A 72,089-nucleotide genomic window follows, 5' to 3' on the forward strand; every position below is an offset into this window, starting at 1 on the left:
TATGTATTTAAACACTAAATGCACCAATTTGGGAACACAGTAGCATAAGGGACAAAGGGAAGAGTTTACAATTATAATCTGAATAGACAATTCACAATAAATCCTAGACCAATGAGAGGGAAGAATGAAGCTGCATACAAAGGAGTGGAGCTAAGGAAACAGTAGCAGCCAGCTCTCTGGGAGTCAGAAAACTTAATGTTCTCCTCCAATGGTAGTTATACGCCTTGGAAATTGGGATAAACATCTGATTGACAGATGCTGGGACCCTCTGCTGAATAGGGACTGGCGATGTTCACCAGTGCACTCTAGTTATGATACATCTGGACAATTACAATAGATTTCTAGATAGTTTCCCTGTCTCGAGTTTCTCCACTCTCCAATCTATCTTCCATTCAACTGCCAAAGTGATTTTCCTAAAGCACAGTTCTGACCATGTCACCCCTACTACTGAACAGGATCCAGTGACTCCACGTTGCCTCTAAGATCAAATATGAAATGCTCTGTTTAATATTCAAAGCCATTCACAACCTGAGCTCTTCTGCCTCCCACCCAAGAACTCTACAACTTGGCCACACTGGTTTACTTGCTGTTTCTCACACCTGCCACTCTGTCTCCCAAGTCTGTGTTTTCACAGGGTGCCTCATGTGGCTGTGATGTTCTTGTTCTCTCAAGACATCTTCACCTCTTAGTTTCCCTGGTTTGCTTGAAGAGTTGGCTGAAATCTCACCTATTAAAGGAGGCTTTTTCTGGCAGTGTCTCCCACCCAACAGCTAGTGCCTTCCCTCTGAGATTATTTTCTATTTACACTGGTACCAAGTCACATATATCATCTGCCCTCTTAGAATAGGAGCTCTTTGAGGACAAGGATTATGTTTTGCTTTTTTTTTGTATCCCTAGAGCCTAACACTACCTGACACGTAGTAATAGCTGAATAAATACTTGTTTATTGATCTATTGATTATAAAATGCATATTAAGTTAGCTCATTGTGTATATCTTAGCACGGAAACTTCAGGAAAAAACTTAGAATTTCTTTGGTTCACCTAAAGCTTAGTCAAGAACAATGAATACAATGGACACAATGAATATTTGATGAATTACAGGGGACTAAAAGAGTTTCACATACCTAATTTATTTCCTTTCATCACCTCTTGTCTAGGCATTCAGAACATGCAGGATAATGGAAGGAATTTAAGGAAATAGGAATTTTGCTTATAAATTATCAATGCCAGTACATTGGAATTTTGTGGCAGTTGCTGTTAATTTGGGGACTGGGCCAATGAAATGGGATGTATGGGATGGTAGGGAGGAAGAAGAGAGAACCTGATCTCCCATTCAGTTTTCCTATTTCCTACAAACTATATTCTCTTCTTTCCTTCCTCCCCTCCCTCCCGCCATCCCCATTCCACTATACATGAAAGAATTAAGGGATACGGAAAGGAATTCCTCCCTTAGGCACCCTCTACCTTCCTTGTAGATCTGGACAGGTTTCACCCCTTCCAGTCATCTGACTCTAGATCCTATGGAGTTGTAATGAGAATATGCCTGATACCTTTCCCTCCCCTTCACCTGACTCTTCTTAGGTTTGAGACATTAAAAGTCTTAGGTTATAACATAGGAGTGGGGGTCTAGAAACTTTAGAGGATCAAGGTGGACTGTTCTCCATTCTTCATATTGCTCCCACACCTAAAGAGCTGTCATACATTTTGTGAAGGATATATGGCATCAAAATCAATGTCATGGCATACTAGCTGGACTTCCCAAGGTCTCCCTAAAGTGGTCAGGTGAGGTTTTCCTACTCACAGTGATCTTATATTCCAAGAGATGAGAAAACAAACACAGGTTAGTTTAATTTCAAAGTGAGGGAAATGGCTTGCAAGCAAGGACACATGTGCCAGAGCCCCACCCTTGGGGGTACGGGGGTACCTAAGTGTGGCAAGATCTCCATACTTATAACAACGGCTGTGTGTTGAGCTGTAGCCTTAACAATGAGGGGTAACAGCAACGATGTGACAGGTTTGATTCATAGCAGGACTTCATGACCAGAATTTGTCTGAGCTCAGAAAACACCTGGTGCTGGTCAAAGCAATACAATAATTACGTGATTTTGCCAGAGAGTAAGTGCAAAGGATTGTTGTTATGCCAAGCTCAGGGCACAGCTTGCTTGCTGAGCCTTAGCTCTAGAAAACAGGATGTCTCCTAATATCTTGACATTAATTTTCTCCAGCAATGGAGATCACAGCCTACTTATGCTTCCCATCCTATAGGACTCTTGTCCATGTTTTCCTCCAATTGTTCTATAGAAGGTCTATCCAATACACTGGAAGCCTTCCTCGTATCCTCCTGACATCAGAAGGGTTACAGTGGAACACTCTGACTTTCCACTTGTCATCTCTAGCCCTTGTGACCAGCTTATCTTTCATCCTATCTTTTACAGTTCCTTGATGAGATATTTCATAATTGCTCTTCTTCAGAGCTCCTGGGCTATACATTGCAGCTTCATCACTCTTACCATGCACCTCTCCATCGTCTTCTACGTGATACCATTTTTTTCATTCTCCACAGGTAGTTGTGCTTCATGTCTTGCTGCAATATAGCAATACCAGTAGAATATGAGTATTAAAAAAGATGGACCTTCTCTTTTATGGGAATCTGGGGTCAGTAAAGAGCTTTACATTTCCCTAAAGCAATTGAGTTTTCTTGTTCAAATCTGGGTCCATGTAATTTTTCATCCTTATTGTTGTTCCAGATATACACAAATGATATCTTTCCTATTGTTACGTATATTAATGTGATTTGCACAATGATATTGACTAATGCTACACTACAGGCCATGGAAACGACTGATATACTCCTCAAATGCTAGAGATTTAGGGTCCTCTCCAGCAGTGGCTCCAAATAGTATATTAAAAGCATTCCTAAATCAAAGGAATTTAGTCAGAATCCTTAATTCAAGAACTGACAAATACTCAAATGACTAACTTGGGAATCTAATTTCCCCTCTGGCTACTATTTCTTGAGATATGAATAGTGTCCAATGCGGTGACCTATAGAGGATACTCTGGTGACAAAAACTCAGGGAGGAAATGAGTAGCAACCTTTTCCTGATTCCTAAAGAGGGAAGAAAATAGCATTGTAGAAAGAGCTCTGTAATATGCTTCAGAAGACCCTGGAATCAAGTCCCAGATTCAGTTTATTACCTGCATTATGTGGGGCAAATCACCTCATTTCTCTGATTCTCAGTTGGTTCATCTCTAAGGTACCTTGTAAACCTAAAAGTTCCACATAAATGTGAGATTTTTTTATTATTATCAAAATTAAGTTGTTGAACAGAATGATCTCTAGGAATCTTTCCAGCTCTGACATTCTGTGATTCTATAAGGCCACATGGTAAAATAGAGTTACTTTTTTTGCCAGCAATGAGTGAAAGTCAACCAATCAATAAACATTTATTAAATGTCTACCATATGTAGACAAGAAGAGGCAAAAGACAGTCCCTGTCCTCAAGGAGTTCACAGTCTAGTGGGGGAGGCAACAAATAAAAAATATATATACAAACAAGTTACATACAGGGTAAATAGGAAATAGATAAGAAAAGGAAGACACTGGGATTTAGAGGGTTTGGGAAAGGATTCCTGTAAAACATAGGATTTTATCTCGGACTTGAAGGACATCAGAGACACCAGTAGAGGACATGAGGAAGGAGAGCATTCCAGGCATGGAGGATAACCAGAGAAAGTGCCCCAAATGGAAAGATGGAGAGTCTTGTTCTCAAAACAACAAAGAGGTCAATGTCATTAAGTCAGAGCTCATGGCAAACAGTAAGGTGTAAGAAGTCTGGAAATGTAGTCAGGAGAAGGGATGAGGGATGAAACGCTTTGAGTGCTAAACAGAGGACTTTTTAATTTGATCTTAGAGGTGATAGGGAGCCACTGGAATTTATTGAGGAAGGGAGGAGACATGTTCAGACCAGCATTTTAGGAAAATCACTTTGGTGATTGAGAATGGATTGCACTGGAGAGAAACTTAAGACAGGCAGGCCCACCAGCAAACTATTGCAATAGTCCAAGAATGAGTGGATGAGTACCAGAGTGGCAGCAACATCAGAAGGAGTATTTGAGAAATATTGCAAAGATGAAATCCACAGACCTCTGCAAGAATGATGACAGCTGATATATAACTGTGAAGCTTTGTCACATACCCTGGGCTCCTGCTCAGAATAGGCAAGCACCAACTTATGGATTTCTTCTGCTAGGTCTGATCTAGGTGCTCCTTTCTTCTAAAGTGATTTAAAATTTGAGAGACCAAGATGTTATATTATTTGTTTCTAAGACATTTTCAAAGTAGAACTGCTATGTTTTCCTACATATATGTATCATAGCTCAAAATCAGTCACAATGTACTATAATAATTTAGGGAGTTTTCAAGAGACAATTTTGAATATCTTCTGAATGTGCATTTTAATAAGAATTTTTAAAAGACCCATGAAATTAGCAGATGCCATGATGTGGAAATCAATATGGCTTTCAGTGCATACTATAGGGGCAGCTACGTGGTACAGTGGATAGAGTGTGGGGTTTGGAGTCAGAAGACTCATTTTTCTGCATTCAAATTTGGCCTCGGACACTTACTGGTTATGTGATCCTAGGCAAGTCACTTAACTCTGTTTGCCTCAGTTTCCTCATCTATAAAATGAGCTGGAGAAGGAAATGGCAAACCATTCCAGTATTTTTGCCAAGAAAATCCCAAATGGGTTCATGAAGAGTCAGACAGGACTAGAAATGACTGAAGAACAAAAACAGTAAAATTATTGAATTAATGAACGAATGGCAAAGCACTCATGAAATACGATGCTTCTGGAACTATTATACTAAGCACGGGGGATACAAACATGAACAAACAAAAACATCTTCTAGGAGGGTGATAGGTGTCTACCCTCTACTAAGGACATTTTGGCACTTTCTTTAATAAAGAATAGAGGAAAGATAGAGGAAAAAAAAACACCTGGAAGAGAGAGATATTTTGTTCCGGAAAGTCAAAATGATCCTGAGTGTAGTCATTAGGCAATCAATTAACACCCCATTTTGATGAATTATTGTGTTAACTTGATTAGTATTCCCACAGCAAGGTGAGAAGGAAATGAGGAAGTGGCATGTGGCATATGTAGTGGCATGATGGAAAGATAGCCAAAATACTGTGCGGTAGGTCTATGACATACATGTTGAACTCTCTCATCACTTAAAAGAGCTCAGCCCTTTAGTGGGAACTACAGGAAGAGGTCCAGACAGAAGGTGGAGATGACAGCAGCAACAGCAATAATGGCTGCCTGAGTGGCATGGCAGGAAAATGGCTAGAGTCCCATCTTGTACTTCCATTCTTCTTTTCTTAAAAAAAGTATTTTAAGAATTAAGAAAATAGTTCAGAAAAAAATGAGGTCTTTGTTCACTTTCCTGTTTTTATACTTGTTTCTATTGTGTTTTGTTGTCATGGACACTAGATTGCCTCCTTCAAGAAAAAGGTAGATGACCATTAGTATCCTAATTTCATAAAGGAAGAAACAGATAAAAAAATTAAAATTCACATAGAAAGCCAAAGACAAGGACCCAAACAAATCCTTGTTTTACTGATTCACAATCAGGTTCATTGTATTCTGTATCAATCCCAAATTAGCCAAATTCAGGTTTTAGAAAACTAATCATATTTATTAGCTTTTTACAAAGTTCTACATGTCTAGTACTCTCATAATTCAAGGAAGGAATGGAGTCTCCAATCTGGGTTGAGAACACGAACTGCAGATATCTCAGAATCCAGGAATCCAGATCAAATATTATAGTCAGCCCAGGGGTCAGCACTGACTGAAGACTTTGGTTGTAAACTCGGTAGAGCCAGTGCTATGTAGGAATCGAGACAAATTGTGAGCCTAATTCACTTCTCACTCCAGGCAGTATAAGGGTAATCATACCTCCAAGCTGCTGAGAAAAAGTTTGGCTATATCTTTGAAGTAAATATTCCTTTGTAAAATCTACCGCATATTGTGGTTACATGGCATTGGGGTACTCATCACAGCATATTTGGTGGGATGGAAGAGATGCTCAAAATCTCTTAGGGCACACTGGAACCTTGAGGGGAAATGTAGCAAGACTGACCATGAGAGGGTAAGGCCAGAATGAACAATATTACATATGTAATGTTATTCTTTATTTCTTGCATTTAAAAATATTATTATGAGCAGAGGTTCATAGGCTTCAGTAATAACCAAAGATCTCTCTCTCTCTCTCTCTCTCTCTCTCTCTCTCTCTCTCTCTCTCTCTCTCTCTCTCTCTTTCTCTCTCTCTCTCTCTCTCTCTCACACACACACACACACACACACACAAGACTAAGAACCTGTGGTCTATAGAAAATATCTCTTCTACTTTTTTTTTTAACCAGATCACTTCCACAACAGTGTCAGAAATATCTGGATTGATATTAATGATCTGAAGGTTGTCAAGCAAGGTTACCTCTGCTGTTATATCTTTCAAGAAATCTTGTAGGCTTTTGATATATACATATGGCATACCTTGTTGGAGCATTGGAGAAAAGATATTAAGGTGTTTTGCTCTGCTGAATCAAAACTTTTTGTTTTAATAGTCAACAAACTGAGAGTCACTGCCCACAACAAACTCAGCAGGCTTTTACAATTTCTATATCTTTCAGTCAAGTAGGTGATGGTAAAAATATAGAAAATTGTCAGAAAATACTAAAGTGGGAGGTAGAAAGTATGAAGTAAGAGTATTACTGTTGAAACTGTGTTGAATTTCATAGCTATTTTATGCTCAGTTCACTGTTTCATAAATACTGGACTATAAAAAGCTGACTAAGCCATATAGGGCCATTTATAAAATTATCCATTGAATAATGTCTTCTAATTTTAAATATTTACTCATTTTAACCTCCTTAGGTTACAAATCTTCATAGACATCCTATTCCTAGACTTTTCTGATAATTAATACAGCTGTTTCAAAATGATCTAGTAGAAAGAATGTTGGACTAGGATTTAGGAGTATCTCATTTATCCTCCCATCACTGACACATTCTGTAACCCTAGGTAATTCCCTTCATGGAGACAGCATTTGCAGCTGTCTTAACTGGCGACTTATTAGCAAGACTCTGATAAATTGAAAACTCTCAGATTTGTTATGTTTACCTGCTGACAACTTGTGCTAACATGTCTCAGTGGGTGAAGCTGAGAATGGAAGTCTCTGTCTATGCTACAGCCACTGCTACCACAAGTGTCATTTCCATGGCCACCTGCTAGAGCCTCCAAACAGTTCAGCCAGCCATGGAAAGATTCATCCTGTACCTTTGGCCTGTCCTTTCTGTACCCTCCCAGGCCTGAGACAGCTTCCAATATGGCCATGTCATTCAATTCTCACTTGAACAAAAATAACAAATAATTGAACTTGCCTTAAGGTAACAAAGTCCTGGCTATGTATATCTGGATCAGGGGCACTGGTGAGGGACTATGTTATAAAACCCTGACCCTAGACTCTGAACTGAAGAGCTTTGATAAACTCTCAGAATGTGATTTTATGGCTTTAGCACTTTTCAGTCTGAAGACTCCAGTGGTGACACGTACCTTATTCATCCTGCTCTATTCTGAGAGCCCTTTCAAAATGACCCCAACAAACTGGATTTCTGTGAAGTTACCAGTATAACCGCAAGCCTTCGAGACAAATTTGAGGCATACTTGTGAACGATTAACGGCTCTGGTGTCCAATTAGAAACCCTGGTTTGTCACAGAGCAAGAATACACTTTTATAGGAACAAATGGACACCTTTTTGCCTGACTTTCCGATGGCTTTTCTGGGCCCTATGGTCCATATTATTGTGGTGTGGGAGCCAATAAAGCCTGTGGAAGAGATAGAGTGGAAACTCATTATTGTGCTTTCCTATATACAAGAGTCAAACTTGGGGGGACAAAAACTGAGGTAATGACAGCTCAGTGGAAGTTCCAAGTAGGACCATGTGAAGGGATTGAAATAGGAGATCACCTCTAGACTTCCTTCTTTATAGTCCATTGGGTGTGTAAAGATTTTGAAATGATTGTAACTTTCAATCCCAAGCCATTCCCTGGGAACTGGAATGGAGCTGTTTGACACACTAACTTAAATACCAAGGCCATGAGAGATGAGAATGGTCTAAAGTACATCAAAGAATCCACCAAGAGACTAAATAAATAACATCAATATCATGTCTATACCCCAAAGAATGTCTGGACAATGCTTAAGGTTTCCATGAGACATGCAACATCAAGTTTTCTGCTGGCATGGCCAACTATTACACCAGCAGCTGCGTTCCAAGGATGGTTGGTCAGGAGAAGAAAAACTACTTTAAAGATTGCCATCCCTCTGTCAGTTATGACCCTTATTCAATGACAAAGGTGCTCATCTGTACCTATATCCTCAATGATATAAGAGAAAAACCCTTTCAGTATAAAAATTAAGTGTACTAGACCTATAGATAACTTCTGCATCCCTTAACCCATAACCCTGTCTTCATGCCCTTTTCTACCTCACCTCTCCCATCTTCCAAGTTTTCCTACTACACGTAACTCAGGGCACAAAATACCATGTTGTTGGTTTTTTTTTGGTGCCCACAGATAACTCCTTATTTTGGGGGGTGGAGGGAATTAAGTTTAGAGGATGTTTTTAATCTTTCTTTTCACATCATTGATGACTTTTTGAATACTGAGAAATAATGTGTTAGTGGAGAAAGGGGTTGGAGAACATAACCATTGCTTCCATCTAATCAGGTTTATATATCAGCAGAGACCTGTGGCTTGGGAGATGGGGGAGAAGAAGTATTTGAGATGGGGGTAGTGGAAGGTGGAGAAGGAGGGATTTACTGAAGGTTTTTTTGGGGGGTAAAGGAATGTTACATTCTTATGAGATTGTAACCTACTTTTCTTCAAAGGTAAGAATTAGTAAGAGGTGGTAGTCTCAGCTTAGGGAGGCAGGAAAACCCTTTGTCTTTTAGCTATGTGGATGGCTTTATATTTTCTCTGGCCTAGAGGGAGAAACCCTTAGCCAGAAAATAATTTGTAAGCTATGTGGACCAATGGGAACTGCTCAATTTTAGAAAAAGAAAAAAAAAGGAAAATTCTTGCCACTCATCTTCCCTTCACCCAAAGGAGAGGAGTATTTTTACCTAAATTGGGAAAACTATATGGGTTGACTGGTCAGCTTAACCATGTTGCTACTGACAAAGGGGTGAGGGATTGTAGGTATTTATTTTCTGGTGTGACTAGCATGTCACTAAGGTAGGCCTTTTGACATATAAAAAAAAAACCTTTAGGGGCAGCTAGGTGGCGCAGTGAGTAGAGCACCGGCCCTGGAGTCAGGAGGACCTGAGTTCAAATCCGGCCTCAGACACTTGCCACATGTACTAGCTGTGTGACCTTGGGCAAGTCACTTAACCCCAATTGCCCTGCCAAAAACAAAAAAACAAAACCTTTATGAAAAAGGAAAAAAAGCATCTCAGTAACAGGTACTAGACATAAGCTGAGACTTCTCAGTAAGAGTAGAAAGGAATAAGATTCAACTAATGAAAGTTCTTGCCCCACTGGTGACAAGAACAAAGAAACAAAGCAGCTACTGTCAGATGAAAATAAAAGATCCCAGGCTTTTACTTACCCAGGTGCTATACAAAAAGTAAGTAACAGATAAATGATCATTGCTTGTTGTGCTAAAGTTGTGAAATGCTTTGTGAAAGAGATAGCTTGGTTTACTCCTCAGACAAGAATATTTGTAAGTAAGACAAGCGATAGCTCAGTTTATCATACTGGAACTGGCCAAGCCGACAAAAGGAAGTCAAAAGATGATTTCCACCCCCCAACAACCTTTCCTCTGCCATTTTCTCAGGTGGTTACCTAGAGGTGCTTTCAGAACTGTGAGACCTTTAATTGCCATAAGTTTGGATGCACATTCATCATAGAGAGATCCACCCTGAACTTCTTGGGAATGAATGAGGAAAGTCTGACCCTATTTCTCAGTCTTCCATCCCATGTTCTTTACTCAAATTCTCCTTAGAGGCTCCCATCTTCCTCTTCAATCCTTCACCTGCCTCTCAAAAAAAGAGAATAGTACACTCTCAGGAGTGAAGCTGAAAATTACATTCTCAAACAAAAAGGAATTAATTAGCAGCCTACTCTAACCCAAAAGGGTATTTCAAAAGAAGGGCACATTTCCTCACTGCTCCCCCACCCCAACCTGCTACAAACCCACATATTTATGACTCTTAATGAAATTACAGTTGAAAAATATAGCAAATTTTTGGAATGGCTCATATTTTTTCTCCTTGTAATCTAAATCTTCAGCTATCATATCCATCAGTTGAAGGATATCTATGTAATTATGGTGAATTAAAATGAACTGTGAAATTCAGTTAGCCCAAGTTAGTTTGGCTAGGAAATGTAAGCCTTGGTTTCACTGCCTCCAAACTAACCAGATTAAAGGTTCATGTTTTATTGTCTTGGGTCTAGTTAATTTACATTCTGTGAACATTGCCTTTGAATAGCAAGTTTCATGAATAGTGTCAGGACATATATTATTGTTTTGAGGTCTCAAAGAAGGATTGACATTTGCAGAATGGCAAAATTGTCCATAGCAAAACAGAAATAAATAGAAACAGATCCAGGCAGGCAACCACATTGACTTAGGTAACACAAATTAACATTATCTATGGTCCATTGTACTTTTTGTTTATTTTGTTAAATGTTGACCAATTACACTTTAAATCTGTTTGGCTATACTTGGGAGTTTTGCTGTTTGGGACCTGTGGGCTATGAGTTTGACACCTCTGGTCTACAGCTTCAAATCTTAATTAACTTAATATGAAAAGAAATTACTTGGAAAAAGATAGTTTCTTTACATTTGATTGCTGCTATTTACAGTATAATGTTTAAAATGCACAGTGAGTGAAAGCAGTTGAAAACCAATTTGCATGATACATATGTGTTTATTTTTTCATTTCATCATTCCTTTTTTGTATATATTTTCATTCATTTCATATATGCACACACGTGTATGTATCTATATGTGTTATGTGCATGTGTATATACATACATACGTAGATTATTTAGGTGTTTACACAGCACTTCGTGTGCAAATACCTATGGAGACTGATTCTCCCAAGGTATATATATGTAGAAAGTAGGTTTTTTTTAATGCGATTAACATAGGCTAGAAGATACAGGTGAGGAAACAGGGATGACTCTCAGAAAAATTCAATCTCATTTCATCTCACAGTACTCTTCATATACTTACAGGCTAATTTGCAATTAGATAAGTCTGTGATCTTCAAGGAGACAGAATGATGCAGTAGGAAGAGAACAGAGTTTGGAATTGGAGGACCTTAGTTGCAATCCCAGCTGGGTGACATTGGACAAGTCACCTTCCCTTGGCCCTACTTATTCATCCGTAGAAGGAGGGGGTTGGACTCAGTGACCTCTGAGGTCCCTTTCCAGCTTTAAATTTATGGTCCTATATTAGGTGAATCACATATAGAGGATTTACTGGAAGACATGGTAAAAAAAGACTCATAGGATGGGTAAGGCTAGATGTGTTGCAATACGTGCTATTAGAAGATATAGCCACTTCATTCATAGGAGCATAAATTCAGAGCAGTTAGATGATTTGTCCAAGGTTACAGAGGATACTGATAGAACCAATGGATGATTCATTGGTTGTCCCTTGACCTTATTATATGACTGGCATTTTTGTTTGTTTTGTTTTGTTTTTCTGATATTCCATCTCCTGACTGAGCTCTTTTCACTGGCTTCCCCACCATGCCTGAAATGTTCTCCCTCCTTATCTCTGCCTCATGGCTTCCCTAGATTCCTTCAAGTCCCAGCTAAAACCAATTCTTTTATAGGAAGTCTTTTTTCTACACCCTTTAATTATAGTGCAATCTTTTTGTTGATTATATGTATATATATGTGTGTATAAAAATACATATATGTACATATTTACATACATACATATATATAATATAATGTATGTATCTTGATTCTGCTTAATTGTTTGCATCTTCTCTCCCCAATTAGAATCTGAGCTTCTTGAGAGCAGTGACTGTTTTTTTTTTGGCCTTTCTTTTTATCCTAATGCTTAACATAGTGCTTAGACCTTAGTAGGTACTTAATACCTCTTTGTTGATTGACAGACTGATTGGTTAAATATTATTCTGACGACATCACTTATGCTACTTCTTGTGTGTGATTCTTCCTTTGTATAATATTTCAATCTGCTTGCACCCAACATTCTTCTCTCATGTTCAGCATTAGCTTTTGAGTGGCCCTTAGTCGTGTTTAGAGTCTGTTGCATTTGAATATTCACAGTATTATAATAGCCACATAAGATCATTAGAAACATAGCACTATTTTTAAAAGATGGGTCTTGTTTTGGGGAGAAGCTTGACGTCCTTTGAGACCATTCTTCAATTCAATTCTGGGTCTAATTCACTGTTCAATGTGCCCACTTTGTCCAAGATTATGTTCTGATGTACCAGCTCTGTGGGTTCTCCATCCAGCTGTATATTATAGTCTGAACTATAGGCATTCTTTTCCTACTTGAATTTTCCTGTGTCAATAACTAGGCCAAATACTTTTGACTGAAAATAGATTTCCCTTAGGAGAGTCTGTAAAAGTTCCAGGATTTGATATTGTTAGTAGAAGGTTAGCTACACACAGGGGCATGTGAAGAACTTTATTGTCCACAGGTGAATTCTTCTTTTACTATAAATATCAAATGAGTTGTTTCGTAATCCTTCAGTGCCTAGTACTTCTATCCCCAGAAGTGCTTGTATTTACTTTACGTATATTTGCATTTAATTATAAATAGATATCTTATTTCCCTCAATATAAGATGAGCTTCTTGAGGGCAAGGATTTTTTAATTGTTGTTTTTGTCTCCCTAGTACCTAGCAAAATGCTTGGCATGTAATAAATGTTTGTCAACAGATTGCTGTATTTACCAAACTTGTTTACCAATATTATTGGGGATGTCTAACACTGAGTCTGAATGGAAGAGGAATTTTAATGTGTGTTATAATTATTTGTGTACATATTCTTTCATACCACTATACTGTAAGCTTGATGAGCACAGAAGGATTAAAACTTGTCTTTGCTTTTCTCCCAGAACTTAGCAGAATCCCAAGACCATAAAATTGCAGAATTTTATGGTAGGAAGGGATTCCCCTCTATTCCACACTCCCCTCCCCCTTTCCCCCTCTCCAGCCATATCTAGTCTTGAAAGGAATTGCCTCTACAATATACACATCATTACCTAGCTATAATTTAAAGATCTCCATTGAGGGATAACCCACCACTTCTTGACGCAAAACACTTACTATTAGTAAGTTTTGCTGATATCAAGTCTAAATTTTCCTTTTTTCAACTTCTGTATATTGGTTCTGGTTTTTACCTCAGGGGCCAAGTAGAACAAATCCAATCTCCCTTCCACGTAACAGCCCTTCAAAATCTTCAACACAGCTTCCCCCTCCACATTTTCTTTCAATTGAGTCTTCTCTTTTCAGTACTAAACATCCCTGAAACTTTCAACTGATCTTCATATTGGCATAGACTCAAGAATCTTCCATATGCCAGTTGTTTTTTGCAGCTGATCAATATCCTTTCTAGAACAGTCTTCAGAACTAAACAATATTGTAGATGTGGTCTATGGCCAACTACAGAGACACTATCACCTTCTTATTCCTAGAAACTATTCTACTCTTAATGCAGCCCAAGATACCCTCAACTTTTTTTTTTTGAGGGAAGAAGGTGGGCTACCACATTATGCTACTGACTCATATTGAAGTTATAGTACATTAAAGTCTCTATATCTGTATTTTTTTGTCAGAAAAAAGTTATCTAACAATGCCTTCTCCCGTTGTATATTTGTAAAGTTGATTTTTTGAACACAGGCTTAAGACTTTGTTCCTATTGAGTTTCAAATTTTTGGTGGAAACCATCCTACCTTTTAATAATGCTAGTATTAAAACTAATAATAAGTAATATTTATATAGTGTTTTAAGGTTTAAAAAGCACTTTACAAATATTATCTCATTTGTTCCTCACAACAACCCTGAGGGGGCAATGCTATTTTAATCTCCATTTTACAGATGAAGAAACAGACAGAGATTAAGTGATTCGGCCAGTCACATATCTAATAAGTGTCTAAGACAGGATTTTAATTTAGGTCATCCTAACTCCTGGTGTAGCCAGGTATCCACTATGTCACAGAATGTGTTCATCCTCCCTCTCAGCATTGTATCATTTGAGAATTTGATAAATATGCCAGCTATTGCTTTATCCAAGTCACTGGAAAATAAAACAAAATAGGGTCAAGAGAGAACAATGGGACCCTCCAGTGAAACCTTCCTGACAATATGCATTGAAGCGTTAATGACTACTCTTCAAGATTGGTCATTCAACCAGTTTCAAATCCCCCTAGATATATTATCATCTGATTCATTTCCTAACCAAAAGAATGATATGAGATCCTTTATCAACTTCTTTGCTAAAATCCAGGTAAACTATAGCTATAGCATTCCCTTCTTCTTCCAGTTTAGTAACTCTGTCCAAAAAAATAGCATTAGATAGCATAAATGATACATTAAGTGTTAAAGAAATGCTTGTTGATGTTGGTACATTAATCTTCAAAGATATGTGTGTTCTGATCATATGGTTTATCATATTCTTTATAATGAGTTATTCCCTTGTTTTAGTGTATTTGGAGAACATTTCTCTTTTCATTTTTTGTTCTTAAAGGAGGTTAGCAGTGTCCTTAGCTATAGAGGAGAACATCAAAATCCAGCCCTAATAGGAATAGCATATATGGATCCTAAATTATTTTGAAAAGGATGTTCATTAATCCTGGACTCGATTAGTAACTGGTACACTTTGATCATTAGAGTTAAGGCTTCTAGTCCACCTAGAAAATATAAAATTTTAGTATAATGAAGTCCCACTCAGAATCTATCATGTTAATAGGCTCATAGTATTTAGAAGCAGAAAGGACTATAGAGATGATTTAACCCAGGGGTGGGAAACCTGCAGCCTGGAGGTCACATGTGGCCCTCTAGGGACTCAAGTGTTGCCCTTTGACTGAATCCAAACTGTGGCCTTCTAGGTCTTCAAGTGTGTCCCTTTGACTGAATCAATGAATCAATGGCCTCAAGGCTGCTGGTTCCCTACCCTTGATTTAGTCATTCCTAGAATTTTGTGAATAAAGAGCCTGAGGCTGATAGTTCTGTAACTTGTCCAAGGTCACATAGGCACAAAATGAAAAAAAAAACTAGCATTACATTTAAGGTCCTTTGAATCTATATTCAGTGATATTACCACAATACCTACCACAATTCAGAAAATGAATCAGATTAACAACATGTGGTATTTTAATGTATGTATTCAAGGGAGAGGCAGGAAAATATAGGAGAGAACCTGCCTTTAATTTAGAAGTATTAGCTTCAAGTACCACCTCTGACACTTACTAGTTGTGTGACCCTGAGCAAATGACTTAATTTCTTAGTACCTTAATCACCTTTCTAAAATACTTAAGTTTCACAGAAGGAATTGATCTGTGTTGGTGGAGGGAGTTTCCATACTGGTAGTGCCCTATATTGATAAAATCACTGGTCCAATTTAAAAAAGAGAAGTCTGGTTCACTTCGTGTACTGATTTGAAAAAGCAGGTTGGTCACAGAAAATCAACAACTGTGCCTGTCACTGTAAAGTGTCCAGTTAATACTTTTGGAAGGTATTTTGGAAGGTATGCCTTGGTCATTCTACTTCACAAAGGGAAGTAAGTATTACAGAAGGTGACATAATGTGAAGGCAAAAAGCTAATTCAACTTTCTGGAAATTTAAAGTGATGAGGGTTTAAATTACGCAAACAAGTGAATTCATGGAATTCACCAGATAATCTAGATGTGCTTAATACAAAACTCACTGGTAGAAAAAAATAAGAGTATGTTTAAATTTGACTAATAAATGCTTAACCTTTATTTTTTGCTTTGCCCATGTTGACATCTTCATCACGCCTGTTCAAAGGCTGAGAAAAGAAAATGAGAAAAAGTTTTGTTTTGTAGTAAAAGGTAACTTGGGATAATAATTCATATATCAGACTTGAGGTCAGGAAAGAAAACCTGGGCTCAAACCCTCTGTCACCTGCTAGCTGTATGATCCCCAGAAAGTCATTTGACATCTGAGAGCAACTTTTAAAGACTCATCAACAAAGTCACAGAGGAATTGTTACTTGGCACTGGCAGAGGGAGTTCTCACACTGACAAAAATCACAGGTCTTTCATTTATTTGTATAAGATGGACTTAAGGAAAAGATAAATCTTACATTTGGAAAACAGCATAAAGAAAAAGATTATTGACAAAAGTGTACATGCCCAACTACAATGTGTATGAATTTACATGCATGCTCCTAATTTAATGCTGTATTATAATTAAAATTAGCAATTTTTTTATCATAGTGGATATGTTAAGCTTTATTTCAATGTGAACTAATATAGTCATTTCATAACTACTCAAGAGCAGCTGGCTCATTATGGAAATGCTGACATACCCTCAACTGTATTGATGCTGATTAGGGAGTAGAGAGCATCTTAATGCATAATTTCTGAGCACAGGAAGTTCATAGATCCAAGAATTATTGTTTTTACAATCCTTAGAAACTCAGTGAATATTCCTCTTTCAAATTGAGGGGCTCAGAGCTCTTACATTTTTCCTCAACAGATTTTGCACCTTTCTTCTCATAAGTCTCATGAGTTAAAGAAATAGACTTTGAATCTGTTATCAAGGATGAGTCACTTCAGAAAATTGCTTTCAACCCCTTTTAGGAAATGAATAAATCAGTTTCCCACTGCCACATATAAACCAGTCATAATGCTGAAGTGTCTGATCAACTGTTTCATGTCAAAAATTATTCCAGAGTGACATTAGAAAAAGGAAATTTCATTTAAACAAATGTTGTTTTGGTATCTTCACCGCTTTTTTTTCCTTTTCCATAATGTGCAGAAATGTTTTCATATGATCTTCTTTGTACTTATAATTCCCCTGATTCCTTTCCCTCAAATTACTTCTTTTTGTAAAATGCATTACATTGCTACTATCTCAAAGAGTATAAATTTGTAGAGCCTGCTTTGAGTTATGTGGGCTTTCAAATTTCATAAACTGTTCTTTACTTAATCTCTACATTGAGGTTTAGAGTTGGGAGAGCTGGTTTAGGTGTGAAAGAATTCACTTAGATGATTTTCTCCTAACCAAGGGCAGCTTTATTGACACAAAAGCAGTGGGCTAGCCCTGGAAGAAGGACTAGAAATTTACAGAGGGGCGGGGGCTTCTTTTTATAAGGACAGAATAAGGAAGACAGAGGAAATTTTATGACCTAGGATGAGGAAGACAAGGAATTTTATGGTTCAGGATAAGGGGGAGGTTTTATTGTATTCTATGGTATTACAAGATAAGGGGAAGAGACTTTAGGAGGCCCTCAAGCTTGGGGGGTGGGGCTCACAAACTACTGAAAAAACAATGCTTAATATTAACCCATAGTGTACCATTTGTATTGTCATTTATAGGTAGAGACTCAAAACCTCTCTGCATGTTTTAATTCTCCAAAGGCTTACAGACTTGAAATTTAGCCTATTGTCTAACCAAAGTCTTTTGTTGTATAATATATGCCTACCCACTCAGTTTCTTCTTCTTCTTTTTTTTGGAGGGGGGGTTAAATGTGTTTTATTTTAGACAATGCCTCCACTCCAAATAAATCAAGGTCAAAAATAAATGAATAAAGTTCAAGATGACATCAGTCCAAGTTTGTCCAAGTCCTGGTGTTGTGTAGACGACAAAAAGCAGCAGCCAGTTATGATGACAGGTGATTCAAAGTAATCAGCTGAATTTGTTAACATTTCTGCATTTCTAAACCATCCTTAAAGAAAATCATATATGGAGTCACACCATCGTCATGGAAGTCCAAGAGAGCTACCATGTCATCTGGATTCATGTTTTTGCCTATGAAGAACTGATAGTTTTTAAAATTAGCAAGGATGTGTTTGATTTGTTCTGCAGCTCCCGTCATAAAAGGTTTTACTCTATCTGGCTTGTGTTCTTCAAGTCTGCCTTTGATTGATTTTATGTAGTCTTTGATGTACTTTTTGTAGGATTCTTTTGTGAAACTGGTTTCTTGCAAATGATGGTTTATTGCTATGTCGACTCCAGTGATTACAGAGGCATCTGTTCCTTCACCCTCAGGACCTTCAGCAGAGGCATTTCCAACGATGAGTGAATCATCAATGGCATGCTCTGTCCTACTGACCATCTTCTGCTCCACCTACAGGCACAGCCAGTTCGCGGTCTCCCGGATCTTGTAAATGTAGGAGAACATCTCACCGTGGCTGATGAGGTCCCGCTAGATGATCAGGGAGGTGGAAGGAGGGAGGCGGCGGCGGCGGCGCTAGCGCAGCGAGGGCCCGGAGCTCGGTGTGACCGCGATGCAGCCAGAGCGGCGCTTGGCGGGGACGGGGGGGCAGCCAGGGCGAGCGGGCGGAAAAGGCACTCAGTTTGTTCTTAATAAAGACAACCTCTTCATCTTCATTTCCTCCTCAAATTTCCAAGAACGTTCTGAATACTGTTTAATCCTAATTTCTACCTTGCATCCACTATGTCCCCCCCACCTTTTTATGACAAACTTTTTGAAGGCTAGGAATTAGTCTTTTTTTTTAATTCTCAGAACTTAGTACAGTGAAGCATACATATTAAAGACTTAATAAATATTTGTAAAAATGAATAGATGCACATTAGTGAGGTCAGATATATAATGGAAGAAAAAAAAAAGTCAGAAGACCTAGCCTGGAACTCTGTTATTTATTAGATGTTTGTCTAAGAGTCAATCAAACTCTCAGAGATTCAGTTTTCTGTGATATATGGATAATAACGCCTACATTACAAATCTCACAAGGTAATTGTGAGGGTGAATGAGTAAATGCAAGCAAAATGCCATATAAATAGAAGACATAATTATTAGACTTGTTGAGTCATTTTTCATTTGTGTCCAAGTATTTGTGACCCCATTTGGGGTTTTCTTGCCAAAAAATACTAGATTCGTTTACCACTTCTTTCTCTAGCTCCTTTTACAGATGAGGAACTGAAACATATAGGGTTAAGTGACTTACCCACTGTCACACAGCTAGTAAGTGTCTGAGGCTAGATTTGAACTAAGGGAGACAGCTTTCTGATTTCAGGCCAAGAATTCTATCCACTGTGCCACCTAGCTGCCTTATTAGAATTGTAATTATTGAATACTCCATGTCATTCTCTTTTTCTCCTTAACAGATATTAGGCTAGTCAAAGAAACATTTAAAAAAAAGTGGCTTATGGTAGCAATAGGCTAGTGAAGAATCAAATTCATGACAAATTCTCAATGTGAGAATGACAAAGGACCAAATTGAAACTATACTGTTTGTATAACAAAGAGATTCACAAATAAAAGATCAGTGTCAAAAAATATATCAGAATGGGGCAGCTAGGTGGTGCAGTGGATAGAGCACCGGCCATGGAGTCAGGAGGACCTGGCCTCGGACACTTACTAGCTGAATGACCATGGGAAAGTCACTTAACTTTGCCTCCAAAAAATGTATACACACATATAGACATATATGTATATTTGTATGTGTGTATCAGAATGAAGAAATTGTTATAGTAATAAGCCATCATAATTTTAATAACTTACATTTTTATAGTTCCTTAAGATTTGCAATGCACTTTGCGTATGTTAACATTTGATTTTTATGGTTAAAAGTTATTGTCCAATTGGAATGATTTATGATAATGATTGTAATTGCAGTTAATGTTTATATCAGACAGTAAAATTGATGTTTATTCTTACAATTTCTTTTTTTAATATTCTTGAGATTATTACATTTATCTTTCCATGTTGAGTTGCACTATCCCTTCGTGGGAAGTAAGTAATGGGCAATCCAGTGAGTGAAACAGAAAAATAAATCAGGACTATTTCCCCATGATACATTGCAAAGGATTATTGTGAGTCACCAAGGGGGCCGAGCTGACTCTGGCTGATATCCCATAAAAGCTTTCACCTCATGGTGGTTAAGTGGTTAACAGTGAATGATTTATCACCAAAGCAAAGATTTCATTCTGGTCATGCTCATTCAGCATGATGCCATTGAAAGTGGAGATTTCCTATAGGCCAACATTCCAAGTAGTTAGTTCGATGAAATAAATAGGCGCATACACAATACACAAAACAAAACTTTTAAAAAAGAATTTACTTCAAATAAGATGTTTGGATAAATTTTGTACTTTTCAGCTAATTACCTTGGGATTAAAGATGCATATGAAAATATAGCAAATAGATTAAAAATAGAGCAGAACTGTCAGCATTTCTTAAACTATTTTTTTTTCCATTTTATTAATGACAGTGGAGTTACTACAGTGGACTCAAACCATTCAAGGAAGTGCAAATTAAAGAAGACAAATTGGAAGTGCAGCTAAATGAGAAAAGCATACACAGAAGACAACTATGCAGAAGACATGACAATTTTGAAAGCATTGAAGATAGATTTTCAAAATATTTGAAAGAAGGCAAGAAATTGTATGATTAAAAAAATCACAATTTTTGAAATCACTGTTTAAGAAAAAGCAACTAGGAGGAAATTGATAATTTTTAACCCATATGACTATTTTTCATATCTATAAAATCTTTATGAGAATTATATTGAAGGGTATCTTTGATGAAAATATGAGAATGATTTTGAACAAGATATTTACAGCAGACTATATTTTTAAGGGCACACAATTGACTGAAAGGTACAGAGAATGTGTTCAATATGTATAAATATATATTAAATATGTGTTCAGAGAATGTATTCACAAATTAAACTAGATTTATTGTTTGCTGACTATAAAAAAGAATAGAATTTTTGGCCAGGTAAGATGGCCCCTTTGTTGCTGTGTGGTCACACTGCTATGCCCTAGTTCAATGTCACTGGCACCTAGGAACTCTGGGTAGTCTTTCCCATGTCAAGTGCAAGGTCATAGGAACATGGCTATTGCTGGATAAACTTCCTGACCAGCAAGAGGATACCCAGGATATCTTAGGATTCAGTCTTGATGTTCTGTGGGCAGGGCCAAGCTCCTACTATATACATAAATGTTAAATAGAACCATGAAAATATGCCTTAAATGAAGTATATTTCATGGCTATATTGTTATACCATATTTCTTGACATATCAACGAAGGAAACAACTTTTCATGATCCTTTGAGAAGCAATATCAGGTAAGGCATAAAATAAATGTTATGCACAAAGGCTGTTAATCCTCCTTCATTCTTGAAGAGGACCAATTACATCAGCAGGGTGATGTTTTGACTTTCAAATGAATTGGATTTAAGTGAGGTAGGATTGTGTGAAGTCATCAGCCTCACTATCTCCTCCAGCATCATCTGAGTCCAGTAGCAAGACATAGGTCAGGATGACTGGTAATGACCCAGGTTGCAGTGAGAGATCTTGGCCTTTTTAAGTTAAAGGTCTTTTTTTAAAAAATAAATTTATTTATTTTTAGTTTTCAGCATTCACTTCCATAAGATTTTGAGTAACAAATTTTCTCCCCATCTCTCCTCTCCCCCCCACCCCAAGATGGAGTGTAATTTGATATAGGCTCTATGTATACATTCATATTAAACCTATTTTCACATTAGTCATGTTGTAAAGAAGAATTGGAACCAACCAATAGGAGAAACTACAAGAAAGAACAACAAAAAAAGAAGATTGCAAATAATATGCTTCGATCTGCATTCAGACTCCATGGTTCTGTTTCTGGATGGACAGCATTTTTAAGCTAAAGTCTTTCCCAGGTGTCACTTTGTTTGAGGCAACAGCCATTCAGTAGCTAAAGGTAAAACTTACGGTACAAGGTAGCCTACTTTGCTTTCTCAAAAGAATCAATCAGGGAGGTAAGACCTTTAGGGTTTCTGGCCAGAACAGAAATAATTGCTATTTCCACTCACTCTGAGCCAGCAAAACCCAAACAATGATCTAGTAAGGTTTGGGCTGGAACCTATTATTTGGCCAATCAGTGAAAGCCAGAGTGATTTGGATTTAAAACATAATCAAGTAGCTCCTCTTGAATTCCAATGGGCTTTGTCAAAGTCTGGCTTTTCAGAGCTATATTTCAAGAAATCATAAATGAAATCCACATGACACAAAAGAGTAGTTTACAGGGGGGCGGAGCCAAGATGGCGGCTGGTAAGCACGGACTAGAGTGAGCTCCGTACCCAAGTCCCTCCAAAAACCTATAAAAATGGCTCTGAACCAATTCTAGAATGGCAGAACCCACAGAACAGCAGAGGGAAGCAGGGCTCCAGCCCAGGACAGCCCGGATGGTCTCTGGGTGAGCTCTATTCCACACGGAGCTGGGAGCTGGGAGCTGGGAGCTGGGAACGGAGTGGAGCAGAGCCCAGCCTGAGCGGCGTGGACGATCCAGTCCAGAAGCCGGGCGGAGGGGGCCCTAGCGCCCTGAATACGTGAGCAGTTACCAGACCCCTCGACCCACAAACACCAAAGACTGCGGAGAAGGTTAGTGGGAAAAGCTGCGGGAGTGGAAGGAGTTCGCGGTTCGGCTTCCAGCCCCGGGGGCAGCGGAGGTGGGGCAGCTACAGCTGTTGTTACTTCCGGCTCCAGGCCCACCTGGTGGGAGGAATTAAGTGGCGGATCACAGCAGGGGTGCACAGCCTGCCGAAGATCTGAGCCCAGTCTGGACTGGGGGTCCTTGGGGAAGGAGGAGTGCGGCTCTGATAGAGCTGGCACCTCCCCCCCAAACGTAGAACATAGAACTCTGTAATCTACAAGCAGTCATACCCCACTGAAAAACTCAAGGGTCAAGTCAGTTGGTTGGGAATATGGCCAGGCAGCGAAAACGCGCCCAGATTCAGTCTCAGACTTTGGATTCTTTCTTTGGTGACAAAGAAGACCAAAACATACAGCCTAAAGAAGACAACAAAGTCATAGAGCCTACAACCAAAGCCTCCAAGAAAAACATGAACTGGCCCCAGACCATAGAAGAACTCAAAAAGGATTTGGAAAAGCAAGTTAGAGAAGTAGAGGAAAAATTGGGAAGAGAAATAAGAAGGATGCGAGAAAACCATGAAAAACAAGTCAATGACTTGCTAAAGGAGACCCAAAAAAATACTGAAAAATACACTGAAGAAAACAACACCTTACAAAATAGACTAACTCAAATGGCAAAAGAGCTCCAAAAAGCCAATGAGGAGAAGAATTACTTGAAAGGCAGAATTAGCCAAATGGAAAAGGAGGTCCAAAAGACCACTGAAGAAAATACTACTTTAAAAATTAGATTGGAGCAAGTGGAAGCTAGTGACTTTATGAGAAATCAGGATATTATAAAACAGAACCAGAGGAATGAAAAAATGGAAGACAATGTGAAATATCTCCTTGGAAAAACCACTGACCTGGAAAATAGATCCAGGAGAGATAATTTAAAAATTATTGGACTACCTGAAAGCCATGATCAAAAAAAGAGCCTAGATACCATCTTTCAGGAAATTATCAAGGAGAACTGCCCTGATATTCTAGAGCCACAGGGCAAAATAGAAATTGAAAGAATCCATCGATCGCCTCCGCAAATAGATCCGAAAAAGAAATCTCCTAGGAATATTGTTGCCAAATTCCAGAGCTCCCAGATCAAGGAGAAAATACTGCAAGCAGCCAGAAAGAAACAATTTGAGTATTGTGGAAACCCAATCAGAATAATCCAAGATCTGGCAGCTTCTACATTAAGAGATCGAAGGGCTTGGAATGCGATATTCCGGAGGTCAATGGAGCTAGGATTAAAACCTAGAATCACCTACCCAGCAAAACTGAGTATCATGTTCCGAGGCAAAATATGGACTTTCAATAAAATAGAGGACTTTCAAGCTTTCTCAGTGAAAAGACCAGAACTGAATAGAAAATTTGACTTTCAAACACAAGAATCAAGAGAAGAATGAAAAGGTAATCAAGAAACGGAAATTGCAAGGGACTTACTAAAGTTGAAGTGTTTTGTTTACATTCCTACATGGAAAGATGATGAGTATGATTCATGAGACCTCAGTATTAGGGTAGTTGAAGGGAATATGCATATATATATATATGCATATATATATATATGTTTAAGTATATATATAAGTGAATGTGAATGTATGTATGTATCTATGTGTATGTGTATGTATGTGTATATATATATATGTAAAAGAGAGAGAGCAGACACAGGGTGAGTTGAGGATGAAGAGAAGATATCTAAAAGAAATAAAATGAAATTAAGGGATGAGAGAGTAACATACTGAGAGAGGGAGATAGGGAGAGATAGAATGGGGTGGATTATCTCCCATAAAGGTGGCAAGAGGAAGCAGTTCTATGGGAGGAGGGGAGAGGGCAGGTGAGGGGGGAATGAGTGAACCTTGCTCTCATCAGATTTGGCCTGAGGGGGAATACCATACATACTCAGTTGGGTATCTTACCCCGCAGGAAAGAAGAGGGAGGAAGATAAAAAAAAAATAAAAGGCGGGGGGATGATGGAGTGGAGGGCAGATGGGGGTGGAGGTAATCAAAACAAACACTTTGGAAAGGGGACAGGGTCAAGGGAGAAAATTCAATAAAGCGGGATGGGTTGGGAAGGAGCAAAATGTAGTTAGCCTTTCACAACATGAGTATTGTGGAAGGGTTATACATAATAATACATGTGTGGCCTAGGTTGAATTGCTCAACTTCTTAGGGAGGGTGGGTGGGAAGGGAAGAGGGAAGGGAATTTGGAACTCAAAGTTTTAAAATCAGATGTTCAAAAACAAAAAAAACTTTTTGTATGCAACTAAAAAATAAGATACACAGGCAATGGGGCGTAGAAATTTATCTTGCCCTACAAGAAAGGAAAGGAAAAGGGGATGAGAGGGGAGGGGGGTGATAGAGGGTAGGGCTGACTGGGGAACAGGGCAACCAGAATATACGCCATCTTGGAGTGGGGGGGGAGGGCAGAAATGGGGAGAAAATTTGTAATTCAAACTGTTGTGAAAATCAATGCTGAAAACCAAATATGTTAAATAAATAAATTGCATTTAAAAAAAAAATAAAAAAAAAAGAGTAGTTTACAACCTGAACCATGATCATGTATTGTTGATCTCACTCCCAATCAATAAGAAAGTTAAGAAAGCATTCCTAAGGCTCTTCATCACCTAATTGTCACCCACTCAGTTATAAGAATTAGGAGGAAGTCTTGGTAATTCTAGAGCACAGAGGTTAAAGGTTAGGTGGGATGTTGGCTAAAGGAATAGCATACCTCTCATCTTCTGAAAGTCTCTGTCCTTCTATTGAATGAAGGTTACTGTGAAGCCCTCAGTGTAAATTGCCCTGGTTGTTAACCTCTATCCATTCCCTAGGACATGGAGGTGAACATAAACTATGGATTGGGCTTCGGTGCATTATTGTGAAAACTAGGCTATCGCTAGGCTTTGGTAGGTTATTGTTGGGCTATCTAGACCCTTGCAGACAGTATTGCCTCTATGTCTGATCTCACCTATATACAGATAAACTACCATTTACCCAATAACTCTCTTGGTTAGCTACATTTTTTTACATTTTTTGTTTGGTTTTTCTTATTTTTATTCTGATCTCAAACACCAAAAATAAATGGGCATGGTACAACAAAGGGAGGATTGCATTGGTTAGCTACATTTAGGCAAGTAAAGGGAGGTTCTACTGATCATAATCAGGCTTAGCAGACTTCTTCTAAACCCTGTAGACAAGGTTAGCAAACTTTCCCAAACATAATCTTCTAAAGAAAGCCTTTCCCAACCCCTCTTAATTTCATTGCCTTTTTCCTCTTAATTACCTCCTATTTATCATTTATATAACTTGTTTGTACCTATTTGTTTGCTTCTTGTCTCCCTCTTTAGATTTTTAGCCCCTTTAGGGCAGGGGCTCTTCAGATATCCAGAGATCTGATTCTTGATTAGGTTAAACTTAGCACAGTAATCTTCAGTCAGAGCTTACATGCCTGAAAGACTACAGGGCTAGGAAGCTACACAGCTGCATGTTCAATTCATGATTCAATCAGGATTAATGATCCTGTGAGTACTTGTGTTTTTTCTTGGTACCTCACCCATGATCTTTTCAGTTATCAGCAGCAGCATCACCATTCTATTCTTCTCATCATTTTTGATGAAGTTCAGATTAAGATGATCTGAGCACAAATTAATAACCACTTATTATTCTTTTACGTTAACGTTCAATGCAGGTAAACAAAATGAATGAGTTTTTTGTAGCTGGTCAAGCATTTTGGAATGTAAGCTCATGTTCAGACTCACTAAAATCACCCAAGGGTTAACTCTCTGAGCAAATAGAGATCAGTTAGAACTCTATATTTTGAAAGTTTTCTTTCTATATAGTAAGCCAAAAGCTAATCAATAAACATTTATTAAATGCTTACTAATATTCCAGGCACTGTGCTGCATGCTGAAGACATAAATAAAGGCAAAAACATGGCCCCTGTTCTAAAGCAGCTCACATTATAATGGAGGGGCAGAGCAACATGTAAACAACTACATGTATACAAGATATATACAGAATATATGGAAGGTACTAGAAACATAGTCAATCAGGAAAGGTCTCCTGCAAAAGGCAAAATTTGATCAGCTTCTTGAACGAACTTATGAAAGGTAATTCAAATAAGGTCAAGTCAACAAACATTTATTAATCACCTACTATATTCCAGACTCTGTGTTAGGCATGGGGGATACAAAGAAAGCAAAAGACAATTTCATCTCTCAGAGATATCACAGTCTAATAGGAGAAACCACATGAGAACAACTATGTACTAAAAATTTATATATATATATATGTATATATATGCATATATATGTAAATATATATGCATATATACATAAACACACACACACACACACACACACACACACACACACACACATATATATATATATATATATATATATATATATATATATACAGTATAAACTAATAGGAACTAACCAATAGAGGAAAGGCATTAATATTTTGGTAGGCTGGAACAGGCTTCTTCTAGAAAGTAGGATTTTAGCTGGGAATCAAAAGAATCTAGGGAGGTCAGGAGATAGAAATGAAGAGGAACATGATATGATTCTGGTCACAGGGAACAGCAAGTGAAAATTCCTAGAATCTGGAGATGTAACATCTTGTGTGTAGCATATTATGATTCATTGCAATGCATAATCAGTGAGGGTGATTAAAATGTAAGAAGATTAGAAAAGGTAGAAGTTAGAAAGGTCAGGTTACGAAAGGTTTTGAATGCCAAATAGGTGACTTTATATTTGACCCTGAAAGCAACAAAAAGCCACTAGAATTTATTGACTAGGTAGATGAGATGGTCACATCTGAGCTCTAGAAAGATCAGTTTGGCTGCTGAGTGGAGGATAGATTGAAGAGGAGGAAGAGAAGACACAAGGAAACTAACCTGAAGTCTGTTGCAGTAGTCCAGGTATAAGGTGATGAAGACCTATGCCATGTTGGTGGAAGTATCAAAGAAGAGAAGTAAGAGGTGTTACCAAGGTAAAATTGATAGGATTTGCTCCCCGCAAAAAAAATTTGGATCTGGGGAATGAGGGTGAAAAGTAGTGAATGACACTTAGGTTTCAAGTCTGAGTGACTGGGAAGATAGCAGTGCCCTTGACCAGTAATAGAGAAGTTTGGAAGGGGAAAGCTTTTGGAGGGAAAGATAATGAGTTCAGTTTGGGATCTGTTGTGTTTATAATACCTGCAGGATATCTAGTTTGAGACATCCAAAAGGAAGTTGAAGATGCAAATATGGAGGTCAGGAGAGAGGCTAGGGTTGGATAAGTAGATCTCAGAATTGACTGAAGAGAGATGATGAGATCTCCATGCAGAATAGTACGGAAGGAGAAGAGAAGGAAACCCATGCGAGGGATATCTACCTTTAGAAGAAGTGTGAAGAAGTAGAGTGGTGTTACCAAAAAAAAAAAGACTAGAGAAAAGAACGTATTTAGGAGAAATGGGTAATCCGCTATGATAAAGACTTTAGAGAGGTTCAGAAGTATGAGAAATGAGAAAAGACCATAAGATTTGCCAATTAAGAGATCATTGGTAACTTTGGAGAAAACATTTTCCATTAAATAATGAGTTTGGAAACCACACTGAGGATAGTTGAGAACAATGTGAGAGGAAAGGTATTGGAGGTATCAATTGGCAAATGGCTTTCTGAAGGAGTTTAGCCACAAAAGGAAGGAGATACGGCATAGCTGATAGAAGGGATGGATGGACCAAGTTAGAATTTTGTGAAGGTGAGATATGGGCATGTTTGTAAGCAGTACAGAGTCACTAGATGAAAGAAGGTAAAGATAATGAGGGTATGGATGAAAAAGGGGGTGATGTACTAGAGAAAACTGGATAGAGTGGGATCCCTTATGTGCAGAGGGGTTTGTCTTGGCAAGGAGAAAGGCCACCTCTTTCTGTGAGACAAAGATGAAGGAGGAAATGGAAGCATAAAGCATCTAGGTGAGTGAGGTGAGGAGGACGAGAGAAGAGGGAGCTCTTGCTGAATGGCCTCAGTTTTTTCAGTTACATATCAGGTAAGATTCTCAGGAGGTAGGAAACAGGGTGGAGGGCCATCGAGGGTTTGAGGATGGATGCAAAAGTTTGAAGTACTGTTATAGTAAGTGGCATAGTGACTTAATTAGAGAGGGGAAGAGATGTAAAAATATTGCTTTGCCTCGGTGAGATGCCAATTTAAATTGTGAGGCATAAATCTGTAGTGAGCACAGTTAGCATGGTTTTGTGATTCTTTTCAGCTTTGTGCAGTAGCAAATGTGAGGGTAATCTGTGGCTGAGCCCTGCCAAGGCAAGAAGGGCAATAGGAGAAGGGGGTGAGGAATTTGAGAGAAGCAGCTAGTTCGGGGTTGAGCAGGTTCACCAAAGTGTCAAGATGAATAAGGAAGGAAAATATGCATCAATGATGGCAAGGAAAGAACCTAAGGGTCAAGAGATTATGGGTCACATGGAGTATGAAGAACTGTGTTTGGGGTTGCAAGGCATAGGGAGAGGCAGAATTACAACAGGTGTCTTTTTTAATCAACAGATTTTTGGTTATGTTCATATGGATCTTACTCTTAGAGGGACTTTTGATTCCTCTCTTGGATTTTAACTGTTATATATCTTCTATCTGGAAACCACTTTGTTATATTCAATAAATCCAGACTAGGTCTGCTTGTTCCAGATGAATTGCTGTTCATCATCATCATTAGCAGCAGCAGCAGCAGCTTTCTTCCTTCTTTCTTTCTTCCTCCTCCTCCTTCTCACATTTTCCAATAAACTCATAAGCCATTATTAAGCATATTTCAGGTTCTCTACTGTGTGCTGATACAAGGACAAAACAAAATAAAACATTGTGCTTAAACAGTACAGTCTAAATAGAAGAGAAAACATGGGTGTGTGTATACACATATACAAACACACAAGAGGGGGTGAGGAAGGCACTGGCACCTATTTGAACCAAGAAGGAGCTCACGTAGAAATGGAGCTGATGTCTTAAGAAAACTAAGGATTCTAAGAGATGGAGGGGTGTGGGTGCGTGTGTGCGCGCGCGCGCACGTGCGGGGAGGGGAGCAGTATTACAAAATATTTTCCACCTGTAATCCTCTCTATCTTCCACACAATTTTTCAACTAATTCAACTGAAAAAAAATGCTAAGTTTCCCCCTTCCCTTTTCCTAGATGCATTATCCCAGATCATTGGAAATTAAGAATTTTAATTCCTAATTCTTCTTTATATACCTTTTAAAACAAGTTTCTTTTAAATGAACTTAATAAATATTCTAAGAAAAGCCTAAAAAGGGGGATTGTATGTGAAACTGGGATCTTTTGTTATGTATAGCCTTGTTTTTCATCCATATATATATATATATATATATATATATATATATATATATATATATATATATATATATATATATATATTTGTTTTGAATAATTCAGTGATAGTAGATCTAATTCTGCCCTGCTGGTTTGTGATTCCTCCTCCTTTTCTCTTGTTAATTTTTAATGATTAATTGACCTTCCTTTTTACCACTTACTTTACCTATATTACTGCCACTTTCCCTCCTCCCCCCCACCAAAAAAAAGAAAAGAAAAAGAGACTGTGCCTCCCTGTAACAAGTATAATCATTTAAGTCAAATTCACATATTGGAAGTATCTGAACACATGTCCCCTTCAGCATTCTTAGTCTGTCATGTCTTTGCCAAGATGTGGGAAGCATGTCTCGTTATCGATTAGTTTTCTGGAACCAAGAATGGTCACTCTGTTGTTTGAATCTGAGTTCTTGAATCTCTCATTGTTCTTTTTCTTTGTAATGTTGTTACCATTGTATTAATTGTTCTCTTGGTCCTCACTTTACATTAGTTCATATGAGACCTTCAAGGTTTTTCTAAACCATTCATCATTTTCTTATGGAATAATAATAACTCATACATTCCTCTACCATAATTTATTCAGACATTTCTTCATCAATAGACACCTATGTTGTTCTAGTTCTTGACTACAATCATTAAGTGCTGTTCTAAACAGATTTGCACACATCAGTTGGCTTCTTCCCATTGTGTTTGATCTTTTGGAAGTATATTAATTTAGTGATATCTTTAGGTCAAAGTGCGTCCATAGTTGGGTGACATTGTGAGTATAATTCCTAACTATTTTCCTAATGGTTGCAACACTTTACAACTCTACCAAAAATTTCTTATCTTAGAACTTTCTTAAGATCTTTGCCCTCTGGATTATTCAACCCATACTGTGGGTCTTCTTGCCCTAGAATATTTCTTTTTCTTTTAGAGGAAGAAAGGTGTTTATTTTTTTAAATGGCTCATCTCTAAAATACAATGCCTTACATATTAACTTATTCTAATAAAAATATATCACAATTAGCTGATTAAAGTGTCTTTAAAATGATTTCAAAATTAGGTCAGCTTTTGAATTTCTAGCTCTCATTTCTGCCATTGATTTGGTTCATTTCTTAGATTGCTTATGACTATAGATAGAGTCCATACAAATCAGCTTTTCTTCTTTGGAAATATTTAAGCCACAAAAATCTTAAATTCTTTGGATTATTTTCCCCCTTTAATGACTTCCCCTTGGGGTCTCCATTTTGTAGAAGTGCCCAAACTGGCCAGCCTTCATTCCCCTTAGAATGGCTCAGCCCCTGACTTTATAACCATACCCCTATACTGTATACCTTCTCCCCTTTTTCCTAGCAACTCCTGCTTTTTCAGCATGTATGTTTTCTTCTCTTAGAATGGAAGCTCACTGAAAGCAGGATCTTTCTTTTTTACTTGTATCTCCCCTGCTTACTACAGTGCCTGACATGCAGTAAGCTGTTAATAAATGCTTTTTCCTTCCTTCCCAGACAATTCCATCTTGGAATATTCATTTGACTAAGATCAGGTCAGAACAAACACAATGATTGAGGCGACCACAGTGCTTTTAGTATCTATGGGGGAGAAAATACAGTAGCCACCTTTCTCCTTGGGTTCTCTTGGAGCATCACAACTATTTTTCATCTTTCAAATAGGAGATTAAGACCAGAGATATGACTTGTCCATTTCTCAGGAGACTGAAGAGATCTGTTCACCTTTATGTATGAGTGCTGGATGTTCTATCTCCCACTGGTCCAATTAATTCAGTAACTTGGTCAACAGAGTAGGAGGTTATCACTTCTGGTCCCATTCTCTTCCCCTTGAGGCACCCTGCCCCACCAACAGGTACCTTGCTGTCCTGCCTTCTGGCAGGATCTACTGCCTTAAGGCAGTGATTCTCTACTGTGAATTCCACTACTCTTTGACTCTATACTAAACTCAGTTCATCTCAGAATTATCCTTTTCAAATAGCCCAAGAGGTGTCATGATAAACAAAGCACAAGATGTTTCATTTCTGTCATCGCCTTGAGCTTTCTGTCTATGGGTCTAGATATCTTATGGGGCCATATATATCTTACATGGGAAGGAATTAAAACAGCAAGAGGCAGTGGAAATTGAGTGAGCCATATTAATTCCATCCTGTGACTCAATCTAGAGCTACCTCAGTTCCCTTTGTGTTCAATTATGGATGTAGTCCAACTTCTTTCCTACGAAAAAATTTGATTTTACTGTGAGAATTAAGAGAAAACCTTATTGCATTGTTTGAAACCAGCCCTGCATGGCTGGGAAACTGAATCAAATCTAACTGCTGTTTACTGACCCTTAACCATGGACTTATACAGACCAGAAACCCAGTCAGTCTCAAAGATTGATACAAAGAGTTTTCTCACATTGGTATATCTCAAGAAACTCATATGTTTCATCTGAAAACCGACCTGTACTAATCAGTCATTGTTTCCATATTCCTTTGATTGTTTATAGGCACTTGAAGGGAATAGGACACCTCTTTTTTTGAATGAAGCAAATTGCACCTGCTTACTTTCCCCCTCCCAACTTGGAAAGTCACTAATTTTTATCCAATTAGAAATCAGATTACCTAACTTTGTATTGTTTTCTTTTAATTAATTGTTCTTTGAATATTTTTTTTAAATGATACTAGAGTCTGTCTCCCGCTGCATTTGGGGTCCATGCCTAAGCTGAGGAGATCTGGTCCCACTTTGTTAGCCAATTGATACGCATTGCTTAATAAATCAATATACTTGGAAGATTGAACCTCTGTTTTCCTCAGTCATTTCATCTTTCATTCACCACAGATTTTGGCGAGCCATGCTAGGTCAAGTCAGAATTTGAGCTCTGGTTGACAGTCTTCCAGAAATACTCCCTAGAGGTCTCCAGTTAAATTTTTACCAAGGAATTTTTTTTTCTCCCCAGTTTGGGTAAGGTTAAAGTTTAGTTTAGTTTTTTTTTTATGAATTAGTTTGAACTCACCCCAGGGATTAGGGAAGTATAGGTTTGGAATAAGTTTTTCCAGAAAGTTTCCTTTTAAGAGATTTGGATCCAGTTTTACCGTGGAGTTTTAGCTAGTTTTCCCTGGGAAGTTTTGGTTTAGCTAGGGTGTGGGAAATGATTGGGTTTTTCCCTGCAGGAAATTTTGGGTTTGTCCTAGGAAGTGAAGTGAGGGTCTGGAGTTAACTTTTGGGCTTCAGAAGTTGAAACAGAAAATGGGTTCCAGCAGTAGTAAGATACCTTTGGGTTCAGCTTTGGATAGATTTTTGATAGCATGGGATCAGGTGATAATCGCAATAGCTACAGGAATGACTAAAAGCAGTTGAGTTATATGATATCTGACTTAAACTGTAATAGACCCAGCTGATAATTTGTTTTAGCTAATTCAGCTCTTATTATTGCATATCAAAGAAATTAAGCTTTGTCATTGAGAAATCTTATTCTGATCAAATGAAATTTTGGTTTTGCTAAGAAGCTTTAAGTGGTGGTTTCTGCCCATCTGTCCCTAAAAAAGTTTTTTTTTCCCTTTATATCCTTTCTGTGCCTGTCTTATTGTTTTGCCTGCATTTTTATGTATTTGTAAGATGTAGGATTTTTAAAGGAAAAATTTAGCCAACCAGAAAAACGTCAAAAAAACTGAAGCTAAAAAGTTTAGGATGCTGGGGAATATGAATGAAGTTTCATATTTGAAGCAGTTGTTCCAGTAAGTTACAAAAGTAACTCTTACTTTAGGCTTTCAGTGTGAGATTAGGTTACAAGAAATTAAAAACAAAATCTGCAAGATGCTTTTTTCCCCCTGTCATTTTAACTTTGGCCACATTGGTATTACAGAAATAGAGTCAGACAATCAAAGTTTATAGAACTGTTAAAAACAGTAGATTTTTGAGGTTTAGAGATTAAGGAGGTTAGAGATTAATCATCATGGTATTTGGAAAGTAATCATTTTCACTTAGTACATATGCTAAAGTATCTTAGTGAGTTTTGGGGTACTACTCCATAGAATTTGTTTTAATAAAAATATCTATAGAAATTTCAGGGGTAAGCAGAACTTAGATAATTTTTTCCTTGAAGATCGATAGACCTATTGTTTTTATGTTATAAAAGAAGTCAGGTAGTTTGAAAGCAATCCAAGAGTTAGGGTGAAAAGTATGTGGTTCGCATTTTTAAATTGATCTGAAACTTAAATAGCTGCCTCTTGTTAACCCTCCTCTAACTATGAAAAAAAGAAAAGATTGTTTAGAGACCCCCTGTCACCCTCCAGTCAGAGACCTTCCTTTTCTGACCCTGTTAACCTCTCTCATCTCAGATCAGGCTCCCAAATAAAAGTGTTGAAAAAATGCTGGAAAAATCAGGGAAATTTTAGTTACACTTCTTTCTCAGAAAATTTATTAGCTATATGATCTTGAGTAAGTTGTCTTATCTCTGTTTATCTCAGTTTTCTGATCCTCTTGTGGTTGTTATGAGGATCAAAGTGACATAATGATTGTGAAGTGCTTAACACAGTGACTGGCATATGGTAAACATAATAAATGCTTTGTTCCCTTCTCACCAAATACTGTTTATTAAAAAAAGATAATCACAAATAGCAAATAAGGAGTAAACCCATTTATCCAAATGGATAACATAAAAGTTGGAGAAGTTATCTAGATTACAATATGACAGAAAAAAACAAAAGAGTGGATGAGCTCTTTAGATGGGAGCAAGATAAAATTTTATTCAACCAAGAGAGGAGCACTGGTCCCACCCATGGATAAAGTCCCTTGTCTTTAGGGAGGCAAGATGAACATATAGATGAGATGGCTTTCTTTGCACATCTATAAAAGAATTTTTCTCTTTTTCCTCCCTGGAGTTGGTCAAAGAAAATCTGGAACCATATTGTCTTTTACAAAGGGGAGAATGCCTCTCTACTCCAAATTTCTTCAACCAACTCCCCCTTCAGGCAGGCATGCAACATTACATCAGTATGATTTCTTTTAGAAAGAGTTTTAGAAGCATTTCATACAAAGTACTCCTGCCTTAGCTAGAAATCCAGGCTTCAACATAAAGCAGTGTTATATTTCGTCAAAAGCTTTTCCCACATCTATTAGTATAATATTGCAATTTTATTCTTTTTGCTGTTAATATGATCTATTATGTTTGTACTTTTCCTGAATTCCTGGTATAAATTCAACCCAGTCATATTGCACAATCTTTTAAATATGTTGTTGTACCCTCTTTGTTAATAATTTATTTTGTATTTTTATAAATGTCATTTAGAACATTAGTCTAGAATCATCTTTCCCTTTTTCTCCCCTTATTTTCCTTGCACAGCTCCTTTCCCCCTTCTCCACTAACTTCAGAGTAATTTATCTGAAACAGTACTGTCTTCCTTGATAAAAAAAGGGTTCTGCTGGCTTCTAATCTTTTGTTTTATGCAACTCGGGCCTAAAAAGAATGGCTTACATCTGTTTCCTACAGTGGTCTTTAGGGGCTAGCTTTCAGAAATTTCCTGGGGGATTATCTTGGAGATCTCAGTTTCTCTATAACCTTTCACATCACCAACTTATCCAGAGGTTCCATACCTACTTCCTATATACATACAGATAATAGAGAGACTGCATAAAAAGTCTTATTTCAGTGGAGTGATTGAATATAGAGGAATGCAAAGAAGAAATCAGGAGATGTATATTTCATCTAAGAGACCAAGTAGCTGTCAGTTTCTTTTACTTCATTCATTCTTCATGGAAGCCATTTTTGAATTTACTCATCCCTGAATGATATTCATGACTTTAATGTTTAACAGTAAGTTCCTACATAGGCATAAATTGGTTCATCTAACAGACTTTTCATAATCAGAAATTCATGTAATCAGGAGAAAATTTAAGGGAAAATTGGCAGATTATTCATGGTATAGCAGAAAGAGCCATGAAATTTGAAAGCATAGAACGTCCATTTGAATCCCAACTCAGCTATCTATATGATAAAATAAGGTTTATTCATTAAAGAGGGTATAGAAATAGCAAATCATGCAATGAGTTAGAAACTAGAAGAGTAAATATACAGTAAATTTAATTCTCCAAAGTGTTAATCCTAAACTCCTAGCAATGCAGCCCACTAAGTGGAAGGAGCTAGAGATTTGAATTCTGAGGATATGAGTTCAATTCCTAATTCTGACATCTGTCATTGTGCCACCTTAGGCAACTCACTTGATCTTTCTAAACCCTGTGATTTATGAGATATAAGATTATATGGCTAGAGTTCTGGTAAAATAGCTAAAGAGCTATTTTAGCAATCCAGGGGGGTGATGTCTTCCTAAAACCTTTTAACCAATCATAAAATTTCATTCAATCCCTTCCTTATCCAACCCAGAAGAATGAGGAAAGATGGAAATGTAGAACATCAGATACTACTTCCCTCAACAAGAAAGCAGTCCATTTGATAATTTATTTAAATTTAATTGTTGCTAAGGTCAATTGTTTCTTCCCACTTGGCATTGAAGAAGCCTGAAGAAGGCAAAGTTGGGATGGAAGCACATAGCAATAACTTTTGGTGGAGGGAGCTAAGGCAATTCCAAATTTCAACTCCTTCCTTCAACTTAAAAAAAGGAAGGCAGGCAGGTAAAGCTTATCATATTAGATCTAGAGAGGACCTTGGGGTTCAACTCTCACTTTGCAGAATGGTAGACTGGGTTCTAGAGAGGGCAAATGACTTACCCAAGTTTTAAACATGAAATCTCTTTCTAATCAATGGAATTGAGGCTAAGGTGAGGTGGAGTCAAGTGGATTCAAAAATCTTATAGATTCACAGACTTCTGGAGATGAATGGGACCTTAGAGACTACTCTGTCTAACACCCTCAGTAACCTAGAACCTGACTTTCAGGTTGGCGTTCCTCAGTCAGGATGTTAAAATTTTGCCTCACTTATGTCCTTGGGAGTACTGGGAAGGACAGGGGAGACAGAGATATTTGCTGGAGGATCATCATTTTCTTGGAATTTCTGCATACATATGTAGAACCAGGATCAGCTCCAAAGGAAACTTTGAGCAGCTTGAAAAGGTAAATAAATGTTCTAGAGAAGAGGAAAATCCTTGAGGAGTCAGAGGTATCCTCAAAATGCTGCTAAGGAAAGAAATACTCTCCCTCTTTGCTGCTTTGAATTGCCTGAAATGGCAACCACTCCCACCTGCCCACTTACCCTCAGCCACTGCGGTACTGAGAACCCCAGAATTCCTAAGCTGAGAGAATGATGCCTTAGTGGCACATTGGATAGAATGGTGGGTCTGGAATCAGGAAGACCTGAGTTGAAATCTGGCCTCAGGCACTCACTGGTTGGGTTATTACCCTTGGCAAGTCACTTAACTTCTGGTTGCCCCAAGTTCCTCAACTATAAAATGGGAATCTTAATAGCTCATACTTTCCAGGGTTGTCATTGGAATCAAATGAGCTGATATTTGTAAAGGACTAAGCACAATTCATGACACATTGAGGGTACTTAATAATTGCTTGTTTCCTTCATAAGGAATTTGACTTGTCTTGAACTATCAGCAAGATCTATCTGACTGCTCTGAACTGCCACACCAAGTCCCCAGGAACTACCTACTATTATCTCAAAATAAACAAGCCTGAGTGGAATGAGAGGTGGCAGCTGTATTTATTTGTCCCAGGTTGTCCAAAGACAGCGATTTCCTTTTGTAAGGTAAGAACATTTATGGTATCATTAAATAACAGAATCAACTGTCACCATTTCTCATTTATCCTATCATTGCCCCAGCTACTCTATAAGGCTATCTATTGCAGAATGGCTGCCAAGCCGCATTGGTAGAAGAAATTTACCATTGGTTCAGATAGTGAGGGAAGAGGAAAAGGAGGAGGGAAGAAAGAGGAGGAGGAGTAGGAGGAGGAGGAGAAGGAGGAAGAGGAGGAGGAGGAGAGAAGAAGAAAAGAAGAAAGGAAGGATGGAAGGAAAGAAGAAAGAGAGAAAGAAAGAAAAAGAAAGACAACAAAAACAACTGGGTATTTACTAGGCATATAAAACTGGTTTAATAGCAGACAAATTGTCAATATTATAAAATATATAAACCAAAACTCTCCTGCTAATGTATGTGATTATGTTAAAATACAGCATTTATGATATAAAGAGTATATATACAATGGCTATAGGGTTTTCTGTTTGTTCTGGGTCTTTTTCTTTGTTTTACTTAACACAATATGAAAGTATCTACCTAAAGCCGAGAACTAACACAACATGTAAAGGAGAAACATTAGAAATATGCTCAATAAAAGCAGGTGCAGAGAAAGGATTTTCACTCTTACTGCTTTTATTTGTTAGTCTTTTGAAAATTCTAACTGCAGGAAGGATATTAAAAAGACATTAAACAGGTTAACAATGAAAATGGAGTCAAAATATCATTATTTTCAGAAGAGACAACAGTGTGTCTTGAAAATCCCACTGTCTCAATTGAAAATTTAGTGGAGGCAAGTTCAGAATATTTGAAGCACATGAGACTTATCTATGAAGATCATTTATATTTTGATATACTAGAAATAATTATTGATAGAACAATAAAATAATTTTAAAGTATTATTTTTATGAAAACAATAGAAACTATTACATATTTGCTAGTTAACCCCCCTAACAATTCAGAGCACTAATAGAAACAGCTATAAAACTATGACCAAAGTAAGAGCAGACAGAAACAAGTCAAGGAATATTCACTGTTCATAGATACATGAGAAATTAGTAGATTAAAAGTGATAATACCACCTAAGTTAACACATATACTTAATGAAATTACAAAATTTCTTCAACAAGAATTACTTCTTTTTAGAAATCATAAAAAAAGGTCACAATGAAATTTATATGAAGAAACAGGCAAAAATATCAAGAGTCACATTGGTATAAAAGACAAAACAAACAAACAAAAAAAACCCTGATGATCTTCTTCTGGTCTCCTAGGTTTGAAACCTGTGAACTATCTGCAACCATCTCTCTCCCCCCGCCGCACTCCTGCCAGGTTCCCATATCCATTCAGTTGCCAAATATTGCTGGCTTTCTTTCAGTTCCTTACACACAGCACTCTCATCATCCTGTATTCCTAAAATATTGTCTCTCCTCACCTCAGCCTTTTGGAATTCCTTTCTTCCTTTGACTTGGTTGTGCTAAAAAACTTCCTTCTACATGAAGTCTTCTTGATTCTTCAACTTCTAGTTCCTATTCTCCTTAACTTGCCTTGTTTTACATTTTATATGTATTTTGATACATTTGAATGTGTACAGTATTTAAACCCAGTGAGTTCTAGCTGGAATGGAACACAACCATAAAAAATCAAAAAGGCAGTAGAAAATAGAATGACTCATCTCAATTTTGGATAGAAGATGGATTTTTTAAAGGAAAATAATTAAGAAATCAAGAAATTACTGGGAAAAAATATTGGTGAAAAAAAATCACAATTAAAACAAAAAGGACCTAAAAGATAAGGGATAAACAATTTAGGACAACTATAACAGACTAAAAGCTTGATTTAAAAAATTATAATAAATTGTTAAACATTGGAGTGGTAATTTCCTTTCCTTAATGGAGCAAACGATGTGAGTAGATGATTGTTAGAAGAGAAAATGCAAATTGTTTTTAAGGAATTCTGATTCACTAATAATGCAAAAGCAGATTGCAACAATCTTAAAGCATTGCTTCAAAACCATCAAATTGGACAAAAATACTGAAAGCAATAAAATTCATTGCTAGTAGGATTATGTAGGAACAGGTACACTCATCTATTGCTGGTATAATTGCAAGCCATATAGCAGAAAAGTGAGAATGAATGAGCAGAGTATTGATAAATGAATGAAAAATTATCAAATAACTGAAAATGGTTGTAATGTTCCTTTAATTTACTAATAACACACAATTGATTTAGTGTTTGCATTATTTCAGAAGGATATTTCCAGATTTCTTTTTATTTCTCGTACATGTTGGTCTTAATTGCTTTATGATGTTTTATTAGAAAAAATGGAACACAATTTATTTAATCATTCTACTTTTGTTTGCATTTAGATTGTTTTCTGTTTTCAGCAGTTGCATATGTTGCTATAATGGTATTTGAACTTATTCTTTATTTTTGATAACATTGTTAGGGCATATTACCAACAGTGGAATTACTATGTCAAAGAGTATAAAATTTTTTTCTATTATTTAGAAATTAATTTATGGAATAAAACAAGCATTTTCATAACATAGTACAATAAAAATATGGTTGCACATGAAACTGCAAATCTACTATACACAACTTGCTATTCCTTTCAAATAGTCAACAAAATATTCTTGTAAATTTCTTTTTTCTCTTCCCTCCCTGCTTCGCCCCAGAGATGACTACCATTACACACACACACACATACACACACACACACATGCACACAAATATAAAATTATTCTATATGTATTTCTATTTAACAGTTCTTTCTATGCATGCAGATAGCATCTTTTTCACGTATCCTTTATAGTTAATTTGGATATTTATTATAGAAAAAATAACTTATTCACTCAAAGTCATTCTTAAAACAATTTTGCTGTTACTTGACACAATGTTCTCTTGGTTTTACTCATTTTACTCTTCATGTTTTCATGCAAGTCTTTCTGTGTTTTTCTAAAATCATTGAGCTAATCATTTCTTATAGTACAGTAGTATTCCTTCACAATCATATACTACAATTTATTTAGTCATTCGCCAATTCATTTCCCATTCACATTCAAAGTTATAATTGCTATTTGTGAATTTCCCTCCATCTTGTTTTTACTCACTATTTTCCTTCTCAGCCATTCTTTTCACCCTATCCCTGTTGCCTTATCTTAGCCTATTGCTTAGCCTCTTATTCCTTATTTGCCCCCCTCTAAGGATCCTCTCTTATCTATTTACCCCAACCTCTTAATTTTAATAAATATACCCTTGTAAAAGTCCCTTCCCCACCCTATCCCCCAGTTTTCTCATCTCTCCAGAAGTTCAGAAGACTTCTAAACATCTTCAGATATACAGGTCTTTTCCTCTTCAATGCAGATGAGAGTAAGGTTCTAATATTACCAGCCCTCTACCCCTATCTGCTTACTCTGTATAAGTTCTTCCTTTCACACTTTGTTTTTATGAGATAATTTCTCCTTTTTTTCTTTTTAAAAATACAACTTAAATGTTATTACCCAATTGTAATTCAACAAATCTAACACCTTTTCTTCACAGAAATAAGTCAAGGACCTATTTCATAGGACCAGCCCATATTTCAACCCACCTCTAATCTAGAGCCTTAGATACTTTCCTGAAGCTCTGAGAAGTGACTGTTCTTGACTTCAAGTCTAGGGCTCAACTCATTGCCAAGCTGCCTCTATACATTTATGTCTCTCAATACTTGTAAATAACAGTATGGTATATGCAGGATATTGTCACTGGAGTGAAGGGAGGTGAGCTCTAGGCTCAGCAATACTGATTACTTGTGTGACCTTAGACAAGCCTCTCAGCCTCTCTGACACTTTGATCATTTGTAAAAATGAGATGGGTAAAGTAGGTAATCTCTAAGGTTTCCTTCAACTCTTTTAAGCATATAGTTCCATAAAATTTAAGTAATAGTCCATAAAATAAGCTTTAGGGCAGGTATGTGGTATTAACAAACCAGTTCTAAATTTTAAGAATTGGACCATAATGGTTTGGTTTGAATATTTGCAGCAGTAACTGAAGTTTGGCTGCAGTATGATTTGCCTTAATAGTTATGTGATATCTTGACATTTCTAACATTGCATGGAGAGTATTTTCAGAGACTTGTTTTTCTTCAAAGCACTATCTTTCAAGTGTCTTCTAGGTGCTTTGCCTTACAAATTAACTTCTTTAGTATTTAAAAAAATCACAAAAGGTAATGTTCATTTCTGGCTTTTTTGGTTTGTTTTCTGCTTGCCTTTTCAATTTCTCCAAATTCTCTTCTGCCAAAATCTTTGCCATTTTTTCATGAGATTTACCACCCTTATCTAAGATAATATCACTCTTCCTAAGTTCCAGGAACTTGAAAAGATACTGACATAGTTCTGCATTAGCCTCCCCTTCTGATGGAGGCACAGCGATAGCTACATTTAGGTTCTCAGTTGTCACATCTGTTATAACGTTTTGGAGCCAGGTTTGGCTTAAGTTGCTATTGTGATGGAACCACTCTGATCAACTGCCACAGGTCCAATGGGAGGAAGTGGTTTCGCTGGCTCTTTATTCTGGCCTTTCCTCTTCTTGGGCATCCCCGTTCCATCCCCATTGGTGCTGACAGGGGTGTCAGCCCAGCAGCAGAGGTAGAGCATTGGCCTCTGGGTCTTCTCTGTTCAAAAAAAAAAAGAGGTAGTGCTTGGGGATAATTTCTCCTTTCTACCTTTTCTTACCCAGTTTTGTTTTTCTTAGAATCACTTCATCATATACAACTCAGCCCCAAACTTTCTTCCAAACTCCCCTAGTAATGAAAACTCTTTTAAGAATACTATTACTACTAATAATTACTACCTACTAATCACTAATCACTACTAATTTCTACTATTACTACCCAATAATTACTAACATTAATAACATTTTCATATAGCATAAGTAAACCATTTAGACTTAATCGGTGCTTTATAATTTTTTTGGTCTTTTTTTGGAGGGTTATGTCTTTTTATTCATGTGTAAATTGGATTTAAGTGAATCAGAGTTGTGTGAAGTCATTGGCTTCACTCTCTATTCCAGAGTCATCAGAATCTGGTGGCAGAACATAGTGATGGCTATGATGGTGATGGCTAGAGATGCAGTGAATGACCTTGGCATTTTTGATATCTAACCAAGCTCTAAGTACTCCACAGAACCTGCTTTAGCTGCCTTCGTGGCCACTGGAACAAACTATTCTTATCTGCCCATTTGACCTTCCCATGACTGGAATAGATATCCCACTAACTTTGGTTACCCCAAGCTGGTTTAGTTTGTCTGCCAAAACAGTTTATCCAGGTGTGGCCACAGCGCATGCTACAGCTTCTTGGAGGCACAGGTGAGACTTAGGTGAGTGAGGTGCACACCATCTTTAATGATTTCCTTATATTTCTTTTGGATCTTTAATATTGAATTTTCCATTGCATTTTGGTCTTTTTGTTACAAATATCCAAAAGTCTTTCAGTTTGTCAAATATCCATTTTGTTTTTCACTCAGGATTATACTCAACTTTGCTGGGTAATTTATTCTTGGATGCAACCCCAGCTCTTTTGCTCTTTGAAATATAATATTCCAAGATGTATGGTCTTTTAGAATAAAAGCTGCTAAATCTTGTGAAATCCTGATTGTTTTGTCTGCAGTATTTATTATTTTTTCTTGTTGCTTATAATATTTTTTCTTTAACTTGGGGATTTTGAAACATGGCTATGATATCCCCGGAAGTTTTCTTCCTAGGATCTCTTTTAGGTGGTGCTCAGTGGATTCTTTCTGTTTCTACTTTACCTTCTTGTTTTACAACTTCAGGGAAATTTTCTTTAATAATTCCTTGTAATATTGTATCCTGATCCATATTTATTTATTTATTAAACTTTTACTGTTTACCGTCTTTCCTGACTTCTTCAAGTCCCACTTTTTATAAGAAGACTTTCCTCATCCTCCTTAATGCTAATGCTTTTCCTTCATTATTTCCAATTAATTCTATTTCTATCAAATTAAATATCTAATTTATCTTGTTTTACATAATTCTTTGCATATTGACTTGCCAATTAAACTGTTAACTATTTAATAACAGAAACCGTTCTTTAGTCTTTGTGGCCCTTTCCTTACTAGGGAGATCAAGCATTTTTTTAGGGGATGAATAACAATCTGTTTTTTTTTCTATTTTGAAATTCTATGTTCATAACCTTTTGCCATTTATCTACTGTATACTTGGAATTATTTCTTTGTAATTTATCAGTTCCTTGTATATTTTCAATGGCACATTTTTAATTTGTCATGTTATCTTGATCAGGGTTTTTACATTTGTTATTTTTCTTTATTGTATAGTGAGTCTTTTGAAGTATAGATTTTTTTAAAAAAATAATGTAGTAAAACATATCTATTTTGTCCTGAATAATTCTTTCTTATTTCTTAAGAAAGAACTTGAGAAGGAGAAATAGTTTTGTTTCTCCTTTTCTATTTTGTTGTGACAGTTGGCTAAATCATACTGAATTTATAAGTTCAATCTACAGACTTGGAATTTAGAATGAGAAAAGCCTTTAGAAATTACCTCACCTAACTTTCATGTCTCAAGAAATTACTTTTGTCCTGATGGTCAAGGAAAATTGGATCAGCAGAAGAGGAGGGAGTCAGTTTTTTCATAAACTCAGAAAAAAATTGCTATTGATGGCAAAAAAGTATCCAACCAGCATGTGATTGTGTATATATAGTGTTGTGAAGATATTTTTTAAATGTACCTTTTCTTCTCAAATATCAGTGATTAGGGTTTAAAGTGAAGCTACTTATACAGAGTTTACAAAAGCAATTTGACATTCTGCAAAAGCCCTCAGTTGAGAAGCAATTGGATCACTAAGTCGTGTTGTTGTTCAGTCATTTCACAGTCATGCCTGACTTTTAATGACCCCATTTGGGGTTTTCTTGGCAAAGATGCTGGAGTGGTGTTTCAGCAATCTGGCTAGCAGCTGTTGTGGGGGTGAAAAACCAACACAAGCCAAACAACAAGAATGCTGCCAAAGCCCAAGTTCTTTTTGATCTGCTTTACTAAGGAAAGCAACCTTAAGGGGTTGACAAGTTTACTTTAATTCAGCATACAAATACCATACACTTAGTTCAGGGGTAAAAGCCAGCACCTGGAACTTTGGAGCAAAATACAAACAAATTACAAACATCAATAGACAGACCTTGCCTGTTTCAAATCCCAATACATAGTTACCAGAGTTTAACCTTTAATTTAACCCCAGAGTTTAATCCCAGCATCCAAGTTTACAAGCTGGAGGGCTCTTAGCTACAGCTGCCCAGAATCTCCACATCAGCACGCCACCAAGAGTGAGAGCCCTGAGCAAATGGCTGTCTTCTCTTCTTATACCATTTCAGATATCATCAAATGTCATCTGAATGACCAGAACTTAGGCTCCTATGATTGGCTTTTGAGTTAGCATCTCCCCTTAGTACCATGGGAGCTTCACACCCACATAGGCTTAGCACCTAATAGGGGTTTGGTCCTGGGGCTTAGCACCTAGTAAGACTCAATGAAATACACTGAATTAATCAAAGGAAACAAAAGCCAAACTCTTCAAGGGCACTTGGTTGAACTGAGTGCTAAGAGACCATTTTGCTTACCAACACAAATGGTTTGTCATTTCCTTCTCTAGCTCATTTTACAGAAGAGGAACTGAGGCAGCCTGGGTTAAGTGACTTGCCCATGGTCATACACTTTCCAATGTGACACTTTCTAGCTGCTCTCAGAAAAAAAGTGACTTCCTAATATGGAAATCCATCCCAACATACTTTAATGTTTCTGTCTTTTCCTGTAAAAATTAACTTCTCTTCCCATGGGAATGCTATTAATTGGCACCTATTCCTTCAACTTACTGGGAGAAGGCACCTGTCCCTACCTCACTTTACTCAGCTTCCTCTCCCACACCTTCTCTATGTTGCATTTCTACTATTTGCCCATATCCCCTGACTTCTATTTTGAGATTTAAGCAGTTATTATTTCTTCACTGTTCACCTATGAACATGGAAGCTTTTCATCACACAGTGACTTCTGTCACCTACCTCTCTTCTATCTGGCCATACAAGTTCTGAAAAATAAGTACTTCTTATTTGCGTAATAGTTACCTATGATATGAGTGAATTGATATTATTATTGGTTATTTTCATAATTATAATTATTTTCTTTTTTGTGTTTGTGTCGTTTGGGAAATTTACAAATCAAACAATCTGTTCATCTCTTTTGTTGGTTTTAGGAATGCCTCAAATTCCTTTCTTTTGTTGAAAATCCATCTTTTTTTGTTATTTATTAAGCTCATATTTTTATTTGTTGTTTTTAACAGAGCCAGAGTTCCTTTGCTTTTTTTGGAATTCAGTGTTCTATTAATTTCTCAAATGCCTCATGAATATAAAATAACCCTGGGTTATTTGTATTTTTTTCATTCATATTTTAAGTTCTTTTCCTCCTGGTTTCATTCAGTATTATTGTTTGTTATTGAAATTTAACCTTAAGGCTTTGCAGTTGGAAGTGTGTTATTATTTTTTTTCAGAAATAATATGTAGATTCTTACAATTAGTGCCGCATTGTCGGTAGTCAAAAATTACTGACATTGTTCTTGTGTTATTTCCTATAATATGGCATTCAGGATTTGATTACTCTTATTCTTTTGTAAGATCTATCTTTTTAAAATTCTCTCTCCATGTCCTTTAGTCAGTATTAGTTGCTTTGGCCTGTATAGAAATCAATTATTCTCTTGACACTATTGCTTCTGGCTTCTCAGCTGCAATTTTCTCCTTCAGCACTGTTTCAAATCTGTTACTCTCTCTCCTAGATCCTTTAGAGAAAGTATACATTGTCTGTTTATTTTTCTACTCCGGAACCGATATTTTAAATTATGTATTGAGAAATCTTACTTCCAACCTAAATTCATTCTTAATTTCTTTTTTTGGATTTTTTGCATATAAAAACTTTTTTAATTTAACATTTGTTTTTAGAACTTTGAGTTCCAAATTCTCTCCCTTCTTCTCTCCCCACCCACCCTTCTTAAGAAAGCAAGCAATTCAGTATAGGTTATATATGTTTTGCTATGCAAAACATTTCCATAGTAGTCATGTTGTGAAAGACTAACTATATTTTCCTCCACCCTAACCTGTCCCCCTTTATTCAATTTTCTCCTTTGACCCTGTCCCTTTTTAAAAGTGTTTGCTTTTGACTATCTCCTCCCCCAATCTGCCCTACCTTCTATCATCCCCCCTCCTATCTCCTTCTCCCCTACTTTCCTGTAGGGTAAGATACTCAATTGAGTCTGCATGTTATTCTCTCCTTAAGCCAAATCCAATGAGAGCGAGGTTCACTCATTCCCTTTCACCTACCCGCTCTTCCCTTGCATTATAATGGCTTTTCCTTGCCTCTTTGATGTGAGATAATTTGCCCCTTTCTATCTCTCCCTTCCTCTTTTTCCCAATATATTCCTCTCTAACCCCTTAATTTTATTTTTTCAGATATCATCCCTTCATATTCAACTCACACTGTGTCCTCTGAATCTCTCTCTCTCTCTCTCTCTCTCTCTCTCTCTCTCTGTCTATATATATATATATATATATATATATATATATATATATATATATATATATATATTCCCTTCAACTATCCTAATACTCAGAAAGGTCTCATGAGTTACAAATATCATTTTTCCATGTAGGAATGTAAATAGTTCAACTTTAGTAAGTCCCTTATGATTTCTTTTTTCTGTTTTCCTTTTCATGCTTCTCTTGATTCTTGTATTTGAAAGTTGAATTTTCCATTTAGCTCTGGCCTTTTTGTTAAGAATGCTTGAAAGTCCTCTATTTCACTGAAAATCCATTTTTTTTTTGCCCTGAAGTACTATACTCAGTTTCGCTGGGTAGGTGATTCTTGGTTTTAATCCTAGCTCCATTGACCTCTGGAATATCATATTCTAAGCCCTTCGATCCCTTAATGTAGAACCTGCTAAATCTTGTGTTATCCTGATAGTGTTTTCACAATATTTGAATTGTTTCTTTCTGGCTGCTTACAATATTTTCTCCTTGAAATGGGAGTCTGGAATTTGGCTACAATATTCCTAGGAGTTTTCTTTTGGGGATATTTTTCAAGAGGCAATTGGTGGATTTTTTTCAATTTTTCTTTTACCCTCTGGTTCTAGAATATCAGGGGAGTTTCCCTTGATAATTTCTTGAAAGATGATGTCTAGGCTCTTTTTTTGATCATGGCTTTCAGGTAGTCTAATACTTTTAAAATTATCTCTCCTGGATCTATTCTCCAGGACAGTGATTTTTCCAATGAGATATTTCACATTGTCTTCCATTTTTCATTCTTTTGGTTCTGTTTTATAATTTCTTGATTTCTCATAAAGTCAATAGCTTCCATTTGCTCCATTCTAATTTTTAAGGAATTATTTTCTTCAGTGATATTTTGGATCTCCTATTCCATTTAGCTAATTCTGTTTTTTTTAAGGCCTTCTTCTCCTCATTGGCTTTTTGGACCTTTTTGCCATTTGGGTTGGTCTATTTTTCAAGATGTTATTTTCTTCAGCATTTTTGGGTCTCCTTTAGCAAGCTGTTGACTCATTTTTCATGATTTTCTTGCTTCACTTTCATTTATCTTCTCAATTTTTCTTCTACTTCTCTTACTTGATTCTCCAAATCCTTTTTGAGCTCTTCTATGACCTGAGAGCATTTCATAGTTTTCTTGGAGGCTTTAGATTTAAGAGCTTTGACTTTGTTGTCTTCCTCTGCTTTTATGCTTTGATCTTCCTTGTCACCAGCCATGTAAGAAAATACCTGTTCACCAAGAAAGTAAGCTTCTATAGTCTTATTTTCCCCCATTTGCTCATTTTCCCAATTACTTGATTTTTGAACTCTTTGTTAAGTATAGGGTGTACTGCCCCAAGCTTCAGAGGTTTTGTGCAGCAATTTTCAGAGCTATTTTTAGGGTCCTGTAAATTTTCAGCTCACAAGTGGTGTGATCAAAGGAGAAAGCCTCTCTTGGGCTGTGCTCTGATCTGTCAGCAACCACAAGCACTCTTTTCTGCCTTGGAACTGTAAGGAGGATTCCCTCTCCACAGCTGCTACACGTTCCACCATGCCAGCACTCCTCCTTGCCCCAGAACCACCACCCGTGACTTGGATCCAGATCAGCCTCTTTATTCCCTCACCATCTGTAGGCCCAAAGCTCCAGAAACAGCCTTGCTTGTGGCCATGGCTGCCACTGCCCTGGGGATGTGGCTGGCGCTGTGGCTGGATCATGCTCCTCTCTCACCCAGGTGAGCGACCTTTCCCACTGACTTTCACAGCTGTCTTTGGTGTTAGTGGGTTGAGAAGTCTGGAAACCACCACAGCTGCCAGTGATTCTGTGCCCTGAGGCCTGTTCCAGCCCTGTCTGTGCCACCCACACTGAAATGTGCTTTGCCCTGAGCCAGGTGAAATAGACCCTTCCTTTTGGCCTTCCATATTGTCTTGGGCTGGAAATTTGTTTCACTCTGTCATTTTGTGGCTTCTGCTGCTCTAGAATTTGCTTAGAATCAGTTTTTTACAGGTATTTTGCAGGGTTTGAGCAGGAGTGCTCAAGCAGATCCCTGCTTCTACTCTGCCATCTTGGCTCCACCTGGAAATGAACATCATTTAAACCCTTTAAAGCTCAAAGCCCTATTCTGGTCAAAGGAGGAGGAGAAGCAGGCCTGATCAAAGTCTATTCCTCTCCCTTGTAGTTGATTCTTCCCCAGCTATGTACTGGAAAACTCTATTATTCCAATTTCTGGAAAAGCCAATGAATTCCAGCTAACTCATTGATTTAATACAGAACTCAGGTAGTCCTATAGCCAAGTGGAATAGCCTTATTATCTGACATCATTTAACTTCTTTGAATGCTTTTTAAAGACTTTTCACCATTGTCTGAGATCTTTCTATTGACCGACTGAGAGATATTCTCAACCTAATTTTGGAGTCAGGCTAAAATGGTATAGAAAGATTTTGACCCTAATGCCTACATATTAGTTTTGTTTGTTTGTTTGTTGTTGTTGTTTTTGTATGGACTCTAAACTTATTGTAAGTCTTCCTCTATGAGCCTTTTCATAGTCTTGTTCTTCCCTTCTAATAATATGATATATCAGGCCTCTTCACTTTTGGGTCCCATTCCCAGTTATTTCTATATTGTTGCTATTGTCGCTATTACGCTTTCTGTGCAAAGCACCAGAGATGAAAAGCCCTTCTCCTGTTGGATGGTTAGGGTGACTAACCTCCAGCTATATGGAAACTCCATTGGGGAGAAGATTTATTGATTTCATAGTGTTCCTTCCTTTTCCTTTAAGGGTAGACCAGCTATGAATCACCTCCCTTCACATAGTTATTCACTTTACCTCTGTTATTGTGGTAGAGGTTGAATTTCATGCTCTACTCCCATTTAGGGATGAGCTTTGTGAGTTGGACCAAGTTCAAAATAGAGGCCTGTAAATTTGATGTTGTATAATGCTTAGTTGGAGAGTATAGGGACGATCAGTGTTTTTTTAGTTGGACCTCCCTTGTTTCATTGAGGAACTATAGCCCAGGGATGAGATGCTTCCCACCGAGAATCTCCAGGTATGTGGTCAAGTGTATTGGACACAGTCTCTAGAAAGGCTGGCACCAAAGAGGAGGAGTCCAGCTCTTGTTTCCCTCTCCAGTTCATTATACCCCAACTCCAGAACCCAAGGGAAAAAAATCTTAACATTTAGGTTTTGTTCATGGTTAAGTCACCTTCTGAAAGGCATTAACAACATTCTTTCTAGAAAGGTATTCAAAGTATACAGTCAATGGATAGTTATTTATTTAGTTATTTCCTTTATCACCAGACAAATGTTTAAAACTCAAAACATTCATTAGTGCATGTGGACAAATGCTTAAAACATAATACAACCCATCACATTTTGTGGGACTGCTGAAGATATTACATCTTCACCTTGGTTCTGCACTGTTCAAGAAACTCACTCAAGTTCTCCATCTTATGACCAGCCAGGATATGTCCTGGGCTTATTTCCCTTCACAGTGGTCATGTCCAATAAGTTGTTTCAGAGATCATCCCCTGCTAGGCAACTTGCACCTAAACCCAGCAGTTTCTATACTTATGGACTCACAAAGTTGTTCCCAAGGCTGGAAATAGCCAACTCAGTATCAGTGTTAGCTATCTGTACTTAAGGAAAGAAATACAAAGCAAAACATACCAATCAGTCCTTAAGATCCAATCTCGTGTTTATCCAGGCAATATATGATTTCATCACCATAAGTAAGTAGCCACCATAGTAGTTCAAACCCTTTTGGAAATCTGTGAGAGACATTCAGAGTTCTGACACTATCAACAGATGGAAAGAGAGAAACAAGAAAAGTTGTATCTCCTTCTATAGATAGTAGGCAGCTCTCTCTGATCAGTGGGGGCTTGGGTTTTTTTTTTACACAGCTTCCTGTGCCACAGATGCTCCCTCACGTCATTACAGGGATCAAGGAACTAACAACATCTTTGCTTTATCTTCCCAAAGTGTAAGTCCTTCAGAAAAGTTACAGAGCATAAATCTCATTGGAAGTTACCATAGGGTCAGCAAACAGGGTCAGGGTAGGAGTTCCCTTGATTATTCTCATTACAATTTTTTGGAAGGTTTTATATTGTGTGGTTCCCATATTTTCTTCTTTCTACAATTTTAATTACTGTATATTTGGCATGTTATTTATTGATTCAAGCTGGTGGGTCACTGGGGGTAATGAATTGTTGATTCTGACATCTTGCTGGTGAAATGTTCCCATATAGTTTTTAGGAACACAAATTTCAGCAAAATGTTATTCAATTCTCTTGAAAATAAACAATGATTTGAATACTTTTTTTCTCTTTTTAGGGAGATAATTGCCATACTAAAGCACTAGGCTGCTTTAACCTAATGACCTGTAAGAAAAATTATTTTTGCTTTTAAAACAGAGATTATAATGCATGTAAAAGGCAGCAGAGGCAATACTGACACATTTCTTCCCTTTTCTTTGTTAATCAGTAATTGTAGCATGTAGCATACTATCTGTCATTCAGTTATCAGGCTTTCAGTTATAAGAAATGGAATAGAAGGGATCCTGATTCTGTGACATGCACAGAGGCAGGCATTTGATCAATTAAGTAATAAAAAAAGAGAGAAGTACAGCTGCATGTGAAGCAGCAAAAGGAAAATAATTCACAACACATCATTTCTTAAAAGCTAATGGCCTCCTGTCAGAGGAGCTGTCCAGCACCTGTTCCTAACTCAGTGTGACTGACTCAAAGAGAAATGAATGTTATAAAGGAAATTGGGACCTATTTTAAGTGGCTCTTTTGCCTTTGCTGAAGATTAAACATATTTTGCTTTTCATCAAGCATGAACTGATTCCCATCACTTAATAACAACATTTATTGAAAAAGTGAGGAAAGAACATTCAAATATTAAAATATCCTAACAATACGTAATGCCTTTCTGGTCTAGTTGAAAAACTCATGAAATAATTTATGTTATGAACTATTCTAAAGGCCTTTTGCTATATATCTATAAATAGATACATATTTTGAAGAGAAGTATACAGAAGCAATAAAAATAAATGACATGCTAATGGCTCAAAGTTCAATATCCTATTCATCCTGATTCAATGAACATTTTGGAGACTATTTCCTCTGTGGAATTTCCTTAAAGTTAAAGTAATTGTTGTTCAAAGGTCATAGATACTTAGCCGTGTGTGTGTGTGTTTGTGTGTGTGTGTGGTGTTAAGTTGGAATGAAGACTAACTGGTTTTCTATTGGCTGAATAGAGTACATATTTAATGATATATTACACACCTCCATGGCACCAGATCACAATGCTTCTGTCAAACCTGTTTTTGATTTTGTCAGAGAAAACTTAACTCTAAGAATGCTTTTCTTGATGGCTAATTAAATGTGGCAAAGGGAAAATTGTAGGGATCTGAAAAGCTTCCAGAAGCCTGAAAAACAGAGCTCTCCTTTTGTAGGTTCAGGAAGAGTGAAGTGAAACTTCCATATTAAAGCTCCCAGGCACAGACAGCAGCCACTTTTTCTCTAGAATCTACAGTATTTCTCCATATGCTCAAAGCTGGGCAGGATTTCACAAACTACCTGCCCTGTTTTATTTTTTAAAATTTCTTTTTTTAACTTTTAAAAAAATTATTTATTTTTAGTTTTCAACATTCATTTCCACAAGATTTTGAATTACAAAATTTCCACCCATCTCTACCCTCCCCCACCCCAAGATGGCATGTATTCTGATTGCCTCTTTCCCCAGTCTTCCTTCCTTCCTATAACCCCACTCCCACAACTTATCCCCTTCCCCTTTACTTTCTGGTATGGGCAGATAGATTTCCATACCCCATTGCCTATATATCTTATTTCCCAGTTGCATATAAAAACAAGTTTCAACATTTATTTTTAGGACTTTGAGGTCAAAATTCTCTCTCATTTTCCCCTCCCCACCCACGCTCCTTGAAAAGACAAGCAATTCGGAATAGGTTATACATGTATCATTATGCAAAACATTTCCATAATAGTCATGTTGTGAAAGACTAACTTTATTTTCCTCCATCATATCCCGTCAACAATTTATTCAATTTTCTCCTTAGACCCTGTCCCTTTTCAAAAGTGTTTGCTTTTAACTACCCCTTCCCCCAATCTAACCTCCCTTCTACCATCCCCCTCCCCCCTCCATTACCCCTTCCATCCTACTTTCCTGTAGGGTAAGGTACCCAATTGAGTGTGTGCATGTGTTATTCCCTCCTAAAGCCAAATCAGGTGAGAGTAAGGTTTACTCATTACCTTTCAACTACCCCCGCTTCCTTTCCATTATAATAGCTTTTTCTGACCTCTTTTATGTGAGATAATTTACCTCATTCTATCTCGCCCTTTCTCCTTCTCCCAATATATTCCTCTCTCACCCCTTAATTTTATTTTTTCAGATATCATTCCTTCATATTCAACTCACTCTGTTCACTCTCTCTCTCTCTCTCTCTCTCTCTATATATATATATATATATATACATATGTATATATGTATATATATACTGTTTGTATATTCCCTTCAACTACCCTAATACTGAGAAAGGTCTTATGAGTTACAAATATCATTTTTCCATGTAGGAATGTAAACAGTTCAACTTTAGTAAGTCCTCTCTTCAGCTCTGGTCTTTTCATCAGGAATGCTTGAAGGTCCTCTATTTCATTGAAAATCCATTTTTTTTGTCCTGAAATATTGTAGTCAGTTTTCCTGGGTAGGTGATTCTTGGTTTTAATCCTAGCTCCTTTGACCTCCAGAATATCATATTCCAAAGCCCTTTGATCCCTTAATGTAGAAGCTGCTAGATCTTGTGTTATCCTAATTGTGTTTCCACAATATTTGAATTGTTTCTTTCTGGCTGCTTGCAATATTTTCTCCTTGACCTGGGAAGAATGGAATTTGACTACAATATTCCTAGGAGTTTTCTTTTGGGGATATTTTTCAAGAGGCAAATGGTGGATTCTTTTAATTTCTCTTTTACCTTCTGGTTCTAGAATATCAGGGGAGTTTTCCTTGATAATTTCTTAAAAGATGATTTCTAGGCTCTTTTTAATCATGGCTTTCAGGTAGTTCAATAATTTTTAAATTATCTCTCCTGGATCTGTTTTCCAGGTCAGTGGTTTTTACAGTGAGTTATTTCACATTTTTTTCCTTTTTTCATTCTTTTGGTTCTGTTTTATAATTTCTTGATTTCTCATAAAAGAGCTTCCATTTGCTCCATTCTTATTTTCAAGGAATTATTTTCTTCAGTGATATTTTGGATCTCCTCTTCCATTTGGCTAATTCTGTTTTTTAAGGCATTCTTCTCCTCATTGGCTTTTTGGACCTTTTTGCCATTTGGGTTAGCCTGTTTTTAAAGATGTTACTTTCTTCAGTATTTTTTGGGTCTCCTTTAGCAAGCTGTTGACTCATTTTTCATGATTTTCTTGCTTCACTTTCATTTCTCTTCCCAATTTTTCCTCTACTTCTCTTACTTGATTTTCCAAATCCTTTTGAGCTCTTCCATGGCCTGAGACCAATTCATATTTTTCTTGGACACTTTTGATCTATGATCTTTGACTCTTTTGTCTTCTTCTGACTGTATGATTTGATCTTCTTTTTCACCAAAGTAAGATTCTATAGTCTGTGGTTCTTTTTACACTATCTGCTCATTTTCCCAGCCAATTACTTGGGTTTTTAGCTTTTTGCCAAGGTAGAACTCTGTTTCCAGAGTAGAGAGTACTCTGTCCCAAGCTTCAGGGGTTTTGTGCTGGTTTTTGTCAGAGCTATTTCTAGGCATCTGTAAATTTTCAGTTCTTCTGAGCTGTTATGATCCAATAAGAGGTGTTTATTCCTCCTCTGGCCTGTGATCTGGCTACTGAGTGATCTCAAGCACTCTTTTCTGATGTGTAACTACCAGGAGGACTCCCTCTCCACAGCCACCACAAGCTCTGCCACACCAGTTCTCCTCCTTGCCCCAGGACCACCAACCAGGACGGCAACCCAGATCCAACCAGGACAAAGCAAGAGAATTCTGCCTCAGTGCCAGCAAAGAGATCCCTGCACTTCTTCTCTGATCAGCTGCTTGATTCCACCCCCTCCCCCACTGTCTATGGGCCTGGAGCTCCAGAAGGAGCTGCTGCTGTGGAGGTCGCTGCCCTGAGGTTGGGGCCAGACCATGCCCTTCTCTCACCCAAGTCCAAGAGAGTTTTCCCACTGGCCTGCTAAGTTGTCTTTGGTGTTTGTGAGTTGAGAAGTTTGGAAACCACCACAACTCAGTGATTCAGGGCCCTGAGGTCTGCTTGCCTGGTTTTTGCTCCAGTCTGGTCTGGCATGGGGCAAGCTGGGCTCCACTCCATTCCCAGCACAGTGCAAAAGACCCTTCCCAGCAACCATCCAGGCCATCTTGGGCTGGAGACATATTTCATCTGTCATTTAGTGGGTTCTGTTGCTCTAGAATTTGTTTAGAGTCATTTTTTACAGGTGTTTAGAGGTATTTGAGGGAGAGCTCAAGGAACTCTCTGTTTTCAGTCTGCCATCTTGGTTCCACCCCCCCCTTCTTTAAGATAAGTCCAAATCATTTATAATGTGTCAAAGATGAGTCATGCAGTTTTGCAGGGTTGATGGAGAAATTGCATATAATGGAAACTGATTTCTGTTTCCATATCAATTTCCTCATCAATTCAATTGGGGTTCCACTGGATGACTTTATAAGTGTAGTATTCTGTTTTATGCATTTGTTTTCACAGGTAGGGAATTCTTAAGAGTTATCTTTAAAAAAAAGACCAAATAACTAAAGATTAGAAATCAATAGTAGATGAATTTTTTTAGAGGAGTAGGGAATGGGAATGGGCAGCTTGGTGGTGCAGTGAATAGAGAAATCAGAAAGTTGTTTTTCAGTCATTTTTTAGTTGTGTCCTACTCTTTGTGAACTTAACTGAGATTTTCTTAGCAAAAATATTGGAATGGTTTGCCATTTCCTTCTTCAGTTCATTTTATAGATGAAGAACTGAAGCAAATAGGGTTAAGTGACATGCCCAGTATCACACAGCTAATACGTGTCTAAGGCCAGATTTGAACTCAGGAAGATGAGCTTCCTGACTCCAGGTAGAGTCAGAAAGACCAGAATTCATATATGACCTCAGATACTTGCTAGCTGTGTGACCCTGGGCAAATCACTTAACCCTTGCCTGCATAAAACTAGAGAAGGAAAAGGCAAATCACTCTTTATCAAGAATACTCTATAGATAGTCCATGGGGTAAAGAAAAGTTGGACACAACTATTAGACTGAGTAACACAGGGGAATAAGAATAGGAATAAATGCTACAGCAAGGTCTTGCTCTTGTTGAAATCTCCAAGAATTATTTCTGTATTATTGTTCTAAAGGTGCTTTCTGACCTTACATTAAATGAATGGTAGGACAGATGAATTTTAGTTGAATTGATAAACTATAACATTGGAACATGGTTGAGAAAGATGATTGTTAAATAAGTGTTTATTTAGATTAAAACTGAGGAAACACGATGATCATAAAAGACTAGCTTTCAAAGGTCTTCATCCCCTTCACTTTGGGGAATCATCTAACTCCATGTCTTGGAATATTTAACTCTCTTCAAACTTCATCTATACACAGCTTCTTCTGATTCTACTAGTTAGTGCTCCCTCTCTGTCTGTCTGTTTCTCCCCTCTCTGAGTGTGTTTCTCTCTCTGTCTCTAGGTCTGTCACTGTCTCCTCAAATTCTCTTTTAATTACTTATATGTGCACATGTTGTATACCCACAAAGAAACACAAATTGTGTGAGGGCAAGGAATATTTTTCTTTTTCTTTGTGGCTTCTTCCTTTCTTTTGTTCTTCCTTCCTTCCTCCCTTCCTTCCTTCCTTCCTTCCTTCCTTTCTTTCTTTCTTTCTTTCTTTCTTTCTTTCTTTCTTTCTTTCTTTCTTTCTTTCTTTCTTTCTTTCTTTCTTTCCTGTCCCCTAGCATGGTGCCTTGTATATATCAAGTGTTCACAAATATGTGCTGTAGATATAAATTGATCTATTAATATATCATGATAGTATTACATTTAAAGTGCCATGATGTCAGTAAAGGACACTTGTCTTTAAGAATAACTCATTGTAACACCAATGCTATTTGCTGCTACTGTGGCTGTGTAATACCAATAACCCCAGCACACAGGAGGGTTTCTAGCACAGGTTCTTTGATCTGCTTTTCTAAGGAAAGCAACTTGAAGGGGTTTACAATCTTACTTTAATTAAACATACATATATCATTCACTTAGATCAGGGTAAAAAATCAGCATCCTGAACTTCAGAGAAAACACAAACAGAAATTACAAGCAGAAATTATATAAACAGAGCAAATAACACAAATAAGCAGACAGGCTTCTAGCTGTCTGACTAAGACATTACATACATAGTTACCATAAGAAAGAAGCACCAATATCTGGGTTTCTCAAAACTGGGAGTGGGCCTCCTTAACGGCTACCCAGAGTGTCATCTGGCCAAATCACAGAATAGTCTTCCAGCAACTGAGCCCCCAAAGCAAAATGCTAACCTCAGAGTATATATACACTTCTTCAGGGTAAGCCCACAGAGGGTGTCACAACCATGTGACTTGAACACATGTGACTTAGGCTTTCTTGTGACTTAAGCAGGTCATCAAAGACTCTTGATTAATCAAAGACTCTTGATTCAAACTAAGGCAAATCTTAAACAAAGGCACTTGAATACCTTAGTGCCGAGAAGAACTAGAACTCCAAAAGGAAAAAGAGCAAAGCAAAAAGCCCCACTTTGCTTGCCATTACAATCATTTGTTAATATATCCTGAATTTATTTCTTTTTATACTTCAGTAAGCTTAATGACCTTGTGCCAATGCCATGTTTTTTGTCAAAAGTCTAAATTAATTTCACCTGACTAAAAGCTATTAGAGAATTCAGTCAAGGAGTGTTTAATTTTTTTAGAGTAAAAAGGCAGACTTTGTTAGATGTTTAATCAACTAAATAAAGTTTATTTTAACTAAGCATATTTAGATTTGGCATTGGATCTGTGAATGTATTTTTTTTGCAAAATATTTTTTTAAAATTTTGTTGCCTATTCACAGGTAAAAGAGCAAATATATAGCTTTATTGTTTAATTTAAAAGAGTTAATATGGACACATAGCTCCATTTAAATATTGTAAATTGGGTTACATTAGGAAACTATTATAGGAAAATAATGATTACAATAATTCTTTATGGAAAATTTAGAAGCTATATTACTTCATATCACTGACTGTATTTTAACACAGGGAATAATTCAATTTAATATTAATATTATACTTATGTTCAAGCTGCTTTATAGAAGTGGTTTTTTAAAGTTAATTCTTCATGAGAATTCTATGTGACAGAAGAGTTTGGGTGTTCCCATTCTGGACAAAGTTAAGCTAAAGTTAATTTTAGGAACCAGAGAGAAAGTTTAAGAATACTTGGGCAATGACCAGTGGATAGGAAAAGAAGCAATATTATCCTATGAATATACTACAGATCATGGGTTCAAAAACAGAATTGTGCCAAAGTTACAATTTAGTAGGTGGAAGAGACAATATTTAGATATTTCCTAGAGTGCTTTCTCTCCCAAACACGGAGTAGCTAGTTAGGTAGTAGCTAGTCATTTCTTCACTTGTCTTAATTCTTATGTTACAGTGACCAACCAAGTGATACTCTATGTTGAATCTGGTTCTCACCAAGAAAGAGGAACACATGCTAGGATGAAACTATGGGAAACTTAGGAAAACTAACTATCCATTTTATAATTTATTGATAAAATAGGAGAGGAAACCTGGGGATAGTCTGTGATTTACTTTAGCTGAGAAGAGAAAATTTCAAAAAAAAGTTTAGGCAAACAATACCATAGATAAAAAGTGCTATAGGGGAGGTTTATCCAGGAAAGATGGAGAGCTATCAAGAATGAAATTACAAATACAAACAGGTAGCACTTGTAATGACGTGGAAAATGGGAGTTATTTTTTAAAAGACTAATATATGTGCACAGGGGAAAAAAACAGATGAATTTTAAAAGCTCCCCCCCCCAAAAAATAAAAAGAAATAAAGACAGGTACAGAAATAAGTTCAAGTATAGAAGATAAATGCCTCCCTTCAACAGAGCCCTGCCTCCCCCTAAAAAAGAAAAGATGGTACTGTGAACATGGGACCTGCAATTTTTGTACTAACCAATTAAATTTGTTAGAGCTTTCCTTTTTCACAGGGGAACCAGACAATGGAATAGCACCAAAGTAGCAAATCAGGAAGACTTTTGATGCCCTGGGCTGCCTGACATACCAACAATCTTGTGGTGACCAAGAGTAAACTCAGCTGGATGTACAGAAAATCTGCAACTCTGAAGCCAATTAAACTCATACCAGCTTTCAAGCAGACTCTGAGCCATTTAGTAGTTTATGGACCTTTAAGAGACATCCTTATCTTCAAAGACTCCCCTAATTGTTGGTTATGGGGCTCTCTGACACATCCTGTTTTATGGGTTTTGGCGACATCCCCTTGTCTTCTTGTTTTTGCTCAAGCCTTGAACTGCCAGGCTTGCTTATCAAGAGGAATGCCTTCTGATTTGTGTATCAAAGGACCATAGCTTGGACACCTGGAATTCCTCACTCCCCCTGTTTCCTGGATCTCTCCCTCCCCTTGGGAATGGGGAGCCATGCTTCATTCTTTTCTAGGCCTTCCTTTGTTTGAAAGTATAAATACACCTTTCTTTTCCACTCTCTTTCGAACAGATGTGTGCCCTGTCTCACTGTTCCAACTTGCAAGCTCTATCTCAGGCAATAAAATGCCATTTAAATCATTGTAAATTTTGGTTGGACTCTGACTCCTTCCAGATCCCCAATTTTGGACTTGGGGTTTCTTCCATTTCAACAGTTCACAAGGTTGTTTTTTATTTTAACAGTACAGAATAGTGTCAGGACTTATAGAATAGTAATTGGACTCCTAAAGGTCAGAATGAATGAAGAAAGCAAAAAACAAAACAAAACAAACAACAAAATGTTTTTAAAAAGCTATTTTGGGGAAGAGAAGAGTCAGAGAAGGAATAGGAATAGTAGTTAGGTTATAAGGGAAAGAGAAGTCACAGTTGCCCAATCCATATTTTGCTTTCATTTTCTCTCCCAAGAAGAATGATGTTGTTAATAGGGAACTAGATTCTAAAATAAGGAAGCATTCTTATCTGAAAAACAGAAGACTGGTATAAATTATCTTGGTGGTCCCTTTACTTTCATTGCTCCATGATGCTAGATCATTATTATGAACAAGTGATCAAGGTTTTAGAGATTTTGGAAATATTACTTAACAAAGGTTTCCATTTGTAGGAATATGGGATAATTTGATTTATGATTTTGGATAAATCCAATTAAACTAACTACAAAAAAATTATCCCACAAACATAGACCTTGGATAGACCTTGAAGTTAAGAAGATCTGGAATCAAGTCCTACCTCTGACATACATTAGCTGTTACTTAATCCCTCAGAAGCAGAGGCAATTTTTTGAAAGGATGAATGAAGAGAGGCTTCAAGCACATAAGGCTTGTTGATGTCCAGATTAATGTGAAAAGAATTGTGATTCTACACCTAAGGCTTGTTCCTAGTCTTCTCCTTCCATTTTCTTTTGTATGGAAGACAAATGGAACTTGGGTAGTTAGGGGAAACCCATAGCACTCTGTGAGATATATTGGGTTGCTCACTGAAATATGTTTGGTGTAGAATATTTCCCCAAGGAGGTTAGATGGCAGTTATGAAGGTTGGGTTGAAAAAAACTTGTGACTTGTGATAAGGTCATAAATCCTTCTTACAAAAGAAAGTAGGTTCATAAACAGAGTAAATACCTACAGGCTCTCCTTTTCTGACAGGCTGTTCTGTATTCCAGAACTGCTTGGCTTTTAGACTATCCTTCTTGAGAGAAAAGTTCCCTGATACTATGACTGAAATCAGTCAATTAGCATTTACTAAAAGTTAAATATGTGCCAGATACTGTGCTAAGTGCTAGGATTCAAAGGCAAAAACAAAGAAAAAAATAACGAAAAAAATTCCCTGGCCTCAAGAAGCCTGCATTCTAATAGGGAGATAACATTTAAATAACTACACAGGCACAAAACCTTCAAAGTAGATAAAGCTAATATAAAATGAAAAGACAATTGGGGGTAGGGAGCAACTGGGAAAGGTCATTGGAGAAGATTGGATTTAAACTAAATCTTGAAGGAAGTGATGGAAACAAAGTAGTTGAGGAGTGGCATGGTAGCCAGCTAGGTTATTAAGAGTTTTTTCCTCCTAATTTGATACTAGACAAGTCACTTAAACTCTGTCTGCCTCAGTTTCCTCATCTGTAAAATGGAGATAATAACAGCACCTGTCTCCTAGAGTTGTTGTGAGGATCAAATGATATAGTAATTGTAATAAAATTTAGCACAGTGCCTGGCACATTGTAAGCACAATATAAATATTAGCTATTTTTATTATTACTACTATTATTAAACAAAGCTTAAACATCTAGTCCCTAAGCTATGAGAGATGATACAATCCACTTTTCCTTTTATGGAGAAGAGGCAGCATCTGTGCTGAAAACTACAGCTGAAGTGAAAAATTGGAAGCAGTGAGATACCAAAGGTTCACAGTATTATTTTTCTTTGGCAGGGGGAGAGGGAGTATAGGAGACTATCTTTATAAACAAAAGCTCATGAGACCCCAACAAGCCAGAGGACACAACTCAAGTCAAAAGCATTGAATAGTATACCATAGTAAGAAAAAGAAATGGAAATTTCTGCCATAAATTTGGGGCAGACTTTCCATCAAATATATATGGCTTAAGTGGGAAAATGGAACTATATAGAGAAAAGTGTCATCAGGGCACATGTGTGGAGGGTATACAAGTAAAGGACATGTGTGGTTTAACAGTTATGTTCTCATCAGAGAAATACCTAGCACACACCTACCATATAAGACAAGTGGGAAACAACATCTAGCAGGGTTGGATTCTTACACATAATGCGGATCATTAAAAAAGACATTGGCAGCCCCAGAACATAAGAACTTCTTGTGATCTTTTTATATGTATACTCTACATGTATGTCTTTCATACATGTGCCCTAATTATACACATTATGCACATTTGTAGAAAAGTTTGTTCCAAGTTTATGGGAGAAGTGATCTACTACTACTTTTCTCCCTATAATACGCAATTAAATTCCTTTCTTTTGAACAATTTGTGTTATCTGGCTGACTAGGAAAAGTAAATACATTGAGGGTAGCTTATGAGCTTTGGTTTGCATATCTGTCGAATACCTTGAACCTTGGATAACTTGTCTGGGAGCACCAATTAGGGGAACAGGGGAAGAGAAAAAGCATTTATTGCTTGTGCTTTCATGAACAAGAAGAGTGTGTCCTATATAAGATATAGAGGAGTAGATAGTCTAGATTTGGGGTTGGGTATTCCATACTATAAGGCCATTGATAAAACACATATCTTCGAGATGTATTGTTATTCCTGGGCTTTCAATATTTTCTGCCTTATTTTTTTTGACAAAACAATTCAATATAAAGTAAAAGTAATTGAAAATTGATAATTTTATACCTTATTTTCAAGGTTAATTTTTCATTTATACTTTGAAGAAATGTATAATATTTATTTTTCACATTAATCACTGTCAACAAAATGATTTGATACCTTATGAAAATATAATAAATCATCCTTTCCCATTATGCCTTTGGATTATATTTAATACTGCAAACATAGAAACCTATTAAGCACAGGTTTTATACTCTAGATTATTTCACATGTGATTAATACCAGTATGTGATTAGAAAACAGGGACAATTTAACATATTCTGTGCTTAGTAATATAGTCTATCATTAATCTTTCTCACACAAAGATATAATTTGCTTAAGCTTTAAATATTTTATTATATTCATAAAATTAACAAAATTAGGCAACGGCTTTACTTTTTTTTTCTCCACTCAGATAATCATAAGTTTAGTCTAAGGTAATACCAAAGCCAGGTGCACTTATTAAAACAAAAACATTTTATAAGTATTAATGCTGTGTACCAAAAGTGGGACCTGACAAATTGAAAGTTGTATATGTCACTGCTAAATACCAACCAGGACAAGCTAATGACTAAAGATGAGAAGGGCAATTACGAAATGCACAATGATCCATCTGTTGTGTACTTCCAAGGAGCCTGACAATGAAATTTTATTCTTTCTTGAGTGCCTCATAGTGTTTTTATCTCATTTGTGTTCCTGTGACAGGCTAAAGGAATTCTAAGCTATTAAATCACAGAATCTGAGGATTAAATGACATTTCAGAAACAATTTAGCCCAACCCATCTTTGACTATGATTTCCCTGTAGTGGACCTTCACTAGATGTCATCCATTCTCTGCTAACTGTCCTCCATTGAGGAAAAGGCTTATTCCTCCTTCTTTCAGCTATTTTTTGGTTAGCTTCAAATATCAGGAGAGGTTTGTTTGTTTTTCCCTTTATATCAAGTCTCAATCTGCCTTTTTCACTGATTGTTTATAGGTCTGATCTCCTGGGCCAAGCATTTGATATTTCTCTTTAACACTTCTTCAAATACTTTCAGAACTCCTGAACCTTTCTATCTTTTAACGAAATATCTGGATTTCTTCAACAGATAATAATTATTATTATATGTTTATGTATATATGTATATGTGTATGTCTGTACATATATATATATGTATATATATATATATATATGTGTGTGTGTGTGCGTGTGTGTGTGTTTTTCTTTCATCAATAAAGAATTGGAGAATCGAATACCTCTTCTATTGATGCCAGGTAAAAGTCCATATATTTAGATTCGATATTCAAAAGCTAACTGTTTCACTGATAGACTTTACCTTGATTTTATGCTATTAGTAACCATTAGCTAATTGTATAACTAATACAGTGTATCATGATTTGTTTAAATAGGTTTACTGTTCAGAAGTCTTGTGTTTCACACAAGCCACTGCTGTTATTTGTCTTTCATGTTCAAAAAAAGACCTGTGACATCACTGGACTGATCTTGACTTGCATGTGAGTTGTTTTAAAGTGAAGTGAGGTTGTGCAAAGTCATTTGTCCTATTCTCTCCTCCACTCATCAAAGTCTAGTGCCAAAGAGGGGGGTGAAGCTAAGATGGTAGCTGGAAAACAGGGACTCGCTTAAGCTCTCCCCCCAATCCCTCCAAACACCTGTAAAAATGGCTCTGAACAAATTCTAGAGCTATAGTACCTATGAAATAACAGAGGAAAGTAGATCTCTAGCCCAGCATGGCCTGGATGGTCCTTTGGAAGGATCTATCACACAGTTCTGGGAGTGGAGTGCAGCCCAGCATGGGCTGTGCCAGGACAGACCAGGGTGGAGGAGATCCAAGAAGCAGGCCCTCAAGGCCAGGAATCACTGAGCCGTAGCAGTTATCAGACTTCTCATCCCACAAACGCCAAAGACCACAGAGCAAGTCAGTGGGGAAACTGCTGGATCTCAATGAGAGAAGTAAGTGGTCTGGCCCCAGCCACAGGGGTGGTGAAGGTAGCGTAGCAGCAGTGGCAGGAAGTCCCAGCTGCTGCTTATGGAGATCCAGCTGGGGCTGCTTCCAGAGTCCCTGGACCACCCAGTGCGAGGAATCGAGTAGCCGTTCAGGGCAGGAGGGCAAGGATCACTTTGCTGGCACAGAGGCAAGGTTCTCTTGCTTTGCCTTGCTTGGATCTGGGTCACAGTCCTGGGTGGTTCTTGAGGGAGGAGAGCTGGTGTGGTAGAGCTTGTGGTGGCTTCGAAGTAGCTCTGAAAACAGCAGTGCAAGGCCCCTGAAGCTTGGGACAAAGCACTCTCCACTTTCGAGGCAGTCATAACCTGACAAAAAGTTCAAGGGTCAAGTAGTTTTCTGGGAACATGAACAGCAGGCAATGTAAAAGGACTCAGACTATAGAATCTTTTTTTGGTGACAAAGAAGATCAAAATATACAGCCAGAAAAAGTTAACAAAGTCAAAGAGCCTATATCAAAAGCCTCCAAGAAAAATATGAATTGGTCTCAGGCAGTAGAAGAACTCAAAAAAGATTTGGAAAAGCAAATAAGAGAAGTAGAGGAAAAATTGCGAAGAGAAATGAGAGTGATGCAAGAAAATCATGAAAACCAAGTCAATGACTTGCTAAAGGAGATCCAAAAAATAATGAAGAAAATAACACCTTAAAAAATAGACTAACACAAATGGCAAAAGAGCTCCAAAAAGCCAATGAAGAGAAGAATGCCTTGAAAGGCAGAATTACCCAAATGGAAAAGGAGGTCCAAAAGACCGCTGAAGAAAACACTACCTTAAAAATTAGATTGGAGCAAGTGGAAGCTAGTGCCTTTATGAGAAATCAAAAAATTATAAAGCAGAACCAAAGGAATGAAAAAGTGGAAGACAATGTGAAATATCTCATTGGAAAAACCACTGACCTGGAGAATAGATCCAGGAGAGATCAATTAAAAATTATTGGACTACCTGAAAGCCATAATAAAAAAAGAGCCTAGACATCATCTTTCAAGAAATTATCAGGGAAAACTGCCTTTATATTCTAGAATCAGGGGGTAAAATAGAAATTGAAAGAATCCACTGATCGCCTCCTGAAAAAGATCCCCAAAAGAAAACTCCTAGAAATATTGTCGCCAAATTCCAGAGATTCCAGGTCAAGGAGAAAATATTGCAAGCAGCCAGAAAGAAACAATTCAAATATTATGCAAATACAACTAGGATAGCACAAGATCTAGCAGCTTCTACCTTAAGGGATCAAAGAGCTTGGGATATAATATTCTGGAGGTCAAAGGAGCTAGGATTAAAACCAACAAACCTACCCAGCAAAACTGAGTAAAATACTGCAGGGCAAAATATGGATTTTTAATAAAATAGAGGAATTACAAGCTTTCTTAATCAAAAGACCAGAGCTGAACAGAAAAATCGACTTTCAAATACGAAAATTAAGAAAAACATGAAAAGATAAACAGGAAAGAAAAATCGTAAGGGACTCACTAAAGTTGAACTTTTTTTTTACATTCTTACATGGAAAGATGATATTTGTAACTCATGAGACCTTTGTCAGTATTAGGGTAGTTTAAGGGAATATACATACATACATACATACATATATACATACATACATATATATATATATGTATATATATATGTATATATATATATATAGAGAGAGAGAGAGAGAGAGACAGAGAGAGAGACAGAGAGAGAGAGAGAGAGAGAGAGAGAGAGAGAGGGCACAGAGTGAGTTGAATATGAAGGGATGATATCTAAAAAAAATAAAATTAGGGGGTGAGAGAGGAATAAATTGGGAGAAGGAAACAGGGAGAAATAGACTAGGGTAAATTATCTCACATAAAAGTGGCAAGAAAAGCAGTTCTATTGGAAGGGAAGAGGGCACAGGTGAAAGGAATTGAGTGAATCTTGCTCTCGTCGGATTTTACTTAAGGAGGGAATAACATTCACACTCAATTAGGTATCTTGCCCTACAAGAAAGTAGGGGGGAAGAGGATAATAAAGAGGGGGTGATAGAAGGGAGGGCAGATAGGAGGAGGAGGTAATCAAAAGCAAACACTTTTGAAAAGAGACAGGGTCAAGGGAGAATACTGAATAAAGTGGGACAGGAATAGGACGGTGGGAAATATAGTTAGTCTTTCACAATATGACTATTATAGAAGTGTTTTGCATAATGATACACGTGTGGCCTATGTTGAATTGCTTGCCTTCTCAAGGGATGTGGGTGGGGAGGGAAGAAGGGAGAGAATTTGGAACTCAAATAAATTCTAAAAATAAATGCTCAAAAAAGTTGTTTTTACATGCAACTGGTAAATAAGATATATAGCCAAAAGGGTATAGAAATCTATCTTGCCCCACAAGAAATTAAGGGGAAAGGGGATGGCAAGGGGAGTGACAGAAGAGAGGGCAGACTGGAAAGGGGCAATCAGAATATATGTCACCTTGGAGTGGGGGGAGGTTGGAAAAGGGGAGAAAATTTGTAACTCAAAATCTCGTTGAAATCAGCGTTGAAAACTAAAAACATTAAATAAAAGAAAACATTTTAAAAAAAAGTCCAGTGGCAAAACAATAGTCAGTATCACTGGTGACAGTCCAGGATGTTGTGGATGACCTTGAGATCTTTGATATATAACCAAGCTCTAAACAATCTGCAGAGCTTCCTTCAGCCACCATTGTGGATGTTGGAACAAATTGTTTTTGTCATCCCATTCTCTGAGGAGAAATCTTCACTTGTTTTGCGGCAGACCACTAACTTACAAACATGTTTAAGGGATGTTGGCTACCTCAGACTGCTTTAGCATATCTGCTGAGACGGTTTTAAGTGAGGCGTTGTTGCTGTGCAGTTTCTTAGAGCCACAAATGAGAATTAGGTAACAGGTGGACCCCAAAGGTGACTAAAAAGTCCTGAAAAAGGCTCAGCAAGCCCTCTCACCATAGGTGCTAGTCCTCCCTGAACACTCTATACAACCCCAAAGCTATTACTGTCTGCATGACTAAATGCTCAAACACAGTACATTTCTATAATCATTCTTCAGTCACCCCACTCAGCTTTGGGTGCCAAAGTGGAGTGAATGATTGAAATTTTATTCAGTAACTACTATATAACACCTTGGATAGCTAGGTGGTGCAGTGGATAGAGCACTGTGCCTGGAGTTAGGAAGACTCATCTTCCAGCATTGGACACTTAATAGTTGTGTTGATCCTGGGCAAATCACTTAACGCTGTTTGCCACAGCTTCCTCATCTGTAAAATGAACTGGAGAAGGAAATGGCAAAACATTCCAGTAATGCTGCCAAGAAAACTCCCAAAAATGTGTCAAGAAAGTTGGACACGACTGAACAGTTAAAATATAACACTATTTTTTATTAGCTCCTGCCCTCAATGACCTTATATTCTATTGAAGAGGAAACAATGTATACAGATTCTAGTTGCTAGAAGCACTTTTTTATTTTCTAATCAAGGGAAGTGAAAACCTGCAGGATTCTCAAGCAGGGTTGCTTCTCAGTTATCTCCTCAAAATTTCTAAATTTTAACATCTCCCTAGGTACTGGTTCCTTTGATATTACCTTCAAATATGCCCAAGTTTTCCCCCCAAAATAAACAAAAATGAAACAAAAGCTTTCACTGGATCCTACAATCTTCCCAATATTCTCTATTACTCTATCTCAGTCAAACTTCTGTGTGGAGGGGAAACTGTTTAGATTCATTGCCACCACCTCCTCTTATCTCATTCTTCAATCTTTTGTATTTTGGCCTCTGACAATACTTCTCCCCTAACTTGTCTGACTGAAGCTTCTCAGTCTCTTTCTCTGACTCAAAATCCAGTATTTCCAATTAGCTATCGACATTTTTCAAGGCTAAGTCCTGAGACCTTTTCTCTTTCTACAATTTGGTGAAATTATCAGTTCCCGTGTCTGTAAGATCTATGGATTAAATCCCAATTTCTCCTTTGAGCTTCAGTTCCCCAACACTCACTGACCAATTACCTATTGAACATTTCAAACTGTCTCGTAGATAACTCAAATTAAACATATACAAATTAGAACTCATTGTCTTCTGTCCCTTCCTAGAAAATACCTTCATTCTTCCAAACTTTCCTATCTCTCTCAAAGTTACCACCATTTTCCCAGTCTCCAAGGTTTATCACCTCACTATCCCAGCTCTTCACTCTTCCTCACTTTATATGTTCATTCCATTGACAAATATTGATTTTGCTGTTTCCACAAGATCTCTAGCATACAACACCTTGTTTCTATGCACAGTTACCACCTTAGTCTAGTTCATCATCAGCTAGTCACTAAAGACCTTCCTATTTTGTCTCCCTGCTTTTAAGCTTCTCCCCTCTTGAAGAAATTAAAGCTATCTATAGTCATATGAAACAATGGTCTAAATCACCATTGATTAGAGAGATGCAAATAAAAACAACTCTGAGGTACTACCTCACACCTATCAGATTGGCTGACATGACAAAACAGGAAAATGCTAAATGTTGGAGAAGATGTGGGAAAGTTGGAACACTAATTCATTGTTGGTGGAGTTCTGAGCTGGTGCAACTGTTCTGGGCAGCAATTTGGAACTATGCCCAAAGAGCTATAAAAATTTGCATACCTTTTTCCCAGCAATACCACTTTTAGGGCTGTATCCCAAAGAGATCATAAAAATAGGAAAAGGACCCACACGAACAAAAGTATTTATAGCAGCTCTTTCTGTGGTGGCCAAGAACTAGAAATTGAGGGGATGCTCATCGATTGGGGAACAGCTGAACAAGTTGTGGTATATGAATGTAATGGAATACTATTGTGCTATAAGAAATGATGAACATGCAGACTTCAGAAAAACCTGGAAAGACTTATGTGAACTGATGATGAGTTAAGTGAGCAGAACCAGGAGATTGTACAGAGTAGCAGCCACAGTGTGACTTTGATAGACTTAGCCCTTCTCAGCAATGCAAGGACCTAAAACAATTCCAAAGGACTGATAATGGAAAATGCCATCCACATCCAGAGAAAGAACTATGGAGTCTGAATGCAGGGCAAAGCAATACTATTTTTTTGTTTGTTTTTTTTCTTTCTCATGGTTCTCCCATTCATTCTAATTCTTCTATACAACATGACTAATTTGAAAATATGTTTAATAGGAATGTATATGTAGAGCCTATATCAGATTGCATGCCATCTGGGAGAGGGGGAGTAGAGATGGAGGGTGAAGAAAGTGAATGTTGAAAACTAAAAATAAATAAATTAACTTAAAAAAAGTCTCTCCCCTCTCCAATCCACTCTCCACACAGTGGCCAAAGTGATTTTTCTTAAGGCCAGATATGACTATAGGTCAAGCTACAATAAACTCTATTGCTTACTTCTTTTCTCTAGAATCAAACCTAAGCTCGTCTGTTCAGATTTAAAGTTCTTCAAAACTTTGTCCTAACCTATCACCTATCTTCATTGTGAAATACTTCTCTTCCTCTTCTATGCGATCCAAACAAAGTAGCCTTCTCTCTTTTCCTCACATACACCCCTTCATTTCCAATCTCCACGTACTTGCATTGGTCATCACCCATGCCTGTATAACAGTCTATATAACATCCTCTTTTTTCTTCAAGATTCAGTTCTGGTATTATCTCCTACACAAAATCATCCCTGATTCCTTCCACCCGATTATTCCCTCACTCCCTTACTACCTTGTCTATAACTACCTTTCATATAATTGTATTTATTCTTTTTAAACTTATAAATACTTATATATGCATTTGTTGTCTTCCCCATTAGAATGAAACCTCTTTAATAGGAATTGTTGCTTTTTGATCTTTGAATTCCCCGTGACAAATATAATACCTCATATATTTTCAGCATTTAATGATTTCTTGTTGATTGAAAGTAAAGTGAAGTGTTTGGAATGATTTCAGGGTTGTGATTGGAAGGATGGTATTGAACTCAATAGAATTCAGGAAGGTACTCAGAGGGGAGGGTTTTTTGGGGTAAAAATAATGAGTCTCATTTTAGACTTATTGAGCATGAGATGCCTATTGGCAGTAAACTTGGAGATATCTAATAAGGATTTGGAAATATAAGATTGTAGTTAAAAACAGAGATGAGAGGTGAATATACCAATCTGAAAATCCTCATAGAGACAGCAATTGATCTCATGACAAGTGATGGGATCACAACAAAATCAAATCCCAATGTTGAGAGAGAGGAAAAAAACCAAGGAGTTCAAATATGATCAGTTTCCTGAATTTACATGCTGGAATTTTCATTTCATTCCCTGTTTTCCAGCTATCTCTCCCACAAACTCACCAAGCACTTTGCCACCTATGCCAGACACCAGAGAGATTTGGAGAAATTTGTGCACTGACGCTCCTCTCGACTGATTAGTGACTTCCTTTCCTGGATCACTATTTCAGAGGTACACTAGACATTCTTTAATTCACTCCCTGTTCTCTGTTGATTTCCCCTTCAATCTCAACAATCACTTTTCCATGAGGCATATACCTTTCCCCTCAATGTTTTCAGTTCTGTAACAATGAACCATGAGCAAATCTACTCTACCATTGTTCCTGGACGAGATGTAGCAAAATACTCCCCATGGCCTCACACATTATCCCAGTAGCTTTTTAGCTCAAAGTGAACTTTCCTGATCACCATTTATTTATTAGAATTCATGTTAATTGAAGGTAGAAAGTATCTTTGCTTTTATATTAATATTGTGCATTAATGTTGTGTTAATATACAATCATGTATTTTAAAATATCTTTATTTCTTGCACATATTAATTTTCTATATTTGTTTACTTCTTCTTTGATAATCACTGGAGATAGTAATTCTTAGTTGTATTTTTCAACAAATCAAGTAGTCATCAAAAATTTATGAAGCTCCTGCTGTGTTCCAAGAATTTTGTTAAATATACACCTTGACAATAATTTCTAAGAATGACCCTCAGTTCCTATTGTGTCCCAAGAAGAGAACTTCAAATAGAAACTCTAAGTCCTCCCAAATAAATATTTCATTATGTGTAAATATACGTGTGTATATTTACATGTATATAGCATCTCTGCATATATAAATATATGTATGCATTTATATATCTACATAATCATCTGCAACTGTTAGTAAAACATATCCCTGGGTAAGACTTAGTCCCTCTATGTATTTTTCCTTTATTTAAATTTCTTACCTTGGAGAACATGCTTTCAAACTTCCCATACACATTCTCCACACAGACAATACTTCTCTTACATACAAAGAACCTAACATATACCATGATTTCTTGAATAGTGTCAAAG

At 37.2% G+C, this 72,089-nt stretch overlaps 2 pseudogenes; one reads left to right on the forward strand and one right to left on the reverse strand.

Moving 5' to 3' along the window:
* The first annotated feature begins 7,384 nt into the window (after nt 1–7,384).
* On the forward strand, nt 7,385–8,484 carry LOC118834255 (annotated as a pseudogene).
* Nucleotides 8,485–17,798: 9,314 nt separating this feature from the next.
* Nucleotides 17,799–48,967, reverse strand: LOC118840023 (annotated as a pseudogene).
* Between the last annotated feature and the right edge of the window lie 23,122 nt (nt 48,968–72,089).

Source organism: Trichosurus vulpecula, chromosome 1, assembly GCF_011100635.1.
Source record: "Trichosurus vulpecula isolate mTriVul1 chromosome 1, mTriVul1.pri, whole genome shotgun sequence".
NCBI lineage: Eukaryota > Metazoa > Chordata > Mammalia > Diprotodontia > Phalangeridae > Trichosurus > Trichosurus vulpecula.